Genomic DNA, 58,031 nt, shown 5'->3' on the forward strand with positions numbered 1-58,031 from the left:
CCTGTGTCATTATATGATGCACACAGCAGATCTCAGCAGCCTTTATTTACATTAATTATGAGGCCAATGCAGGACCAGTCACAAATCAGGCAGGGGAAAAGAATATCAGGTTTTGTAGAAGTAACCAGTATTCAGAAAATTAACCTAAGGGACTTAAAATGGTAGCATACTTATGTTTAAAAACTACCATTAAGGAAAATATGAAGGGGCTGGGAATGTGGATTAGAGAGAGTGCTTGCATAGCATGCAAGAAGTCCTGGGTATGATTCCTCGGTATCACATACAGAGAAAAAGCCAGAATTATTGCTGTGGCTTAAGAAGTAGAGTGCTACAGACAGTGCCCAGACCTTGAGTTCAACCCAAAAACTGGCAAAGAGATACCTAAGTAGGTAGGTAGGTAGATTAGATAGATAGATAGATAGATAGATAGATAGATAGATAGATAGATAGATAGATAGATAGATAGATAGATAGATAGATAGATAGATAGATAGATAGATAGATAGATAGATAGATAGATAGATAGATAGATAGATAGACAGGTAGATAGACAGGTAGATAGACAGACAGATAGATAGACAGATAGATAGACAGATAGATAGACAGATAGATAGACAGATAGATAGACAGATAGATAGACAGATAGATAGACAGATAGATAGACAGATAGACAGACAGATAGACAGACAGATAGATAGACAGATAGATAGACAGATAGACAGATAGATAGACAGATAGATAGACAGATAGACAGACAGATAGACAGACAGATAGACAGATAGACAGACAGATAGACAGACAGATAGACAGACAGATAGACAGACAGATAGACAGACAGATAGACAGACAGATAGACAGATAGATAGACAGATAGATAGACAGATAGATAGATAGATAGATAGATAGATAGATAGATAGATAGATAGATAGATAGATAGATAGATAGATAGATAGATAGATAGATAGATAGATAGAAAGTTGATAGATAAATCTGGTCTTGGATGTCAGGAGGAAAGAAGGGAACACTTCCCATTCATGAGGCCTTCTGCAGTGTGCTATGCCACCAGCATCACCTTCACACAATTACAGAGCAGGAAGACTGTCTCATTCCCACTTCTAAGGTAGCCAAAGGCCCCAGAGCCACGAGGGCAGAGCTAGGTTCTAATTCAGGGGCTTGGAGACAGAAGAGAAACAGCCATGCCTCTTGTTGGTCTGGGGATTTGCATTAATTAAGTGGAGAATGAAGGAAGGAGGATGGACTGGCAGAGGTAGAAGAAGGGCTTCAAATCTGACAGATGGAGAGTCAAAAACCCACTCCCTAAGACGAGAGAGCAGGGTTTTTCTACTCTGTTCCTCCCCTCTCCCCCACTAAACTGGCTCTCTATTGGTAACCTAAAGATAGCCTGAGGCTCCCTTCACTGCAGGAGGAAGGTTAATTAGTCATTGTTTGAAGAGGCTGAGAAAAGCCTGACCCTGGTGTAACTAACAAATATTTCAGGTTTCCCTTCATTGCTGGTTGTTCCTGGAATGAATGAAGTGGTTTTGCAGCTCACTTCCCTGTTTAGTGTGTACATTCTGCCTCCTAATCCTGCAGGCCTAGGTCTCTGCACCTAGCCTGGCTTTTGCAACTGTTTTCTGTCCTTCAAATACAGTGTTACACTGGAGTTCATCCTGCTAACAGGGCTAGAGCTTGGATCCTGAGAACTTCATTTGAACCTCGGATGGGTCATTGATATTTCTTTCCTCCTTTGATAACTCAGGAACTCTAAGAACATTTAGAGTGCAAGTAAATTCTCATCACCAAGGGAAACACAAGAACCTCTTTGAACATCTGACCTTTCAGAAGTGGAAGTCAGAGTGTAATAGACTTCCCTGCCCTGATTGGCTTCACCCTGTGATCCTGAGACCTCATGCTCCAGAGCTAGGGTGATGGGCGTGAGCTACTGGTGCTCTGGTAGGTTCAGAACTGTAATGACATTGACAATACAAGTCAAATGCTTATTGCAAAGTGTTTGGGGAACATATTAAGCCTTTCAACAATGGACCATTCAGAACCCTGTAGGACACAAGGTTACAATGCTGGAGTCTGAGAGGCTGGGTATATGGATCTGCTACACTTGAACCTGGAGCTCTACCTCCAATTCTGGTGTACATCAGTGTTCATTTTCCAGAGAATGTTCTCCTAATTAGTAAATAGGAAAAGTACTTTGATAAACCCTCACTTTTTTTTCCAGGTGTGTCTCGAACTCAAGCCTGGGCACTGTCCCTGGTCCCTTCAGCTCAAGGCTAACACTCTACCACTTTAGCCACAGCACCACATGGGGTCTTTTGGTGGTTCACTGGAGATAAGAGTCTAACAGGCTTTTCCTTGCCTAGGTTGTCTTTGAACTTTGGTCTTCAGCTCTCAGTCTACTGAGAAACTAGGGTTCCAGGTGTGAGCCACTGTCATCTCGCCTATTGTTTTTGACACTTCTGGCGCTTTATCATAGGGCCTGGGTACTGTCCCTGAGCTTCTTTTTCTCAAGTCTAGCCACTTTAGCCACTCCACAGCTTCTGGCTTTTTCTGAGTATGTGGCACTAAGGATTCAAACCCAGTCATTCATGCATGTTGAGCAAGCTCTTTACCACTAAGCCACATTTCTAAGCCACCTTTCCAATTTTATCCCTCACCTGCCTATCCTCAAAAAAAGGTTTCTGACTATAAACTGACTATAAAAAGAAATCCCAATGGGAAGATGTCCAAAGATAAGACAAAGCTCATACTTGGGGCAGACTCTAAACATGTGAAGACTGTGACAAATGCTTTCATTTAATTATGTACTGTGTTTCAACACTTAATAAAATAATAATGAAAAATGAGTCAATATCCTAAATTATTGTGTTTAATATTATAATATATGTGCAAAATGTAAAAAACATTGTGTATAATAATACTAAATACAATAATCATTAAATAAATCAAAGAAAAATAAAATGCAAAATCAATAATAAAAATCATAATATGAAATTAACATACATATGTAAATATATATCATATATTACATATGTATAGAAATATTTTTTCTCTTGCAGGACCTTCATTCAGGACATGGGAATTCTAGCCTGAATTTCTTTTCCTCAAGGACAGTGAGCTCTGCCTTCACCCATGCTGCAAAAGAGTTACCTGGATGGTGAGCTCAAATCCTAGCAATGGCAGAAATACTGGCCCCAGTTCCAAGACAGTGACTTAATTTTTATTAATGGAAGCAGTTATGTTTTTTCAGTTCCATACTGAACATTTAAAAAAAGCAGTGTAGAATTTTGTACAGCTATTCAGACATCCTTCCTTGATTGCTTCTCTGAGAAATACATTGTTTCCCTTTTTTAAATACGTTTTTATTGTAAAAATGTTGTACAAATTGGTTACAGTTACAGGAGCAAGGTAATGAGTACATTTTCTATTGAGCATTGTTGACTCCTCCTTTGTTTTCCCCCTACTATCCTTTCCCTCCCATCTCCACAACTACCTCCCCCTGCCAAGGTCAGTGACTTAGTTTTCCATTTTTGGTTTGCACAGGCTTTGAACTCATGTAGTGGCAACTCTTCCCTCACATTGCTAAAGATTTACCAAGACCCTGATTCTAAATCCCAGGCTAGGAAAGAAAACCGGCAGAAATTCCAAACCAGGGAGCTTTATTTTTTACAATTTAGATAAATGATTAATTAATTAATTAATTTTTGGCCAAACATGGGGCTTGAAGTCAGGTCGTGTAAACTCTGCCTCAGCTTGGATCTCCCTAGGCTGGGGTCCAGTCTCCAGACCCATAGCCGATCCTGATATCCTAGGCCCAGAGGGATTTTAGGAAGAAAAAAAAAGCTGGAAAGCACAAAAAGTGGTGAGGTGCAGAGTGCTGGGGTTTTACTTGTTTTTTTCTTTGCATGTTGACCATCCTAGGTCTGAATGATATGGATGCAAAGTCGACTTGACCTGTCATTGCTGATGGCTGGTGGGATATCAGTGAAGCCATAGGCCAACCTGTCAACATGGCCCTGGATTCAAATCCCAGTCCTGACACCAATGGCAGGAGATCACCAGAGACTCATTCCTATTCATAGGAATACTGATTGAAAGTGTAGTTCATGCACCGGTCTAGTCTAAAATTGGATGCAATAATCGATTTGGTAGGAAAGTTATAGGTGTCATTTAATCATAGATAGACAGCCCTGGCACTCTTTACCAATGTATATTTATTTGTATACCACCATCTGCCTATCCATGTATCACTGTTTTGGCCAAACCTAGGGGTCGATCTGGGAACCATCTGACAGCCTCATTGGCTAGAGGCTGCCATGCTCAAACTCACTCATTCTTGAATTGAGCCTGCTAGGCACTGAGTTCAGATCCTAGCACTGCCAGGCTTGATGGAGAACACATCTAAAATCTAGACACTTTGTGATGGGATGTAAACTATGTAATAAATTGTATATGTATCATCAGAGTCAATAAAATAAATGGTAAATAAATGAATAAAACAAGAAATAAAATGAATAACCACAGCAAACACAATATGGACTGAACAGCTGTACGGAATTACAAATCCTAACTTTAAAACGTATGTAAGATGAACTTTTCCAGGTCTGAGGCTTGAAATCAGCCCCCCCTACAAGGAGGGAATTGCGGGGAACCCTGAGATACTCGTTTGTGAACCTATGAGGAGTCATGGAAAGCAATCAATCTCATCCCTGAATGAGTAGTTCATGCATGATGCGAGTAGGAAATGATAGGCAAGACTCATGGAATATTGATTATTTGTAGAGAAGAGTTGATGAAGCATGATAATTATCATCACAGTCATGAAATGGAGGCATCCAGAAAGATCCAAGAAACAGTAATCACACAGAATGGATTCCATTACAAGTCACCATCTCTCCTACTCTACACAAATATGTACTTATTTGCATACTACCTTCAGCTTATGAGTGGGTGACTATTATCCTCCCCAGTTTCCCCCTGCCGGGGGCCTCAATCTCAGGTCTTTGAATGGCCTAGGTCCTTCATGGCTCACAGGCTGGTGTGCTCATGTGGACCCATTCACCAATTGGGCCTGCTAGGTCCCAAGTTCAGATCCCAGGCCTGCCAAAAGATTCAGCTTGATGTCAAAAGCCAATCATTGCACCTGTTTTTCTTTCCTGTGCAAGTCATGGGTCTCAGCTAGGATGGAGAATAAATGGGCCACCCTGTGGCTATGGGAATAAGTTGTTATCCATGTCAGTCAAGGTATACTTGTCATTATATACTCAAGAAAATACACAATATATCCATGAATAGCATACAAAATAAAGAGAATAACTACACTCAATGCATGATGAAGTCCACACACGGATGTGAATATACATACCTTGTTTCAATGATGCATTGATGACAATTGTGGCCTCCCTGGGGCTCGAACTCAGTTCAAGGGAATGACCCAGCTCCTTAGTGGCTCACAGTCTGGTATGATCACATGATCCCATTGGGCAGTTGGGCCTCCTAGGCTCTGAGTTCGAATCCCAGCACTGCCAAAAGTTCACCCTGATGTGAGAGGCCAGTTGTTGCATCTGTTTTCCTAGGCTGTGCAAGTTCTGTGTCTCACCTAGGAAGGAGAATGTATAATGTATAGACAAGTCTATACTCATGGGAATAGGTTGTCATCCAGTTCACCAGAGTTATATCTGTCATTCTATACTCAAGAAAATACACAATACATCAATGAATAAGACACAAAATAAAGAGAATGACTACACCGAACACAAGATGCTGCTCACCAATGTTTAGAAATATAGATCCTTGTTTAATTATGAATTTATGGCTATATTGGCCCCCACCTGGGCTGGATCTCAGGTCCTGGGAATGGCTTAGCTCCTTAGTGGCTCACAGGTTGGTGTTCTCAACATGTCCCTTTCACTGATTGGGCCTGCTGGACCTTGAGTTCAAATCCCAGCACTGCCAAAATATTCAACCTGATGTAAGATTCCAATTGATCCACCTTTTTTCCTGTCCTGCGAAAGTCCTGGGTCTCAGTGCAGATGGAGAATGCTATAGAGGCAACTCTATAGCCATGGAAATAGGTTGTCATCCATGTCAGCACAGTTATATCTGTCACCATACTCAATAAGATACACAATACATCCATGAATAAGACACAAATTAAAAGTATAACTACAATGAACTCAAGATGCATACCACTCCTGTAGGTAAAGAGAGATCTTACGTTTAAAAAAGGTGGGCTTATTATTTTGTCCAGTGCTGGGCCTTCAAATCAGGCCCTGGACCATGCCTGACATTCTAGTCTTCAAGGATGGCGAGCTTCAATTTTCCCACAGTGCAACAGAGCTACCCAGACCTGAGTTCAAATCCCAGCACTGACAAAAGATACATTCTGATGTCAGAAGCCAGTTGTTGCACACGTTTTCCTCTCCTGTGAAAGAAGAGGATGGAAAATGCATAGGCAACCCTATAACCATGGGAACAGGTCGTCGTCCATGTCAGCACAGTTATACCTGTCACCATACTTAGTAAAATAAACAATGCCTCCATGAATTAGAGACAAAATAAGGAGAAGTGCACCAAACACAAGATGCTGTCCACACATGTATGTCAATTTAGATCGTATGTTTAAATTATGAACTTATGAAATTATGAACTTATATTGGACCACCCTGGGGGTCAATGTCAGATCCTGGGAATGACCTAGCTCCTTGGTTGCTCACAGGTTGGTGTGTTCACCTTGATTTATTGGCCAATTGTTCCTTCTAGGCCCTGAGTTGAGATCCCAGTAACATTAACAAGTGGATCGTCGAGTAAGAAGCTGAATGTGAAACTTGTTTTCCTTTACTCTGAGAATTCTAGGTGTCAAGCATGATGGAGTACATTTCTACAAACCTAGTGCTCTGTGATAGGATGTCATCAATGTAATAAACGAAATGGGTTTCATATAGTAAAATCAATGGTAAATAAATGAATAAAACAAAAAATACAAGGAACAACCACACCAAACATGTATGGACTGAACATCTATAGGTAAGTATAAATCCTATCTTTACAATGCATGTAAATAGTATGTTTTCCAGGGATGGGGCTTGAATTCAGGACTAGTGAACAGGCTTGACATTCTTATCTTCAAGTACGGTGATCTACCGCCTTTATCCACATTGCTGCAGATTTACCCTGATCCTTAGTTCAAATCCAACACCTGGCAGAATAAATAGCTGGAATTGCAAGCCAGGGAGCTAATTTTTTTAAAACTTTTTCTCAGCACGGGGCTTGAACTCAGGTCGTGGTAACTCTGCCTCAGCTTCGATCACCCTAGGCTGGGGTGCAGCCACTGGACTCACAGCTGTTCCTGGGATCCTCGACCCCCAGGCCTTGCAGGGAAAACAATGTACAGAAAAACTGTGGCCTTTTTAGGTTTTCTTCCTTTGCACATGACCCTCCTGAGTTTGAATTACACTGTTGCAAAGAGTACTTCACTTTGCATTGCTGAAGGCTGGCAGACTATTGGGGAAGCCATAGGCCCACGTGGCAATATAGGCCCTGAACAACCAATGGCAGGAGATACTAAGAAACAGGTTTCCAACCATAGGAATAAAAATGAAGTGTTGTCAGTGTCACCGAATGAGTTGTTCGTGAATAATGCTCCTATAAAATTAGACAGCATGATTTCATGAGGCTGATTGATTTTATTTAATATATATGAAGCATTAAAAGATTATTACTTACAGGAACACAATAATTTCAGGACACTGATTTCTTTTAAGAAAGAAAACAATTACATTACTTACATGGACACATAATAAATACCCAAGAATTGGTAGGAATGTAGTCTATATAACTAAATAATGTATAGACATCTCTGGCACTCTGTAAAGACATATATTTATTAGCTTACTGCCATCTGCACGCCAATCTGTTCTTATTTTGTTAACTCCTGGGCTCAATCTCAGGTCCTGGGAATAGTCTGTCAGCTCAATTTGCCCCAGGAGGGCATGCTGACACTCACCCATTCATGAATTTGGCCTTGTAGGCCATGAGTTCAGATGCCTGCATTCCCAAACATTGAATCGTTGAGTAAGAAGCTGATGGTAACACATGTTTTCCTTTTCTGTGAATGTCCTGGGTGTCAGGTATGAAGTGGAATATATATGCAGACCTATATCCTTATGTAATCAATGTTCTATGTGCCATAATAGTCAATAAAATAAATGGTCATTACATGAACAAAACAAAAATATAAAATAACTACACTGAATGCAATATAATCAACATATGTATGTAAATATAAATCATATATGTAAATTGTACATGAATAGGATGTTTTCTAGTGCTGAGGATCGATATCAGGCCTAAGGAACAGACTTGAATTTCTTGACAAGAAGGAGGCAAGCTTCCACTTCCCACACAGTGCAACATAGGTACCAGACCATGAGTTCAAATCCCAGTCCTGGCAGAAAAATAATGGAACCTTTATAGTATGATTGGCCCAATTCTTAGGTATTTCATTATGCCTCCATTTTATGAATTTGATTGTTTAAATGCTTAATAAAGTATTAACTAAAATTGATTAGTGTCCTATAATATAATTGTGTATAATTTTATCATAGAATCATTCAAGAACTGCCCATTCAATCATGACATACATAATATTCCATTGGGTATCATATAGATAGAAACAAGTTTCTTAGGATCTCCTGCCATTTGGAGGTGGCAGGATCACGATTCGAACTGTGGGCCCCAGCTCCCACCATTTCACTGCGAGAATAGGGTACTCACCAGTCTGTCCAAGAACATCAGCAAGACCAATGATTAGGCAGGTACCAGTGGATCTCAGCAGTCCTCCTTGATACTTACAAAGCTATGAAAGGAGGATCATGGTCAAAGTCACCCAAGCCAAGAAAGTTCTTGAGACTCCTTTCCAACTTCAGTGCCAACATATCAAGTGTGGAGGGCCAGCCTTGAGCAAAAGCAGCTCACAGACTGTGTCCAGATCTTGAGTTTAAGGTCCAGGATTGGCAACAAACAGACATACACAACAATCTGTGCAGCCATCCAGCTAAAGCAGGTTACTCTTTTGTCCCCAACTGCATTGGACAGAGTTCCTTGGGAAAAAAGGCTAGGCGAGCCGCTGTCATCTTGCTCTGCCCATACTGCTTGCATCACAGGATTACAGCCACACCCCCATTCTTTCATGTTCCTTTCTGACCAATGAGATACAAGAATGGTGACCACGCCCGCATTCCATGATGCGGGGGAGCACCAGGATTCCCTCTGTTTGTTTACAACACTACCAGAAGTTGAGGAAGGTAGAGGTGGTTGAGTGATCAGCAAGAGACTTGAGGAGAGTTTGGAGTATAGTAGGAAATTGATGCTCCCACCAGCGCCCCACCTCCCTCCCCACTTCTTGCGGTGCTGGGTTTCAAACCTCAGGCAATGGAGCACTCCAGCAGTCATAAGGCCCCAACCAGGTCCCTGCCCCTGGTCTTCTGCTCTGGGCCCATGTATCCACAATGCCACCTCCATCACTGCTCTTCCCACCTGTCACAGCTGCCAACAGCTTCTCTGAGCAGCACAGGTGAGTGGCTGCCCCAACACTACCCCTGCCGCTGGAAAGACACTCCGCTGGGGTCCCCCTGACCCCTGCTTGTTTCCTCTCCCTGGCTCTGAGGAGCCACCTTTCTGTCTTGGGCATTTCTGAGAAAGAGACTGAATAGAGACTCAGGCTGTGCTGGATCGGGGTCCTCCTATCTGTGACAGGTATGCTCCACCAAGCATGGTCCTCTGTAGTTGGGATGGTAGACATGTAGCGCCATGCTCAGTTATTGGTTTAGATAGATTATCCCAAACTTTTAGTCCATGCCAGCAGATTCTTGACCACAGATGAAGTTCTGGATAGTGCCGAAACCATCAGACTTCAGTCTCCTCAGAGGACAGTTGTGAGGAAACAAGGGATTCATACAGAGGGTTCTGTGGAGCATGGCTAGGCACAGAGGGAGCATCCTTCAGATAAGGTTCTCAGCAATTCTGTGAGCATATGACAGGAAGATACCCGGAAAAGGCTTAGGTGGGGTCTGTTATTAATTGTGCAACAGGTGTGGGATTATGAAACAAAACATGGCTCTCATCATTACTCTATCCCCATGAGGAAGGGGATCCTTCACTCTGTTGAGTTTTTCAGCTGAGGAAACAGATGCACAGAGAAGCTGGGTGACCTACTTATGACCTCAAGGTCACAGGAAGCTCAGCCTGACTTCTCTACCATGCTCCTTGGGACAATGGGTGCTATTCAGTCCACTTGATGTGGTGGGAATCACTTCTTGTCAGTTGTGGGTCTTGAACTCTAGGCCTGGGCGCCGTTCCCAAGCTCTTCAGATCAAGGCTAGTGCTCTACCACTTGAGGGCACTTCCGGTTTTCTGGTGGTTGTTTGAAGATAAGAGTCCCACAGACGTTTCTGCCCGGACTGGCTATGAACCATGATCATCATATCTCAGCCTCCTGTGTAGCTAAGATTAGAGTTCTGAGCCACTGGCACCCAACTTAAGCATAATTCTGATTTTCTTTCTTCGTCTCTCACATAGTAACTGGTTGAATGTTTTCTGGATGAGGTGGCCCAGTGTCCCTATGTGCCTGGAACCCAAGGTAGCCCTCTCATTCAGGAAGTGGGCTGTGGGTCAGGAGCTGTCTAGCTCAGACTGTTGAAACAGCTCCATGACGTAAGCCCCTCTGTGCCCTGGCTAGACCATGATGGTTATTCATTTTCCATCCAACCTTCCTGGACTTACTGTATTGTATTGTTTTTTACATCATTTTCTAGCACCTGGCCAAAATTATGATATAGTTATGGAATGAAAATGTAATGCCATCTTAAGAAAGTCATTTAGGGCTTTGTGAATGTGGCTTCATGGTACATTGATTGCCTAACATGCATGAAACCCTGGGTTAAATTCCCCATTACCACATAAACAAAAAAAACTGGAAGTGGTGCTGTGCCTCAAGTGGTAGAAGGCTAGCCTTGAGCAAAAAAAGAAAGACAGAAAGACAGAAAGAAAGGAAAATAGAGAAAGAAAGAAAGAATGAATGAATGAAAGAAAGAAAGAAAGAAAGAAAGAAAGAAAGAAAGAAAGAAAGGAAGGAAGGAAGGAAGGAAGGAAGGAAGGAAGGAAGGAAGGAAAAAAAAAGCCCTGGGTTTCCCTTATTTGCAATAACTAGTGTATGTCTGAGTCAAGCAGAAATGATCAGATAAGTTGCTGTTAGGGAAATGAACCCTAAGATATGTATTTAAATGTTTTTTCTTTCATGTGATATTTTTCTAACACATTTATAAATTATTTCTTGGTTGTTTTGTATTTCCCTCACCCAGGGTATAACCCTTGCTTTCACTGTACTTGATAATGATATAATTTGTGGAGGGGAAGGGAAAAAACACGTCATTTAAATAGGGATACAGGTGGACCCATTGCAACAATGAGATATGCAAGTCGTTATGTCAAAAACGAACTTTACAACTTTGGTGGGGGGGATGGGAAGGAGGATTGGGTCTGGGGGCAGGTGGAGGATGGGAGGGGGTCAGAAGGGGAACCAAAGTAGGAGGATACAATGCTTGATAAGAAATGTACTCATCTTGCCCCTGTAATTGTAACCCTTCTGTACAGTATTTTCACAATATAAAAGAAAAAACTAGTAAATGCAAAATAAAGAATCCCTACTTTGAATATATAATTGCTCCTTCCAAACTGAAACCTGACAGTAGTCCCTAATTCATTAGGTCATTAGGTCACAGCAATTAATGCCAGTAATGTGCTTAGATTTCAGGTGAAGATTAATTCTGGAAATTCAAAGATTCCAGGATTTTGTGTGGTCACTGCTAATCACAAAGAGAAGGGTAATCTAAGTGACATTTGGAAACCTTTTTGGTCAGTGACTGCAAAAAAAGGCAGAGGCTAATTAACAGTTGTGACACAAGAGAAAAAATAACTCCAGATGGAAGGAATAAATGATAGTAACTAAGGTATACCAGAAATTGTTCTAGAAAACAATTTTGGTTATTGAAGAACTAGTTTTCAACTAGGCTTATTCCTCATTGCCTTTAGCATTCTAAATCTCTTAGGCTAGTTATTAATCTCTGTGTGATAAATGTATCTCTCTCTATGCTGTTCTTTCATACTCGATATCCTTTGCTTTCTAAAAATCTGTCTTTCTATATTTCTCTATGAACATTTCCTGATACTAAATACACCAATACAGATGGTAGAGGATGTTAATGGAGGGATCCCATAGCTAATGAGTCATTAATGTAACAGAATGGAAAAGGAGGACATATTATTGCTACCTCAAATTTTCTGAAAAGCTGCAATGGCATCATTTGGTTCAAATTTCCATTGTTTGTCTACATAGTGTCATTCAGTGCACATAAATGCAAATATGAGCCAGGTGCTGGTGGTTCACGCCTGTAATACTAGCTACTCAGAATGTTGAGACCAGAGGATTGTGGTTGAAAGACAGCCTGGTCAGGAAAGCCCATGAGACCCTTATCTTCAATTAAACACAGGTAACCCGGAAGTGGTTCTGTAGCAAAAGTAGTAGAGCACTCAACTTGACCTGAAGAGCTGAGGGACAGCGCCCAGGATCAGAGTTCAAGCCCCATGACCAACAAATAAAGTGAAAGATGACTTTGTTTCCCCCAAAGGAATGACAAAATTAATAATCTTCCCAAGCAGAAAAATAAATTCCAAAATGATTCAATGCACCTACTTTTGCTGAATTACTTACTTTATGGCTTCTTTGCTGGACATATTCTCTACTTTTAAAAATAGTCAAATATTAGCTTTACAAAAAATTTCATCAAATATTAGTTATTTCAAAAGAGAAGTCTATTCAGTTGATGTCACTTAGCTTTCTTACTATCTTAGTTCAAAGCTAACCCAGGCAGGATAGTCTCTCAAATTCATTTTTAATTAAACACCAAAAAAGCACAAGTAGAGTTTTGGCTCAAGCAGTTGAGTACTAGCTTTGGGGGCAGGTGGGCAGGAAAGAAAATTGTTCAGGGACAGGGTCCAGCTTCTGGATTCAAGCCCCAGAACCAGCACAAACGAACCAAACAAGCAAACAAAAAAACCCAGATATTTCTTTGGGATCCTCCTTAAAGGAGTACTCATTTGAAAAGAGGCTCCTTTTGGTGATCATACTCACTGGATCCTGCTTTTCTGGAATCCTTATTGCTCTGGAGAACTCAGGACAGACTAAAGAAATTGATAACTGACTCCTGCAAATAGTGATTCCTCTCAGGGGTGAAATATCCATCCATAAGGCACTTTAAACCTCCATGTCTTTGTTTCTTTGCAGTAGAACACTTTTTAAACAACGTTATTTCCTTTTGTTCTATGATGGCTTTCAAATGGCACATTATTTTTGTAATACTCTCAACTAGAACTTTACAGAAAAGTTTTATATGAGTAAAGAACATATTTGAAAAAGTCAAGAACAGAGTTTCCTTCAAGCCTTGGGATTCTTTTCTTGTACAGTAAAAAGGAAAGCACAAGTTAACTTGAACTTTGTCATTCCTCTATGTTCCATTCCTCTCCTGGGATCAGTTTCCACATCCAGTTACCATTACTTCCAGTAACAATTGATGGTGCTGCTTGAGGTATAATAAATGTTTACTGGCTTCACTGAAATAACACAAGGACACCTTTGGACATGAGGTAACACGTGTTTCAGAGAAAACTTAGTAAAGAGAAAATATGAAAATTATATTGCTTATAAATATATTATCCATGAGTATATTGAGTTCAAACTTTTTAAGGTCTCTGTAAATTAAAGTGAATTGTAAATGGGAAGAAGGTTCTCAGATCATTCCTTTTGTGAGTGTATGTACAGCACATTATTTCCCGTGTATATGAATTAACAGTAAGGGAAACTATAGCAATAATAGGAGAAAGAGAAGTTTTGTGTTAAAGTATATGGGTTCAATACACTATAGAAGACTCTACAAATAAGACAACATTGAAACAATAAAGCCAAGTCCAGTATGTAGATTTATGGGAGTGATGTAGAGAAAGCATTACTCCTAGGTGGAACACGAAGTATGAAGCCACTCCCTTTCTAAATCACACTTGCTAATCACACAACTCTGTAGAAAGTATAATGGAAGTATAATTCTGGTTCCAATGCAAGTCAGATATAAAAGCATGGACTTAAATGGAAAAAAAATCCATCTTGAGAGAACAGGGCTTATACTAGCAATGAACTGCTGGCTAAGATGATATTTCTTTTTCTTTCCTTATATATTTATTGTTGTTGGTGGTGGTCTTGGCACTTGAACTCTGGGCCTGGGCACTGTTCCTCTGCTATTCACCTCAAGGCTAATGCTCTACCACTTGATCCACAGTGCAACTTCCAGTTTTCTTGTAGTTAATTGCAGAAAAGTGTCTCCAGTACTTTCTTACCCGGGCTGGCTTTGAACCCCAATCCTCAGATCTCACCACCACTCAGCTTACGATCACATTTCTAACAGTGTACACTCAGGATATGTAATGGATATATTAATCTATCTTTATTTGAATTCTTGAGTTAAAAATCTCGGCTACAGCATAGACTTTACACTCACAAAAATGTTTATAGCTTAAAAGTTGATACTTCTGGAGAAATAAAACCTAAGAATGTAATGGAGTCTGGGAAGTTCAGTTTGCAACCAGCTAGGCTAGAACAGTCTTTGCAACAGTACCTATAATTGAGGAGCCAAAAGCTGTATTGGAAGAATGGCTCAGGTGATGGAATACCAGTCATGAGCAAGATTTATGAATAAGAGCTTGAGGCTTTTGTGTACATATATACAAACATACACATAAACACAGAGGCACTTATATGTGCACACACAAATGCACAAATGAAATGACTCTCATAATATGTAGAAAAATTACAAAACAATAGAAAATATGTCCTGAGTAAGACTAGAATTATGTGATAATTTTTAATATTAGAAAGTCCTCAAGTTACTTTTTTCAAAAGTATTTGAGAATATTACATAGGTAGGGACCAGAGATAGTAAGAGAGTCAAGTAATCATTATTAAAGGTATCGGATCCATTGAGGAATGAATCAGAGACCCCGCAGGTGCATCTGAAAATGTTCATATCCTGTGTCAAATGTTAGAAAATGTTTGAAAATTGTACAGGAACAGTCTGAGCAGTGTAGTGGGTAATATCACTGGAGAAATTCAGAATTGGTAATCTGTATTTAGATTAAATACAACAAGAAACTATGGCAGGGCAATGTGATATAAGCCTAGAATTCTAGCACTCAGACTAAAACAGAAGATTAGAGAGTGGAATTACATAGTGATACCTTCCCTGGACCAGGTAGTATAATTTTGTCTTAATAAAACAAAGCAAACAAGAAAGGAATACACAGTTGGAATGCTGGGCTAATTTTGTCATTTTTTGCGAAGTCAAGTTTCCTATTGAAATGCAACTCATATATAATCCTCACTTGTGTTTTAAATTCTCTCTCCATTACAGAACATTCCTAGATGCAAAATGACTCATGATTACCTTCCAAAATTTGAGAAAGTAAGTAATCATCATTCTGTTGGATTCCAAAGAAATGATGAAGGATTACAAAGGCTTAAGCCTGGAGAAATAGCAAAGTTTATCTAATGTAGGACTTTGTAAATGTTGCTAAATTAGAATTGAGATTTAAAATAAATATTTTGGTTTTGTTTGTAATTTCATATTCTATTAGATATTTCAAAATTCTTTTCTTTTTTTGTCAGTTGTGTGGCCTGAACTCTGGGGCTGCACACTTTCCCTCAGCTCTTCAGCTCAAAGCTAGTACTCTACCACTTGAGCCACAGCACCACTTCCGAGTTTTTTCGCTTATGTGGTGTGGAGGAATCGAACCCAGGGCCTCATGCCTGTAAGGCAAGCAGTCTACCACTGAGCCACCTTCCCAGCCCCAAAATTATTTTTAAATAGAGGGTTTAATTGACAAATTCACAAATGATTCTTGCGGTCTACTTGCCTAGAATATTCTTTCAAGAGAGATATAATTAGAAATTAGTTAATAGATAATTCCAACAATTCATGTATAAAATGATAATGTGAATAATGTAGACAGAGTTGCCAAGAAATGCATGATATTAATTTATAAATTTATCAAAAGCAATTTTTTGAAGCTTTGGTATAACATAGTATGAGGAGAATAATTGTGTGACATCTTTTTCTTCTACCTATGTAACACAGGAAGCAATTCCCTTAATTATGTGCCTCTGTATACAATGAGAAAAATGCAAGATTGGGGGTTTGTTTTCATTTTTTTGTTTTATTGGTTTGTCCTAGTGCTTGAACTCTGGTCCTGGACACTGTCTCTGAGCCTGTTCATGCTCAAGGCTTGTGCCCTACCATTTCAATCTCAGTGCCACTTGTGTCTGGCTTTTGCTGAGAAGTTTATTGGAGATAAGCATCTAAGGAACCTTCCTGCCTGGGTTTGCTTTGAACTGTAACATTGCGCTCTTAGCATCCTGAATATCTATGGTAATTAAAAAAGTATAAATATAAATAATATTTGCAAATGGTCTGATCTCAAGAATACTAGGGGTGGGAAAATGATGCAACACAGTTTATTGTGGTGTTCTTTCCAGAACATGGAGGGCATCACATTAGCAGAGGTGTAGTATTTTTCACAATAAAGATAAGCTATTAGTGTTGTAAATTAAGGGAACCTTTGAGGTGCACCCTACACCTTGGAAACTGTTGGGGTATGATGACTTTATGGCATAAGTCTTCGGATTGATGGTCACATAAATAATAGCTTACCCTGATAAACAATTGCTTACTCTTGAAAAATTAATTATTACAGATGCTTCATAGTTTTATCCTTTACCAGAATGTGGCTATTTTTCTGTTTATTTCTCAATCTGTAGCAACCCATTGGAATATGAATCTATTGCAGAATTACATAACATGCAAACAGGTATTCTTTTGAATCTCTCAGGTAGGAATGTTCAGAATTTGAAAATGAGTAGATATTAGTCATAGGAATTTTGAAGAACACATATATTCTGTCCTCTTAACAACTTATTTACTTTTAAAAGTTATGGGTTTCCATTGAATGAAACTGTTTACTGTTTTTGTATGAGAAAGTTTAAATTTATTCTTTTTTCAAAATATTGGCAAGTATATTGTGAAAATATTGTCTAGTTGGATAACATTCAAGTTGATGGCCCTCTGATTAAAAAGGTGTAATTAATTCAAATTTAATGCCAAATAGTATTGATTTTTAAAAGTTACTAAAAAATAATAATATTTACTATACCAATACAGTGAAATTTTATTTCATGTAGCTTATTTATTTAATTTAATTTTCTTGTAAAAGTTATGTACAGTGGAGTTACAGTAATTGTAAGGTAGTGAATACATAATGTTTCAAACTTGTTATCCCCTTTCTCATTTTTCTCAGTTTTCCGTCACCACAATACCCCTCACAAGTTGTAATGTACATTTTCATCATATTGTCTTGAGAGCATTGTTATTGCATTGGTTTGCCCTTTGTCCTATTTCTCACCATTTTGTTGTTCCTATTCCTTTCCGTAATTAAGGTAAATGTATACCAGTACACAGGGTATCCAAATCAAAAACAGCAGGGAATAAACCATAGGGAAAAATGTCAAAAGAAAATAGAAATCACATAGTACATTAAAAACAACAACCGCAAATAAAAATCTCTGTTTCCATATCTTGGATTTTATTTTGCTTAGCATCAGCATATATGGTCATATATATAACATAACAAAGGCCCTGGAAAATAATAGTTGCATGGACATGATATCATGAAAACAACATTTAACTGTTTAATATGGTAAAGATGGAATTAGGATTGGTGAATTCGCGATTCTGTTAAAGGAATTTCAAAAGAGTTTTAAAGTTATGACAGGTAAATTTTAATTGTTCAAACTTTTTAACAACTTAGCCTATTAAAAAAAATAAAATTGCCTGGGAGAATAGGCTTTCATGCAAAGAAATCCATGGAGACTTAGCTGAGAGGGAGTGATGTGGGTGAAGATGGCTCTTTTTCACACTAAACAGACAAACCTCACAAACCTTGCTGTAAATCCTGTAGGTTACCTTAAGAATTTTCCTTACCCAAAAAATATACTCTTACTGTGTGAAACAAGGTTGTAGTGGAATTTAAATTCAAAGTTCTTTAAAAAAAGACATCAAAGCCGGGTGCTGGTGGCTCACGCCTGTAATCCTAGCTACACAGGAGGCTGAGATCTGAGGATCGCGGTTCAAAGCCAGCCCGGGCAGGAGAGACCATGAGACTCCTATCTCCAATAAACCACCAGAAAACCGGAAGTGGCGCTGTAGCTCAAGTGGTAGAGCGCTCGCCTTGAGCTGAAGAGCTGAGGGACAGCGCCCAGGCCCAGAGTTCAAGCCCCACGACCGACAAAAAAAAAAAAAAAAAAAAAAAAAAGACATCAAAATTGTGATTTGACCTTTACTTACTAAACAGTAATTCTCTGAAAAAGATAATTGTGTGCAAACTGTTTAGGGGAAAGTGCCCTCTACAATGAAAGAAGATATTGGGTTTACACTTTTCTGTTTATAATACTTTCCACAATGTCTTTGCATATAAAGCACTGAAACACAGAAAATAATCTGATTGGATACTTCAAACAAATGATTTCGCATTTCTAAGTGGCTCAAAAATATAATATCATTATTAACGTGAGACTGTGAAGACTTCTCTTATTACATAAGCCAAAAAGTTTTGGGATCAGAAAAGAAGAGCAAATGGAAAAAGTAAGAAAACAGTATTCTTCGAAGCCCTAGCTAAGCATATTAGCTTCAGCAATGGAGGGAGGCCAAAACTTTTTAAAATAGATTGTCTTAATATTTTACCTACATAAAGTGGTTTTACAGAGCCTATTTGTCTCACTTCAATGCACACTAGATCGAATGAAGACATAAAAATAAGTTCCACATCCAAATAAAATAGTTTTAAAAGAGAAACCATGAAGACGTAGCAGTGGGAGAGGTCTTATAGTCCTTCCACTTCACTAGACTTTAACCCAAGAAGCTGTGATTAATTGGAAATCAGGTAAGAGCTAAGAGGAGGACATAGAAATAGGTCATCGAAGTATTGTCCTTTGTAACAGACACTGTCATCCAAGGTATCGGTGATTTAACTCTATTCTTCTCCATACATCTTGTTAAGCAAATGCAAGACCAAGAGAAAAATAATCTATTGAAGTAATTTTGAAAAGAATAACTTCACTGTTCCTGATATGGTATCTAACGAGAATCTTAAGTGAGAAGATAAAAGTGGAGTATTCTTCGCTTTCCTCTAAGCATCTTGTTAGCAAATTATATCTTTGAGGTTAGAAGTAATTGAACCAAAAAGTGGTGGAGTACTTATTTTTGTGGGCACTTTAGACATAAGAATACTTTCAAGGTAAAAGAAAAAACAGTATAGCTAAATATTTGTGATCACAGCTTCTTGGACTGGTTTTTTGGAGAAAAGGTTTTACCTGAGAGTTTGTCCTCATTATCATAGATGTTGGGTTTTCGTGGCAACCAAATTCAAGAGGGAAGTTTAATGGACTCGCTTGGACAAATAAAAAGCATAATAGAAAAAATGGCAAATAATCTTTAGTGAATTACTTTGACCGATTATTTTGCCAGAACAAAGAAGGAAAGATATAATTCAAAATCACTTGACTGAAAAGTATGAAAAAGAGTAGTAAAGAGAGATGAGAGAAAACATAGAGGACTGTTTTCTCTCCAACAGAGTAATGGGTTTTGATCTTGTTTCTTCCATTCTATATTCACCAGCTATCAAATGTATCTCAGGACTGGAATATCCAGTTCAGACAAAGATCTCCCATTAGAAAATATTTGCTGCAGATGTAGGTGATTTATAACCTTAGACAATCTATTTAAATCTGTTCAAAATTCTCCCCTACCCCAAACTGCCCTCTTTGAACAGTTGGTTTGCTTTTCACATACTGCCCTTGATTAACTATTTAATATTTTGAGAGATCATATTCATACTCTGTAGAGTTTGCTGTTTGGTTGTGATTTTTATGTGTTTGATTTTTGTTGTGCTTTTAAATAAATTTCAAAAGGTTGTGCAATTGTGTTACAATTAAATATGTCCATGTAATTGTCCAATGCTCCTGGATCAGAGTCACTCCTTCTATCATTCTCAACCAACTCCTTCTCCAAGATTTATTTCAGATTTACCACTTCCTTTATCACATGTGTACATTGAGTATTCTAGTTGTGCTTGCCACTTTTTCATTTTTTATTCATTCTGTTTTTACTAATATTCTTCTCTGGTTTCAACTTCTTGATAGTCATTCTGTTAAACTGTCTGTTCATACTTTGACAGGTTTATATACATTCTATGGCATTTCAATCCTGCATATACTTGAACTGATATCAGCTTATATTTCCATAATTAATTCATCTGCAATAACAATTTGCAAGACTGGAGACGTGAAGCACCTAGACATGATTTTATTCTCATCCATTTGGAAGATTAATCTTTATTCAACAAGAAAGTTTAAAAATGGCTTAGAATGTTTTCCTAACTACCAGTTTTTATAAATGGCTTTGTACAATGGTTTGTGATTATTTTACTTTACATGGGATAATATTCTCTACTACGTATAACTTTTGGGAAAAGAAGAAAACTAAAATTTATTACTGTGGAGGAATATGATAGAAATAGAAGACAGATTTTATGTTTGTCACATCTCTCATGAGTACCCATATTCAAGACTTAAAGTCATATTTCTTAAGGAAAACATCAAACAACATGATAATGCAACTATTCGTGATCTTTTAAAATGTACTTTATTATTTGATGAAATTTACTTTATTAGCTAATGTTTAGGCTTGAAATATGGGAGGCTGATCTAGGTAACACATTTCTGGAAGGCATCTACTGAACAACACAAATGGTCGGGGCTACTATTTCTATAATTTAAGGAATGGTTGAACCTGTTTGGTATTAGTGCAGGATAATAAATCAACTCTATTGTAACTTGCTCCTTCCACTTGAAAAACTTTTGTTACTAAGTATATAATTGTCAAATGTCATTTTGGCGAATGTGCCTTTAAAAAGTTTATTTGAGGGGCTGGGAAGGTGACTTAGTGGTAAAGCACTTGCTGGCATGCATGTTTTTCTGAATTATATTTGACTTCTAAGTCAAGTTTTCCTATCCTTGGTAGAAAAATTATGGATCTATCCTTCCAGGAACTATTTTTTGGCCTACTTATACTGGACTGAAATCTTTCATTAATCATTAGGAGAGGGGTATTAAAAATATTCTTGTGACATTTGTGATCTTGTTCACTAATATGGGCTGGTCATCTGTAAATTGAAAGTGTGAATTACAGTAGTTTCTCTCAGATTTTGTGATCTCATCTTTCATTTTAAGTTGCCTTGCATTTCACAATTGCTTACTGCTAAATCCTGTGTAATTGGGGCCCTGAATTATTATAGGAAATGAGGAGTTGAGATGAGTCTTCAATTACTTTCTGTTGGCATGTGGCATGGGCCTAGGTGTGAATACTTGCCCTTCTTATCTGATGATACAGATAACTAGGACCTAGGATCCTAGGACGCGTGGATCCTGTAGAAGAATAATACCTTTTGGACATCATATCAGCAAAATTTGGGTATGATCAGAAATATGGGGAAAACCATTCTGAGTCCAGCGAGTTAAAACAATATACAGAGCAGCAGAGTAAAATCCCTTACAGATTAAAGGAAAACAACATTTTCTTTTACCATGTGAATTCAGGAGACTAAGAACACTTAGAAGGTATCACAAGTTTATATCGAAGACATTGCATTGATACTTCTTATATTCTAATAAATATTCTAAACCTAATTATTTATATTCCTATCTATTTATTGTAATAAATATCAAATTATTTGTCAAATTATCGATTAATTCTAGCAAGTTTCATTGTGTGAAACATAAAATTAGCACATATAAATATAAAATATATAACTGTATGTAATCTAAGGAAATGTTTTTCATTGTTCTGTTGTGGTTAGGGTATCAAAGGCAACTCTGTTTTACAGTATTATTCCATTATCTCTACCTCAGAGTTTGGTAGAGTTAGACCTAAAGCTTTACCATTTGTAGATTTACAGCCTAGAGGCAAGAGGAAACACTGTGATTAAAACATTACCAATTTAAGGCCTAATATCAAGGAAAAATATGGACTTCTCCTGGAGCTATGGAAATATTTGGCGGTAGAAATTCAGTAGTGTAAGTTCCTGCCTGATTGGATGGTAGACAGGACAGGACATTAGGTAATCATGCATAAGAACAATTTTTTTTCACCTTCTTGGCTTTAGCTACTTTTGAAATGGTAGGTATAATAAACAATTATATTTTGATAAAATACTTTCTACTCAGAACTGTTTATTTCTCTATGATCCCTTGTAACTATGATTAGTTTTTTTTTTTCCAGTAAGATAATCTTTGCTGTCAGGGTAAGATATTCTGGTTGGTCTGTTACTACATGGAAGAAGGGTCAAAGGTCAGTAGACATTTGTGCCAGTAAGACCTCATTTGGGAAATTTTAAGCTGCAAAAGTTTAGAAGTAGCTCTTCAGCAAGGCTTACTTTGAATCCATTAGCTCCACAAAGCTAACTCAGTTGATAAATAAGTACTTGAAAAGCCATATCTTTGAACCTAGCTATAAAGGCTACAAAATATGATGAAATTTAAAATGAAAAAGACTTAAAATAGTCATTGGCAAATAATTGCAAGTGTGAGCAATCTACCGAACAATATGTTTTTTCCACTATACACAGAATTTCAGAGAAATAAGATCAATAGCATTGTTAGTAACAATAAGGTTTCCTTGTTACAAATAGGCAACCAAGGATATATGCCTGTATAAAGATTACATCATTAACTACTTAAATTTACAGGATACTACATGCTTCAGCAGCACGTATACATAAATTACAACAATATAGAGATTAACATGCCACTTGGACAGGGATGATATGAAAATATGCGAAGTATTCCATATTTTTCATCCTTCAGATGCAAGAAATGAAAAACAGTTATTAAAAAGTTGATTACAAAAATACAAGTGTAACAACACATGCGATTCATATAATTAAAAGTTAGTCTTTTCACAATGATTTATTTTCTCTTTTTCCATTTTTACTATTCTAAATTATTCTAACTGGAAAGTAGAGAACTGATAGAAAGCAGAGGAAAGATTTTCCTGTGTATTAAAAGGTACAGACTGAAAATGAGGACCAATGGTGTCTTCATGTGCAGCTTATTCTAGGAATGAGAAAATAGGAAATAATACCTTCTATGTAAATGATTTGGGAAATGGCAGAGCAGAAAGTGAAATGATGCAACCAAAAATATAAAAGCAAAATAAGTTAGGATAATTATGGAGCAATCATATTATCTATGAGAACCATGAAAGAGAGAGAGGAAGAGAGACATGTGCAATGAACTAACTAGCCACAAAATCCATGCCTCTGATCAATTTATAGAGCAAAAAATTTTATTTTTAAAAGAGATGGAAATAGAATTTATAGTGTGTCTCTTTATGATGTGCAATGTAATGTATTGATATGCATTGTGTTGATCACTTTTCTGTTACTGTGAGGAAAATACCTGCAAAGAACATTTCTAAGGAGGAAACTATTATATTGACTCATGGTTTAAGAGAACACAGTTTAAGATAAAGTGTCTGCATTGTTTTTAATTATATTTTTATTATCTTAAATAATTGTACAAGTGAATTTCCATTCAACAAATCAGTTTTTAAGTACAATGGATCTTTACATAACTTCACCACACCCTTCCAAATCTCACCCCACTTTAATTTTTTCTACTGTCATACTATCTGTATTGAATATTATGCCTTCACTCTTTTCCTCCATAACTCTTTTTAATCCTTCCCTTTGAATTCCCCTCATATCTTAAATGATAGTTTCCTGGTATTCATTTTGTTGGATTAAAAATTCAATTTTATAAGAAAATACACCTTTTAAATTCTCTGCAAATAGAATGCTTTGGTTGATATTGTTGTGAAAACTTGTATAAAGTTCTATCTTCCAAATATGAGACAGAACATGGGTCCTTTGTGTGTGTGTCTCTGACTTAGTTTACTTAACATATTTTTAGATCTATCCATTTCTTTGCAAATAATGTAACAGTCTTCATAATGGATGGGTGCAATACAATTGTGTATATGTGCCACACTTTCTCTAACCATCCCTCTGCCAAAGGGCATCTGGGCTGTTTCCTTAAGTTTTCTACAGTGAATAGTGCAGCAGTGAACATGGTTGTGAAAGTGATTTTACTGTAACCTTTTGGAAGAATTCATCACTATCTTTCTGGGAACAATCTTCTAGCCAGTTTTCCAGAATAAGCACATCCCTCTCTTCATCTCCATTAGAACGTATTGCAAATCCTCCAAAACACACTACCCCCTACAGGTCACAATAAGCTAAAACCACATGGTGCCCATATTTTTTCAATAGTGTTTTTCATAATTGTACATATTATTTAGTGAGAACTTTCTTTTTTTGGTTATTTATTTTTTATTTATTTTTTTAAATTTAATTTAATTTTATTTGTGAACATACTGTACAGAGGAGTTACAATTACATGGGCAGGATAATGCGTTTAGTGAGAACTTTCTATGTACTTTTCTAATGTGGGAATGAGGGACATGACAATAGTGTAAAGGTAAGAAATATGCAATTTAATTAGCTATTATCATATTTAAAATCATTTTCAGCTCTAACTCATAGCCTCACTTACTATTATTTTAATCTTTATTTGATTACTTCATCTATCCTCTAACTTATAACAGGTGAGTTAAATATGAAGGCAGAAACCGTGGTTTGATTTTGACACTCATGTGTGAGGATGCACAATAAGGGCAAATAGATGAATTGGATTTAATAGTTATTATCCATTTTGTTAAAGTAGAGATGATTTTGCCAAACTGATTCTCACAATTCATATTATATTCAACAACAAGAAACGTGTGACAATTCCCTTTGTTTTGCTCCTTATTAACTTTTGTTTCCATTTAATTTTATTTTTATTTATTTATTTTTCGTCTGTCATGGGGCTTGAACTTGGGCCTGGGTGCTCTCCCTCAGCTCTTCAGCTCAAGGCGAGCACTCCACCACTTGGGCCACAGTGCCACTTCCTGTTTTTGAGTGGTTTATTGGAGATAAGAATCTCTCGGACTGGGCTGGGAAGGTGGCTCAGTGGTAGAGCGCTTGCGTTGCATGCTCAAGGCCCTGGGTTTGATTCCTCAGCACCACATAAGCAAACAGAATAAAGCTGGAAGTGGCCCTGTGGCTCAAGTGGTAGAGCGCTAGCCTTGAGCTGAAGAGCTGAGGGACAGCGCCCAGGCCCAGAGTTCAGGCCCCACGACCAGACCCAAAAAAAAAAAAAAAAAAAAAAAGAATCTCTCGGACTTTCCTTTCCTGTCTGCTTAAACTTGCAATCCTCAGATCTCAGCCTCCTGAGTAGCTAGGGTTACAGGCATGAGCCACCGGCGCCCGGCTACCATTTTATTTTATAATGAAGGATTATTTCACAAATCTATTGTAGATACAAAAATATACTAAAATATTTCTATCCGTATGCATTGATATATACATACACACATATACTACACAGGTTATAAAGATAATATATAACTTCTGGAACTGCACAATTTACTAAATTATTAAAATCATTGATGGCTGGAATCCTGGTTACTCAGGAGGCTGAGATCTGACGATTGTGGTTTGAAGCCATCTTGGGCAGGAAAGTCCATGAGCCTCTTATCTCCAAACAACCGACAGAAAATCAGAATTGGAACTGTGGCTGAAAGTGGTAGCGTGGTAGCCTTGAGAGAAAAAGCTCAGGGACATCACCTAGGCTCTTAGTTCAAGAAGTGCAATCTATCCCAAAAAATCTATTTAATTTACCCCTGTGTAAGTAGAGTATTTCCGTCACCCAAGTGCACATCCATACCCATTTGCAAAGTAACTGTTTTGTCTGAAGTACCACAAAACATTATCACTTAAGTAGAAAGTATTGCAATGTGGGTTCATTCTATCTCTCTCATGGATTTTTCTCCACTCAAATACTCAAATCTTACATTTATTCCAATTATTTAAAATCATAGTTTTTTCTTTAATACCCATAATATTAGAGTTTGAATTGAGTGTCTTGTGCCCCCAAAATGGTTGTTCTTACCACTTTGTCATGTCCTCAGACTTAAATTATCCTGATTATTTTTCAGATAGAATCTGGCTTCCTACTTGTATCTGATTTTGGGCTCAGTACACTTTATGTTATTCTTCCTGGAATTTAAAATAACAGGTGCATGGCATTGTGTACAGATCTTTCTGTCCAGTCTGGGTTTTAAGCACTATCCTTACAACAGTTCGCTCCCATGTAGTCAGGATATTCATAAGCTTGTCATAGTTTTTTTTATTTGCATTTTCTGCAGGTTCTTGAGTACTGAATTAATTTGTGTTTTCTTGGGTTGTTTTGTTTGATTTGAATATACGGATTATTGTTCTTCACTTTTCCTTTTGTTTCTTTCACTCATGTTCTTACCTAAAGTGCTGAGAAACCAATTCTTCTTTCTCAAGATAGTCAAGATGAATATTATTTATTCCAAAGAAATTTCAGTAATATTTAAACACCTCATACCTATGAATAGTATACAAATGCTAAGTTCTGAGAAGGATCTTTTTATTTGCACAGCAGTCTTTGGCATACACAGACAGATCATGAATTTTATGAAGTTAGTAAAACTACAGATGCTCGCCAGGTGGAGAAAAACCTATTATTAATTGTTTGACAGTGTCTTCCCTTCTCGTGAAAGAAATATGCTGCTTGATGCAGGATTACACAAAACCATATTCCTAGGAGGAACCTAAAAATCATCTAATACAACAGACTTGAGAGAGATGAATTGACTTCCTGAATAATTTACTTTTGGGTCAAATAAAAGCTGACTTCCAAAGAGAGAGTAGACTTTAGAGAAACATGAGTTGTATGTAAATAGGTGCTTAGCTGATTTTGTTAATTTGTGAACTAATACAGGGAAATAAAGTATAGCAAGGTTAAAATTAAAGAACTTCACATTGAAATACACATTTGTGTGTGTGTGTGTGAGGGTGTGTGTGTGTGTGTGTGCACGCTCGTGCGAGTACGCGCACACACATGTGCATGTGCTCATGCATACATTCATTATTCTTGCGGCTTGATACTGAGTAGGCATTATTCTTAACCTTCTGTGCCCAAAGGTAGTGTTCTACCACTTGAGCCACTGTTCTACTTTTGGTTTTTTAGAGATAATCACTTGTATTTTCATGATTTGACTAGCTTTGAACAGTGGCCTTCAGATCTCAGCTTCTTGAGTAGCTACCTAAGCTGATTCAGCCTCTGAGTAGCTAGTTAAAATTCTGTCTGTCCTCTATGCTTCACTGCTCTTTTATTCTTTTCCTGAGGTAATCACAAGCGTAAGTCATGTATATGTCTAGTTACTTTAAAAAATACTCTTACTGCTTGGCACCAGGGGCTTCCACCTCTACTTTTAACTACTAAGGAGGCTTGAGAATAGAACCAGGCCAAAAGATTAGTGGACCTCCTTCTCAATCTATAGCTGGGTGCATTGGATCATTTCCACCACACTGCACTATCTACAGGCTAAGATTGGAAGAACTGCGGAATCCAGGCCAGCCAAGGTAGGAAGCTAGACAAGTTGGTCTGCAACTCTGATGCCATTGATGATGGGAAGGCTAAAATGACAGATCAGGTGCATGTTCTTGTGGAAAGGGAACCCCTATCCTAAAATTAACCACTGATATGACGCCTGCCTAGCAAGAGCAATAACTCAAGTTGAAATCCCCACAATTTCCCACAACCAAAATAAGTATATACATTAACATACAAAAACTTAGTAGAATCTGTTCTTTGCTCTAATATCAGCTTTATCTGATTATCATATGATGTGACAGAATAGGTTCTTTATTAAACTTAAGATATATTTTAAAAGACCTAGAAAATTCTTTCTCACTTATTAAGTGCAAATGTATGGCAAATTGTCTCATTTCTTACATATTTGACTATCACTATAAATTCAGCTTATGATTATTATGAATAGTAACATATTCTGATTTATTACTTTGTAACAGTTTTTACACTTTTTGCTTCTCTACTGAAGTTTAATTATTAAAGTAGCATCATCAAAATATATTCCTTGGGTACTTAGTGCAGTTTTTTACAAAATTTTTAACCAATGGTTTATATGAATCCTTAATTCGTATATTGTTTGGTTTATTTTTAGTTTCAATTTAATTTTATTGTAAAGGTAATGTACAGAGGGGTTACAGTTACATAAATAAGCACATTTCTTATGGAAGGAACATTGTTATCTCTTCCATCGATTTTTTGTATGCTCAAAATAAGAACTACTGATTCTTTTGCTGTTGCTATTAATCAATTGGTACTTTTTCTTTCTTTGTTCATGCATTTTTATAAGAAAATTTATATGCAGAGGGTTTACAGTTACTTAAGTCATCTAAAGAGTACACTTCATTTTATTTTCTAAATTTCAAATTTTGAACTTAAATATTTTCTTTTGTTTCTTTAGGGTAATTCTTTTTTCAGAGTTGTAGGATTAGCTAATATAATTTCTTTGTTTTTTCACATGTAAATTATTCAGACACATATATTTTGCTTTTAAAATATTTATGATGTGAATATTTAAAATTATTTTTTGAATTTTTATACGGTTGGTAAATTTAAATAAATTTATTTCTTATAGTTATAAACATATTTGTCCAGGTAACAAATACTGTATTTTCAAGAAGCACATACTTTATTAAGAAAAGTTACATTACCTGGTGACTTTTTGGAAATATTTGTACTTAAATTAAAAAAAAAAAGTTTGAGCTGGGCATGGAGATTTGTGGCTGCTATTTTCTAGCTACGGTGGGAAGTGTAAATAGGGTTTGTAATTCGGGAGAGACAGAGCAAGTATAATACCTTATTATAAAAATATTCAGAGTGAAATGATTAGAGATATAGCCACCCCTAGCGAGATATAGAGCACCTGGTTATAATATTCTAAATCTTGAGTTAAAACACGACTAACATCAATTTTTTGTCAAAATAAAAGGATACATGTTTCAAAATGTTTATTATTTAAAACTTATTTGAGGAAGTGGCGCTGTAGCTCAAGTGGTAGAGCGCTCGCCTTGAGCTGAAGAGCTGAGGGACAGCGCCCAGGCCCAGAGTTCAAGCCCCACGACCGACAAAAAAAAAAAAAAAAAAAAAAAATCTAAAACTTATTTGAAAAGGTTCTCATGTCTTCTATTGCTTAATTTTCAGTTTACTTAATCTATAAGAATCCAAGTGTATTGTGATTATTTTATTTCTACTAAACTTTTAGATAGTACGAGAAATATTCTTATTTCATATATTAACCTACATTTTCTATTTGTGATAATTTCCTCTGTTTAATATGATAATATCAATATTCCAAATGTGTGTATGTGGTGTGTGTGTGTGTGTGTGTGTGTGTGTGTGTGTGTGTGTGTGTGTGTGTGTGTTCATGTGGTTTTTGTGTGTGTGCTTTGGGTGTACTTTGTAATGCTTAGGAGATCACACCATTGCTTCACATATGCTAGGCCAATGTTTTACCACTGAGCTATATGAGCTATACTGTCTAGTTATAATCCAAATAGTGTTTTAATTTTGACTTTTAAATTTTCATTCCTAGTATGTTTTTTTTTCAAAATTATATATGACAAAATGTGATCCATCTTCTATCCATGTTAGCAATTTTTATTGTTTAGAATATTTCCACTGCTTTTCCAGTTCCAAACTCTGGTGTTTTTAATTGATAAAGGTTTTACTGCTTCTTTTCTCTCTTCATTCTTTTTCCCTTTAGATTTGACCTATTCTTTCTCTTCCCCAGATGTCAGGCCACATTGAGGCTCCTGCAACCCACAGCCTTGCTCCTAGTATAGTCACCAATAGGCCAGTGTCCCCAGGATCCAACACAGATTTCTGACTTGGGTAAATAAAGAGGCTGTGCTTGAGTAGCCCACAGTCAGCAGTCAGCAGTCCTGGCACATGGGCATCTACTAGGGCCACCCTAGTAGCTATGGAGACTCCGATCTGAAGAAAGTGTCAGACACACCCATGCAGGCTGACTTTGGAGAAGCTCCTCTTCCAGGTGTAGCATGGTGACGTTTGAAGCAGAACATGGCAGTGCACACACTAGTAGATCACAGCACACACTAAAACAACTTGGTAAGCAATGGTCCTGTGCTCAGAGAGCTGACAGAGGCAGGAAATCAGAAAGAGGGAGAGAGAGAGAGAGAGAGAGATGGAGAGAGAGAGAGAGAGAACTCAAGGCTACCTCTGATTTGTACCGGTTTCGATATCCTTGCCGAGAAATGCATATTTTCACCAAGAAATAAAAAGGAAAACTCCTAAGTCTAACTCTGATGGAGTAGCTGAGATCAATCTAGACTTCTTACCATAAACAATCACAAAAGTGGAAGTTATGTGAAAAAATATATGTATATAAATGTATATATAATATAAATATGTAGGCATATATATGTATATTCAAATATACAATGTGAATATGTATTGTATGTACAATGTATAACATACGGTGATTAAAAAAAAGAAATACATAGTATTTGAAGGAATAATGACCAAAACCTTCCCAAATTTGATTGAAAGCATGAACCCTTCTATGCAGGAATCTAGCAGCTTAAAGAAGACAATTAACATAATTACACAGGTCCACACTAAGACACATTCTAATTAAACAGTCAAAGACAGGAAACCTCCCAAAGCACAGAGACACAACTCATCACACAAAGGATCTTCAATCATATTATGACAAATTTCTAATTAGACACTAGATTAACAATTAGACATCAAGAGCAACAAATTTAAGGTGTTAAAAGGACATATCTAATACCAACCTTTCTAACAAATATATATACTTCCCCCAAATGTGAGGAATGAGCTAAGTAACTAACGATGGCTCAGGCATATAACCTTACCTACTCCGGAAAGTGAATTGTGAGGATTGTGGCTCAAAGACAGCCTGGGCTGGGTGCTGGTGGCTCACACCTGTAATCCTAGCTACTCAGGAGGCTGAGATCTGAGGATCGCGGTTCAAAGCCAGCCGGGGCAGGAGAGACCGTGAGACTCCTATCTCCAATAAGCCACCAGAAAACCGGAAATGGCACTGTAGCTCAAGTGGTAGAGCGCTTGCCTTGAGCTGAAGAGCTGAGGGACAGCGCCCAGGCCCAGATTTCAAGCCCCACGACCAACAAAAAAATTTTAAAAAAAGACAGCCTGGACCTTGTCCCCTCAGGAGCAAGTTGTAGGAGTGCTGTCCTTGAGAAGGACGGAGATCTTCTTGCCATGTCATTGCTGGAACAAATATAGGATAAGGTGGCCATCAAGAATGGAGGCTATTGGCCAGTGTCTCCACAGAAGCAATTTATGAGATTCAGGAGTCCTCTACAAGATCAGAGGACTTTGACCACTGTCCTAGTAGTTTCAGGAATGGCATAACAATGAACAGAGCAACCTCAAGCCCACATGGAGTCCTTAGCAACAGTCTTTGAAGCTTATGGGCTAGATTATCAATGCTGGCAAGCTATGATTGCTCCATGTTCTCTGACTTCACTGGCCCAGACTCTAATTGGTCCATTTCTTCTATGATGTCACTATGATGGGTTGTGATAGCTCCGTTTTGAGAGGTCATGCAGGGTATATAGGAAGCCACTGTGCTCCAACCTATGTCAGTTAACACATCTAGGAGCTCTTGATTGGTGAAACGCTGGACTGATTCAAACAAAATTCATTATTTTTCTGATTTTGGGGGGATGAGTTGTCGTTTGGTTTTGCTATTTCTTTTTTTTTCTGGGTTTCCATTATTTTATTTAGTTGATTTTAGGTAGACTTGCTACCCACCATCATAGCAGAAGAATGGAAGAATACAAAGAATCATCCTCCATATTCTTGAATGAAGAGATCATCAATCAATACCAGATGAAAGAGCTCATTGACCATGATACCAATAGACAAGTGAAGCTGGCCATCCACACCTCACACACATGGAAGTGGCAGATAAAATACTCCTGAAGGGATGAAAGGTGACCACTTGTTGTTTGTTCCCGTCTAGCAAAGCAACACGTGGTGGTAATCCAAACATCTGGTTGATTGTGTGCCTTTATAAGACCTGCAAATCCTTAGCTAGGGGCTCTCCTCCTAGGCTCCACTGTGTCGAAGTGTAGGACAAGGCCCAAGCTGCAGCCCATTTAAATAAAAAAAGCTGTAGAGTCTGACTCTCGGTGGTTTTTTTTGCTGGGAGTGTCCTGCAACCATGGCATAACATATTAGTGGGACTCATCTCGGATACCCCCCAAAGACCCCCGAGACCTCAGACTCCAAAGGTAAAACAGGGCTGTCTTTGTTAATTTGTCTTGTCCTCTCATTTGTCTGTTTTACTTTCATTTTCCCTTGTGAGGATATCCCCTCAAATTTGTAAAGGGTTGTCAAAGTGGACCCACTTGCACGACAACCCTGGAGGAACTGGGAGACATCCCAGATCCTCTTCTGGGGAGGGGGTAACCCTGCTGTGTGGAGCAGGGGTCCTTGGAAGCCCACTGTGTGGGGCGGGGTCCTTGGAACCCCGCTGTGGGGCGGGGGGGTCCTTGGAACCTTGGCATGTGAATTGTGGGGTGAGGATTGGTTTGGTGTTGGGCCGGAACTGACCAAGAGAGCCTCCTAACAGAGGCCCAACTCGCCCACCATGGGACTGCTCCTTCTGCTGTGGGGCATGGGTATGGAACCCCGCCATGACAGGAGTCAGCAGACCAATTTGGGAGATCTCCACTTTGTAAGCTTTTTTTTTTGTAACTGTCAGGCCTGCATGTGTTTTGTTTGTGCTGTTTATTGTTTTCTGGACTTTATGACTGACAGGACTGGAAACCATGGGCAACACTCCATCTAGCCTCCTAGACTTACAAAAAGAAACTAAGAAAGAGGAAAAGAAAGTGTACCCCTGTTTTTTCAGGGAGATAACTTGGAAGAAGAAATGTTTCCTCACCCATGCTCCCCTTCCCAGGTTCCTTTTGCAGAACCTGAGAATTATCAAGAGGAGGAGGGAGCTATAGAACACTTGGCACCTGCCCTTAAAGTTTTTGAGGGGCCAGTCACTCAACGCTGCAGTGGAATCACCCCCCATCTAATGCAGCTGATTTTTCCTTACATGCCATAGGTACTGTGGATGTGAATGGTCAACAGCAACCCAACAGTGTCCATTTTCTACCAGTGATCTATAAAATTGGTGCATCCAAAATGCCCCCTTTACTGAGAAACCCCAGGATTTAATTCGTTTGCTTGAAACTATTCTCTTTACTCATCAACCCACTTGGGATGATTGCAGTCAGCTTTTACAGGTTCTTTTTACCACTGAAGAGAGAGAACGTATCTGAGAGGCGGCCCAGAAACATATCCGTGGCCCCACAGGAGAGCCCATCAAGGATCCTGCCCTGATCGCTGCCTATTTTCCTGAGATCCAACCAACATGGGACTACAATATAGTTGAAGGTAGGGAGTGACTCCTCATCTACCGCCAAGCTCTGTTGGCAGGTCTCAAAGCAGCGGCTTGCCAGCCGACTAATATGGCCAAGGTTTATGATGTAAGACAGGGAGTAAGTGAAAGTCCAGCAGCATATCTTGAGCGTCTCATGGAAGCTTTTAGTCAATATACCCCATATGAACTTGAGACCAGGAGTCGACACAGATGATTATGTTTGCCTATATAGATCAAGCTGCACCAGACATAAAGTTGCAGGCTCTAGACAGCCTTGGTGAAAAGTCTATTAGGGATCTAGTAGCCACAGCAGAAAAGGTTTACAATAAGAGAAACAGAGGAGCAAAGTCAGGAAAGGAAGGGCAGAGAACGTAAAATGGAGCATGAAAAGAGAAACTGGGCCAAGGAAAATATGACAGATTTGTTGGACTCGCCACTATTGCATGCTGAGCATACCAGGTTCACAGATGGCAGCAGTTTCATTCGAGATGGAAAAAGGTACGCGGGCCCAAAAGTCACCACGGACACTGTAATAGTGTGGGTAGAAGCACTGCACCAGGGAACATCTGCACAAAGAGCAGAGCTAGTGGCACTAACAAAAGCCCTACAAATGGGAAAAGGGAAGAGACTAAACATTTACACAGACAGTCGGTATGCTTTTGCCACCATGCATGTCCATGGAGCCATTTACCAAGAGAGGGGACTGCTGACAGCTGAGGGAAAGACTATTAAAAACAAACAAGAAATTTTAAGCCTCATCTGGGCCTTAGGGGAAACAGCAAATATTGCCATTATGCACTGCCCTGACTATCAAAAGGGAACTGATTCAATAACCAAAGGAAATAACTTGGCTGATCAGGCAGCTAAGGAGGCAGCCCTCCAGCCCAGAGCAGAAGTAGTGACACTAGTAGACCCAGGGCCACAAGCTTTGCCTCCTGAGCCTCAGTATTCCCGAGAAGAATTGGAGTGGATAAAGAAAATTCCCAAGGCCTATAAACCCCCTGGCAGAGAAGGAAACAAAGACTGGTGGAAAACTGGTGAGGGGAAACTTACCTTGCCAAAAAGATTGGGCAAGGGGATTCTTAAGAGAATCCATCGGGTCTCTCCCATGGGAACCTGAAGAATGCAGGACTTGCTCCGACACTCAGAAGTAAAAATTAGTCAAGGGAACCAACTCATTGAGGACATTGTTAAAAATTGTAAAGCCTGTCAGCTCACCAATGCCCCCAATCAGCCGGTTACAAAAGGAGCTTGCCTCCATGGAGATAGGCCAGGTGTGTATTGGGAAGTAGACTTCACAGAAATTAAAACTGGAAAATTTGGATATAAAAATTTGCTAGTTTTTGTAGACACCTTTTTCAGTATGGGTTGAAGCCTACCCAACAAAGCATGAGACCACAAACGTCGTGGCTAAGAAGATCCTGGAAGAAACTTTACCCAGGTATGGCTTCCCATCCCCCAATGGATCAGACAATGGACCGGCCTTTGTCTCAAAAGTAAGTCAGCAAATAGCCGTGGCATTGGGGACGGATTGGAAATTGCACTGTTCTTATAGACCCCAGAGTTCAGGGAATGAATCGGACTCTAAAAGAGACCTTAACTAAATTGGCCTTGGAGACTGGTGCAGACTGGGTATCTCTCCTTCCTTTTGCCTTGTTTAGAATAAGAAATTCACCCTATCGGCTTGTCTTTAATTGCTTGCTAATTTGGATGATACAAATTTCTGTGTAAGCTTGACTATTTACAGCTGGTGCATAAGAGTATGTGGCCCCAGCTTAGAGCATTATATGATTCTGCTTCTATTCCTACCCCACATTTGTTTAAACCAGGGGACTAGGTGTTTGTTCGAAGGCACAACTTGCGATCTCAGGAACCACGATTGAAGGGACCTTACATGGTGCTACTGGCTACACCCACTGCCCTTAAGGCGGATGGCATTGCTGTTTCGATCCACTGCTCCCATGCCAGACCAGCTGACCCCTTTTCCCTGGATGACCATGGGGAAACATGGGAAGTCTCCAAGCATCCTACCCAATCCCTCCGCATATGCCTCAAGAAAAGAAAAATGGGCTGATTGTTATTGGTATACTCATTCAAGATTAAGTGCTGTTGAAGTTTAGTTTTGGGCCAGAGCCACAAGATTGTGGCTCAGGACCATAAATCAAGGGGGAGGGGGGAAATGAAAGGTTAAAGTTTGAGACAGTGACCACTTGTTGCATGTTTCTGTCTAGCAAAGCAACACACGGTGGTAATCCAAACACCTGATTGATTGTGTGCCTTTATAAGACCTGCAAATCCTTAGCTTGGGGGTCTCCTCCTAGGCTCAGCTGTGTCAGAGTGTAGGACTAGGCCCAAGCTGTAGCCCGTTTAAATAAAACAGCTGTAGAGTCTGACTCTCGGTAGTCTTCTTAAGGGGCGTGGGGGGGGGATCCTGCGACCATGGCCTAACAGCGAGAGTCCTCCAGTCATCAGTTAAAGAATGAGGTGGACATTTTTAAGAAGGTATGACACAAACACACCATCAGGTTGTACCAGGTGATGGAGAAGGAAGAGTATGTATATCTCATCAATGGAACTGGCCAGTAGGGGATACCTTCTGGGGTGGATCTCAAAATCCTGCCGCCTATATGAGGATGAAACCAAGAGGCTCTTCACACAAATTGTAAGTGCTGTTCACTACCCACACCAGAACAGAATCACACACTGAGACCTTAATTCCAACAATACTCTGTTGGATACCAAAGGCAATATCAAAGTCAGTGGTTTTATCTGAGCATCTGGTTCACCCTGGGGCAGTTGCTATCAAATGTATGTGCTGCTGTGCTATTCCACCCCCCTAAATTTTCCTGGAGGAAAGAAATGATGGCCGGGTGCCAGTGGCTCACTCCTATGATCCTAGCTATTCAAGAGGCTGAGGTCTGAGGATCAGGGTTCAAAGCCAGCCCAGGCTGGCTCTATCATCTGACCAGACTCATACTGATATCAAAGACTAACTTGAGGTGGAGATGGCAGTGGATAGAGATGGCTAGCAAATAGTTACAAATCTTCTCAGAATAAGCTGCTGAATGTGGGCCCAGGAACAGAGCAGTTCCAGACAAAGGGGAGAAGAACCCTAAGAGATATCAAAGATAATTTCACTTGAAAGCCAGAAGGCCCTGTTATTGAGATGGGAGAGATTTGTAGGTGGTGTACTAAAAAAAAGAGTTGTAAGTGGGATCCACGAATTGAGATCAAAACACTGTTTGCCTAGCAAAACCCTCAGTCCAGCCAAGAATACAAGTGCATCAACTGCCTTAGATTTCCTCAGGAGGGATTCCAGCCACGGGGCACCTTGTACTGCAGTGTAAACTGAATGTTGTGGTTATCAAAGCATGTAATTTTTGTGCATACAAAAACTACTTTAATTACACTTAAACTACAGCCTAGTCATTAAAATTTTTGTTTGATTTATTTATTCTATGTTATTTAAGATGCAGTCTCATTATGTAGCCAAATCTGATCTTAACTTCATAATTCTACTGCTTAGTCTCCCAAGTGTTGTGATTACAGGTGTGTCCCTCTTTGTTGTCCATCATATTTTATCTGCATGCTTACTTAACTTTCAATACTTTATTTTATCCCTTGGCAGTACTGCGGTTTTGATTCAGAGGCTGGTGCTGGGCAACCTAGTGCTCTACCCCTTGACCCCTGCCCCTGGCCTTACTCTTCATTTTACTTTAGATTAGCTCTTATTGTATTATTTTTTGTATTGTATTGTATGTGCTTTGGTCAGAATCAGACTATGATTGTAATGTATTTTCCTGCTGAGAAGCTTTTTTGTCCTTTTTTATTTTTTGTAAATATAATTTTCCTTCTTAATAAAAAGAAGGTACACAGAGGTGTTACATTTATATAAGTCATTTTAAAATTCAAAACCTTATTTTAGAAGAGTAAAAATGCATATAATCACTAAATTTTATCTCTAGAAAAAATGGCTACTAGATTAAATGTTTTTGGAGGCTAGGTTAGTGGCATTTAGTATTGTTCTCACTTCAGTTCTAGAAAATGCTACATAGATCCAGGCCTGCGTGGCCTAAATCAAAACAAGTAAAAAGTAAAAAAAAAAAAAAAAAAGATTCTTTCGGGCACATCTGTGGAAGATTTGAAATACATTTTATTGACCATTTGTACATTTCTGTGCTGATGAAAAGTGATATAGCAATTATGGTACAATATGACACATTCTTCTAACATAACATAGCATTACCACATTACCCAGCAATTCCATTGCTCATTGCATAACCAAAGGAACTGAAAAGAAAAAAACTAATAGCTCATATGCCAATAATAGCAGCAAAGTTCATAATAGTCAGAAGCTGGAATTTCCTGGAGAGTCTATCAGATAAACAGGTTTACAAAATATGAGGTATGCATTAATGGATTATGACATCCACAAAAATGCTGCAATTAATATATGTCTGTCACGGATGGACACAAAAATTAATCTACTATTTATGGGAAACATTGACTAAACCATTTTATAAGAGAAAATGGAAGATTAAAATTTCTGGGGCAGGTCATTGGGGTGATTATTACTTAATGATTGTGTGGATTTCATCAGTATCAAAAAGATAGTTCTCATATAGAGGTAATGGTGTGGATATAATTAATGTCACTGAATTTTATACGTGCCTAGTAAGCATGAAGCCTTGCGTTCATCCCCAGCACATCCAAAAAATGCTAAATCTTCTTTCTGTTACCTACCTTGAGTGTTAGGTGCTTTTCTAATGTTTTGATTGTATTCCTCAGAAGATCTCTGGTGGATCTCTGATGTTTAGTCATGCTTTACAGATAATCCATTATTTTAATATTAAATTTGAATTTTTAAGGAAACCTCATTATTAAAATGAGGGCAATGCCTGGAGATCTAAGTCAAGAGGCTAAAACAGGAAGACTCTTACACAGTCTAGGCTGCATAGAGAGGTCATGTCTAAATTTCCATGGTAGCTGCTGAAACTGGAGGGACAATTATTTGTAAGTAATAGCAAGTGATAGATAAGTGAGAGATAAGTTTCTGATCACATTATATTTTGGTCATGTCAGCTTGTATTTAATATTTACATGAATTTTTAAATTTTTCCCTTTTCCCTTACTCTCAGCATGTCATTTTGAAACTTTATACTATGTTCTCTTTTGCTACTTTTAAAAAGAAACATAGTTTTCCTTTGTATCATATTAAACATAGTTTTTGATTTTTTTCTATATTATACAACTACTATTATTTACTTTTGAAAATGTTAGGGAAATGAACCCGAAGACATGTATTCAAATGTTTTTTTTTTTTTTTCATGCGTTTGTTTCTAACACATTTATAAGATGATTTCGTTGTTGCTTTGTATGTCCCTCCCTCACAGTATAACTCCTGCTTTCACTGTATTTGATATCGGTATAATTTGTGGAGGGGAAGGGGAAAAACAAATCGTTTAAATAGGGATACAGGTGGAACTATTGAAACAATGAGATGTACAAGTCGTTATGTCGAAAAAGGAATTTTACAACTTTGGTGCAGGGGAAGGGGGGTAGCGGGGAGGATTGGGTGGGGGAGTGGGGGAGGATTGGAAGGAATGGGAAGGGGAAGCAAAAGAGGAGACTACAATGCTTGATAAGAAATATACTCATTATCTTGCCCATGTAATTGTAACCACTCTGTACAGTTTGTTCACAATAAAAAATAAAAATTTTTAAAAATGAAAATTTTTATGTTTTTTTCTGCATGTAAGGACTGGCCACTGTCTCAGAGATTTTTCTCAGTTCTGCCAATTGAGCCACAGATAAACTTCCAGCTTCATTCTTTTGAAAAGTTTCATGCGAAGCCCAGCACAACTAAGGAGGCTGAAATCTGATCTTGGTCTGAAGCCAGTTTGAGCAGCAAAGTCTGAAATTCTTATCTCCAATTAATCACCAAAAAGCTGTGGGTAGTAGAACTCTATCTAGCCTCGTGTAAAACAGGGCAAATTCAAGCCCTAGTATTGTAATTACATTAACAAGTCTCATGGACTTTCTTGCTTGGGTTGGATTTGAACTACAACCCTTAGATTTCAGCCTCCTGGATAGTTAGGATTTAAAGGCATGAGCAATCAACCGCAGACATTTAAATTTTTTTTTTCCGTCATTCGTGGGTCTTAAATTCTGGGTTAGGTGCTGTCTCTGTGCTCTTCAGCTCAAGGCAAACAGTCTACCACATGAGCCATAGAACCACTTACAGTTTTCTGGTGCTTTATTAGAGATAAGAGTCTCACAGAATTTCCTGCCTGGGCTGGCTTAGAACTGTGATCCTCAGATCTCAGCCTCCTGAGTAGCTAGGATTACAGGCATGAGCCACTGGTGCTCATCTTATTTTAATATTTTTAACCAGCTCTTTCTTGCCTTCAAACTCAGTACTTTTTTATTTTGTCCAGTAGACCTGATCTTTGGGCCACATTGCTGTTGCTTAGTTATTTTGAAAGGGGGTAGGGGTTGAACACACTGTCTTTGTGTTCTTCAAGTTAAGGCAAATGCTCTACAGTCAGTTTATCTGGTGGTTAATTGGAGTACAAGAGTCTCATGAGCTTTCCTGACCAGGCTGGATTTGAACCATGGTCTTTATATCTCAGCCTCCTGAGATTACAGTGTAGAGCCAGCAGTGCCCTTCTGTTTCTTATCTTTTTGACTCAAGGACGATGTTTTACAAATTCAACCACAGCTTCACTTCTAGCTTTTTTTTGTTTATATGACATAAGTTTCTAATGTACTTTTCTGGGTAGTCTGGCTTCAAACCGTGATCCTCAGGTTTCAGCTTCCTGAGGTGCTCCGATTACACATATGAACCACAAACCCACTGGTCATTTAAAAATATTAATATGTTTTTTCCACTTTATCTTGTTAAAATTTTCCTTGTTATTTTTTTTTTTTTGGGTCCAGTCGTGGGCCTGAACTCTGGGCCTGGGCGCTGTCCCTCAGCTCTTCAGCTCAAGGCTAGCACTCTACCATTTGAGCCACAGTGCCACTTCCGGCTTTTTTCTTTTTGCTTATGTGGTGCTGAGGAATCGAACCCAGAGCCTCATGCATGCAAGGCAAGCGCTCTACCACTGAGCCACCTTCCCAGCCCTCCTTGGTTATTTTTAACTTTTGTATATGTTCTAGTCCTGGGACTATATATCAGGGCCTGGATACAATGCCAGAGCGTTTTTTCTTCAATACTAGTGGCTTTGCACATAAGCCAAAATATAGCTTGTGGCAATACTTGTTTTGTCTTTGTGCTTGAACTAAAGCCTTGGGTGCTGTACTAGAATGTGACTGCCCAGTTTGCATCTTGGGCCACAGCTCAACTCCAGGTTTTTTTTAACTCTTGGTAGTTAATAGGAGATGATTCTTATGCAAAGCCCAGCATGAATCAGTTGGCTGGAATCTGAGGATCACGGTTCAAAGCCAACCATGGCAGGAAATCCCATGAGACTCTTAGCTCCAATTAATCACTGAAAAACTGGGAGTGGTAAAGCTCTATCCTTGAACAAAACAGCATAAATTCAAGCCAAACATAACACACAGATGCACACACAGAGAAAGCCTCATGGACTTTCTTGCATGGGGTAGCTTTGAACAATGATTCTCAGATTTCAGCCTGTCTTCATCCTCTCTCCTTTGAAAATTTTATGGGTCCTGTGGCTTGACCTCTGACTCTGGGGCCTATATCATAGTTTTACACTCAAGATTGGTGCTTTACCACCTCAGCCATAGCTCAAGTCTTTGTGCTGTGTAGCTGGGGATAAGAATCTCAAGCATGTTCTTTCCTAGACTAACTTGACTCTGCAATTGTCAGTTGTCCAGCCTCTTGTGTAAAAAGGATTACACATATAACCATCAACATTTGGGTCATTTTAAAACATTAATATGTGCTTGCCTCCACCTGTTTTTCTTTTTTTTTCTTTTTTATTTGTTCTGGGAGTGGAAATTGAAGCTTAGATGTTGTCTAAGGGCATATATGGGACCAACCATAACATTTGGCTTTTGTGGGGAGGTTAATTGGAGAGAAAAGAATCATGTATAGCTAAGCCAGATTCAGGAGGCTAAAAATTGAGGAGAGTCCATGACACTCTTTTCTCCAATGAACCACTAAAATCTGAGAGTTGTAGATTATTGAGCAAAATAGTGCAAGTTCAAGCACCAGGATTGGCACACACACACACACACACACACACACACACACATGTCTTATGAACACCTATACTTGAGCTGAGCTTTAAACAGTATCCTCAAATTTTAGCCTAAGGAGCTAGAATTACAAATATGAGTTCCCAATGAAACTTCTGTTACTTGGTCTTTCTTGTCTTCCTCTACACTTTTTTCATTTACTTCATTGTTTTTGTTTGTGTTGGTCCTGGAGCTCGAACTCATGCAAGTATTGGCCTGACTCAGGAGGCTGAAATTTGGCCATCATGGTTTGAAAGGAGCCTGGGCAGGAAAATCAATGAAATTCTTATCTCCAATCAATCAACACAAACCTATCCCCAGAGTGGCCACCACAAACAAAACAGTCTCCTGGAATTTCTTGATTGGGTTTGCCTTTACATAAGATCTTATATTTCAGCCTCCTGCATTTCTAGAATTACAGACATGAACCAACAGTCCTGGGTTCTCTACTTCCAACCATTTAATTTTCTTATTGTGATGCTGAGGCTGGATCTCTGAGTCAGGGCATTGTTTCAATTGGTTTTTCATTCAAGGCTGTTGCTTTACAACTACAACCTCAGTTTTATTTCTGGCGTTTTTTGCTGGTTAGTTGCAGACTTATGCACTTCCCTGTACAGGCTGGCTATGAACAACAACCTTCAGATTTCAGCCTTGTGACACTAGGATTACACAAATTGACCAAAATTTCATGTATTGCTCATTTTGAAACATTAACTGGATTTCCTCACAACATTTTTATTCTTTTTCATAATCCTGAGGCTTGAACTCAGGGCTTGAGCACTGTCCCTGAACTTCTGTTACTCAAGGTGAGAACTCTACTACTTGGGCCACAGTGCCACTTTCAGTCTTTTCTATTTATGAGGTACTGAGGAAACAAACCTAGGGATTCAAACATGGTAGGCAAGCACTCTGTTACTAAGCCACATTCCCCGCCATTCTTAGACCTTTTTATTTGTATTTTTATTTCCTTGTGTATGCTGGTCCTGGGTCGAAAAATCAAGTGCAGTCCCAGAAGTTTTTATTCAAGATTAGAACACTAAGACATGAACCACTGCATAACTTGTGGCTATTACTTTTTGCTTTGTTGTAAGTAGCTACTTAGATTTGAGTCCATGAATTCTCCTACCAGGGCTGGCTTTCAAATGTGATCCTCAGATTTGAATCTCCCAAGTGGCTACGATCAGAGGTGTGTGCCACTTATGCTTAGCTCATTTTCATCTCTGAAATTGTCTGTTTCTTATCCTACCTTCTCTACACTTATTTATTTTATACTTTGTGTGTGTGTTGGTGTATATCAAGGTCTGGATGCTGTCCCAGAAAAGATTTTCTCATTTCTGCCATTGGAGCCACAGTTCAATCACCAGGTTTTATTTTTCTTCTTTTTGGTGGTTAATTGGAGATAAGAATCTCATGTAAAGACCAGAAAGACATAGGAGGCTGAAATCTGAGGAATGTAGTTGAAGCCACCCTTGGCAGGAAAATCCATGAGACTATTTTCATCAACTAACTACCAAGACGCTGGGAGTGGTAGTGCTCCTACATGAATTCAAGCACAAGGTTGACACACACAGATAAAAAGCCCCATAGACTTTCCTGTTTGGACTGGCTTTTAACTGGTATCTTCAGACTTCAGCCTCCTGAATAGCTAAAATAATAAGCAAGAACCACCAGTCCCAGGCTTAAATTTCAAATGGTAATTTCTTCTCTTCTTTCAGTTTTGTTTTTGGTTGACTTAGGGCTGAATTGGGAATTGTTTCCCAGGTTTTTCACGGAATTTCAGTACTTTACTACTACTATCACACCTTCATTAAGCTTTTGCTGGGTACTTAGAGATAAAAATTTCAGTCACTGCCCTACCCAGGCTGGCTTTGAGCTATGATCCTCATATTTCAACATTCTTAGTAGCTAGGAATACACACATAAACCAAAGGCTCATTTTGAAATTATAATTTTTGCTTTCTCCCATATTTTATAATTTGTGGTCTTTTTTCTTTCTTTTGGTAAGTGCCTTTTTGTAAGTGAATAACTAGGAATAAACATGAACCAAAACCCATACTCATTTTGAAACTTTATGTTTCTCTTTACCCATCATTTTCAGTTTCTGCTTTTTTTTTTTTTTTTTTTTTTTTTAATGTGTGTCTAGATTTTCAACTTAGGGCTTAGGTGCTGTTCCAAGCTTTCTGTTTAAGACTACCACTCAACCGCATGAACCAAAGCACAGCTTGTAACTTATTTTTGGTGCAAATTAGATATATGAGTCTCATGGACTCTCCTGCCTGGGCTGGTCATGAACCTGTGATCCTTAGATTTCATCCTCCTGACTACCTCGTATAACATGTGTGAACAAGAAATATTTGATTCACAACTACTGTCACTGACTCTTCCTTTTGTACTTCTGTTCTCCTTTTATTTCTTCTGTGTTTGTCCTGTGACTTGAACTCAGGGTCTGGGTGCTGTCCCGGAAACATTTTCCCAGTTTCGCCAGGAGAACCACAGCTCAATTCCAGGTTTTTTTCTGTTTTGATGATTAATTAGAAATGATTATCATGTAGAGCCAGACCTAATTCATGAGGATTCAATTTGAGGATCAAATTTTCTACCAGCATGGGCAGGAAAGTCCATGATATTTCCAATTATAACCACTAAAAAGCTGAGAATAGTAGAACCTTAAGCAAAACAGTACAAGTTCAAGCAACAGGTCTCACACACAGACATACACACACACAAACACACACACATACATCTTATGAACTTTCCTACATGGTCTGGCCTTTATTATCCTCAGATTTTAGCTTCTTTTGTAACTAGAATTAGAGTTATGAGCCATCAATGATTGGCTGATTGGCTCACTGAAGCCTCGGTTATTGGTTCTTCTCTTCTTCTACCCTTCTTTACATTTAATAATTTCATTGTTTTGGGTGTGCTGCTCCTGGAGGAGGAACTCATGCAATTCCTGGACTGTTTCAGGAGGCTGTGGTCTGACCTTCATGGTTCAAAGCCATGTTGAGCAAGAAAGTCTAAGATCCTTACCCCCAATTAACTTCCAAAAACCTGGGAGTAGTACAGTACTAGCCCCAGGATGGCCCACAAACAACTGTCTTCTGGACTTTCCTGCTTGGATTGGCCTTTATACTGGATTCCCATATTTCTGCCTCCTGAGGTTTTAGAATTACAGGCATGAGCCACCAGCACCAGGTTCTCTTCTTATAAATATTTTTTATGATCCTGAGACTGGATCTCTGTGCCAGGGTACTGTTTCATAGCTTTCTCACTCAAGACTGGTGCTTTACAACTCCAATCACAGCTTCACTTCTGTTTTCTTGTTTGTTTGTTTTGCTGGTGATTTGATGATGAGACACCATAACCCTCAGATTTCATCTATCTTTGTATCTAGGATTACACACATGAAACAAAAATTCATGCTCATTTGAAAATTTAGTTCGATTTTCCAACACATATTTTAATTTCTATCTTTTCTATTTCCACATGTATACTGGGCTTGGGGTTATAAATCAGAGCCTATGTATTGTCCCAGTAATTTTTTTCTCGTCTATCTTTTTTATTTATTTATTTTTCTTTTTATTGTGAAAATGCCGTATAGAGGGCTTACAATTACATGAGCAAGGTAATGAGTACATTTCTTATCAAGCATTGTTGCCTCCTCCTTTGTTTCCCCTTCCCATCCCTAGCCATCTCCCCACCACACCTCCATCACCCTGAAAACCACCCCCCTGCACCAAAGTTGTAAATTTGTTTTTCAACATAACATCTTGTATATCTCATTGTTGCAATGGCTCCACCTGTATCACTATATTTTTTGCCCATAATGGGGCCTGAACTCTGGTCCTGGGCACTGTCCTTCAGCTCTTCCGCTTGAGGCTAGAGCCCTACCATTTGTGCTACAGTGCCATTTCCGGCTTTTTCTGCTTATGTGTTGCTGAGGAATTGAACCCAGGGCATGATGCATGCAAGGCAAGCACTCAACCAGAGTCAGTTCCCCAGTTCAGTCCCACTATATTTTTAATGCTAGACCTCTAATATGTGAGTCATAGCACAATTTATGGCTTTGTTTTTAAACTGTATTTGCCTAATTAGAGTTGAGTCCACAGACTCCCCTGCATTGGCTGGCCTTGAACACTGATCCTCACATGTGAGACCCTTGAGTAACTACAAGAACAAGTGTAACCTATTTCAGTTTTGCTCATTTTAAGCTCTGAAATTGGCTCTCCTTTTTCTTCTTCCACCTTTCTTTTCATTTATTTATTTTATTCTTGTGTACACTGTTCCTGGAGATTGATCTAAAGGTGTCGGTAATGTCCCAGAAATCATTGTCTCATTTCTGCCATTGGTGCCACACGTCACGCTCCAGCTGGGTTTTTTTGTTCTTTTGGGGGTTTCATTGGAGATAACAGACGAATGGAAATAACAAAATGATTCAGGGAGCTGAACTCTGATGATCTAAGTTTGAAGCCAGCCTGCAGAGTAAATTCCATGATACTCTTTATCTCCAATTAGCTGGCAGTGATTCCAATAATGAGATTGATAAAACTCCAGCCTAGAGTAAAGTAGAACAAATTCAACCCACATGACTAGCACACACAGAAAAATGGCCAATGGAATTTCCTGCTGGGGCTTACCTTTAAATGTTATTTTCTGACTTTATCCTCCTATGTAATTAATACAACATGTGAAGGCCACCAATGATTGATTAATTTAAAACTCTGTCACTCACTATTTCTTCTCTTCTTCTACACTTCTTTATTTCTTTTGTGCTGTTCTTGAAGCTCGAACTCGGGGCCTTCGTGCTTGTCTTTTTATATGTTTTATATAACTTGTTTCAGTTTTGTTGTTCTAATGTTACGTTTGTTTATGTTGCTTTACATAACTTACTTTGATATCTCACAAAAGTAACTTTTACCTTGGTACTGGTGGCTCATGCCTGTAATCCTCCTCAGGAGGCTGACATCGAGGATCACAGTTTGAAGCCAACACAGGCAGAAAAATCTGGGAAATTCTTATTTCCACTACACTACCAAATATACAAGAAGTGGAGCTATGACTCAAGTAGTCAATTGTTGGCCTTGAGCAAGAGAACTCAGAGCTCTGAGTGCAAGTTCAAACCCTGGACTGGCACAAAAATAAAATTTTCATTACCTTATATTATATTAGGATTACTGATGTCAGAATCAAGTCCTAGTTTTAAGGACCAACTTTTGTAGCAGGTGCTACTTTTGATTTTTTCCCTAGGAAATTTTATGCTTGTTTTTCCTTGCCTTATATTTGCATTCTACTAATGACATTCTTATTTTTTGTTTGGAGGGACATTTCCAAAATTCAATGACATATAAAAAAGCATGTCTTGAATTTTTCTTTATTTTAAATAGGAAAGGGAAACGCTGATTCTGAATCCAGCAGAGAGTGAATGATGGTTTGATTGCAGAGCTGTTAAATCTATTCCTGGATGTCGGAGGCTGTGATTTGCAGTGCTTTGGTGGATGAGTTTTCATGCAGCTTCACAATAATCTTCTATGATGTCACAGTCAACTTTGCCATTACAACAGATAGGTGTCAGCCACTTATCTCACCCTTACGTGGACTTTAGATACACAAAGTAGGAAAAAAATAATTAGAAGAATGTACTATTAACCACAAGATCACAGCTTGATGAGCTTTCCTGACTGAATTCAGAGATTACATGAGCAGGGCAGTTTCATCTACACAAGGCTACTAAGCACTAAGGACCAGGCAATGTTGTAGGCAACTGGAGAAACAGATGTGAATACAGCTCTAAGAGGCATGCTCCATGAACCTTTCATGCTGAAGGAGAAAAACAGAAATTACAATGATAATGTCAATATTTCAGAAGGCTGGTAATGTGGGGAAACAGCTTCACATTGAGGTTGGGTGGAAGGTGCATATGATCTAACAGCAAGGGACATCATCCATGCAATTATTGCTTTTCCATGCTGGCTCCAGTCTCAATCCCAGATCTCATCCTTCTGAGTAGCAAATTATAGGTATGAGGCACCTGCAGTGAGCTATTTTATATAAATATCTATAACCAATTTTTGCTAAGTTTCTTGGAAGTTTCTTGAGAGGAAAGTTCAAAATTAAATATATTATGTGTTTTAAACTTTCTTTTCATTATCTTCTAATTATTTGAATATGAGCTGTCTTCCTCACTTTTGTGAAAAATCAAGGCATTTTTTTTCATAGTTCAAATCCTGGTGAGGGAAGGAAAACCACAGCTTCTTTGCCAAACTAGAAAAAAAATTGTGAATTCAACTTACCAGTTTTTCCAAATATATGTCATGTCCTTGATGGATTTTTCATCTTCAACAATGTTAGATGAGTGAAATTATAAATGGGAGAAAATCAACCACATAGTTGCAAGTTTATCACAATGACAGATATAAGCTCTCCACTTTCTACTGAATAAATCATTTGCCACAAGCATTAAAAATCTTGAATAAAAACTTGGAGATTCGTCCTCTTTATATAAAGTTGGATTTTTGTTTTGTTTTGTTTTGTTTTTGGTTCGACGTGGGGCTTGATCTCAGGGCCTGGGACAGACCCTCAGCTATTAGATCAAGGAAAGCACTCTACCACTTGAGCCACAGCACGACTTCTATTTTTCTGGTGGTTATTTAGAGATGAGCCTCACAGAGTTTGCTGCTCAGGCTGACTTTGAACTGCAATCCACAGATCTGAGCCTCCTGAATAGCTAGAAATACAGACATGAGCCACCAGAACCTGGCCAAAGTTGTAATTTATCAGTTTTGTTGGCTTGAATGAATATCAAGGAAAAATAGAAACTAAAATTGTTAGTTTATGTTAAAATTTGCAATAGTTTTACCATGAATAATAGTGAAATATTTAGAATTACATATTTTGAGAGTATATAACTGATTAAATCTTTTTGTTGTAAAGTAATAAATTATTTCTCTTTTTTTTTTAGACACTGAAGTCTGAGTTCAGAACTTATACTGGTTGGCAGGCACTCTCCTGCATGAGCCACATCCTTCTGATCATTTTTAATCAATCATCTATTAAATAATTTGAAGCTCACAAGTCATCTTTTGCTAAGATTTAGTAAAATAAGCCTAAACTCCTGCCTTTTGAGTAACAGAAGAAATCCTAATATCTAGATGTATAGACTCAAAAAATGAAATACCCTAAGAACAATCTTATCAATAAATGGCTAGATGATTAGATTAGAATGACTAGATCATTCCCAAAACAGATGTAGGTTTCTAAGGAATACATGAAAATATTCACATCTTTAATAATCAAGGAAATGCAATTCAAATCTATATTGAAGTTTCATGTCTGCCTAAGCAGAATCCTTATTAAAAAAGAAAACAAAAATACTCATAAGGAAGTAGGGAAAGATACCCTACACAATGTTGGCAATTAAATGAATCAGTGCAGCAACAGAAACTAGTGTGGAAGTTCCACCCAAGAAATCCTACATATACACCTGAAGAAGTGTAAGTCAGCCTTATAGTAGAGCTATCTGCACACACATATTTTATAGTAGGATTCAAATGATCACATTCCAGAATCGGCCTCCACAGGCAGAAAAGTGTGTAAAACTGTTATCTCCAAATAAGAATTAAAAAGATCTGGGAGTAGAGCTGTAGACCAAGTGGCAGAGTACCAACTTTAATGGAAAAAATCCAATCAAGAGAATAAGGCCCCAGGTTCAAGCCTCAGGACTGGCAAACATACACACACACACACACACACACACACACACACACACACACACACACACACACACACACACACTCACACACACACACACACACACACACACACACACACACAATGCTGCCTATATTTTTAGTAAGTTTCTTAATACCCTAAAATTCATGTACCTATGACAAAGCTTAATATAATGGGAAAGTGATATTTATAATGATAAACTCTTACTGAAGAACCCAGGTTTTTTTTCTTGATTTGTTTCGTTTTTGTGCTCATTGGACTTGAACTCACAGCCTAAGTGCTGTGCCTGAGCGTTTTTGTTCAAGGTTGGTGCTCTACCACTTAGTTACTGTGCCACTTTCCAGGTTTGTGGTAGTTCGTTGGAGATAAAGAGTCTCAAGGACTCTGTCCTCCACTCACTGATTTCAAACTGCAATTCTCAGATTTCACATTCCTGAATCGGTAGAATTAGAGGCCTGATCCACCAATGCCAGGCTAGAACCTGAGTATTTTCACCACTGCTCATTGAAAGAGTTCAAATCTTTTTACTCCAGAATACTTACCAAGCACAATTCTCTCTGAATGGCAATCAAGCAAATATAGAGGCGCCCATTGTTCACACCTGTAAATCCTAGCTACTGAAAAGTCTGAGATCCGAGAATAGTGTTCAACGACAGTCCAGACAGTAAAATCTGGGAGAAATTTAGTCCCAATTAACCAAAAAAGTGCCATATGTTAAGCTATGGCTGTAGTAGTAGAGCTCTACCTTAATCAGTTATCTCAGAGACACCTCAGACCCTGAGTTCAAAGCCCTAGACCAGTGCACATGCGCACACGCGTGCACAATTTTATAACATAGTTCTCAAATCCAGCAAGGTGCCATATTAATCCCTTAATGTCATGCTTTACTATGAGAATTGGAAAAGTCTAACCTCTGGCATGGGCTACAGTCCATGCTGGTAAACATCATCTGGAGAGAGTAATTACCTCAGAGCCAGTTGGAACGACCCAGATTAGAAGTATGAGTGAGGTGGTGCAGGAACAGGGCCCTACTCCCCTATTCACCTAGACCAAAAGCAGGAGTATGGTGACACAGACACGCAACCCCCACTCACCAAGACCTGAAGCAGGAGTGAGGAAACATAGGTACATGGCCCCCACTCACCCAGAAATGAAGCGTGAGTGAGGTGAAAAGGGGATTAGCTTCCACTTATCCAGCCAGGAAGCCGTAGTGAGGTGGTGCAGGCACATGGCTCCTACCCACCCCTACCAGAATCAGCAGTGAGGTGACACAGGCACCATAGCCCCTACTCCCCTACTCACACACACCAAAAGCAGGAGTGAGGTGACACAGGCACATGACCACCCACCCACCTACACTGGAAGTAGGAGTGAGGTGATACGGGCACGTGGCCCCCACGCAGCCAGACCAGAAGCGAGAGTGAGATTGTACAGGCACACGGCACCTACCGACCCAGACCAGAATCAGGAGTGAAGTGACACAGGCACGCAGCCCCAACTTATCCAGCCAGGAAACAGAAGTGAGGTGATGGTCTTATGCCGCCACACCATAAGAGCCTAGCATTCTATGGTGGCCCCCTTCTCTTTCGGCCTTTGTGAAGGGTGGCTGGGTTTCATGATGCACTCCAGATGTCAAGGGTCTGGAGCTAAGGATACTGCCACCCTCCCCCAACTGGAACTGCACCTGCTGCAGCTATGGTAGCAAACTTAATTAGTTCTAATTCACAGAACATATACTATGATCTATGAGTTTCTTCAGGTACTGCCAGCCACTTGCTAGTCAATTAATATTATAGTTGCCAATGTCTAAGTGCTCACTGACTTGTAAATATGCTGGAATGGAAATCCTACTATCACTGCTGTCTTTTCATTTCTAGGAATGATGATTTGAAATGGCCCTTGTGAAGAGAAGAGGGGACATGGACCCAACTATTCAATAGCACATTTGGGAGACACTATATTGGCCCAAGAATGAGTCGACACAGCTGGTATCCAGGTGTTTTGGGTTAGTCTTTTGGGTCATGCTTTCTGTTTGGCCTTGGAGAGTCTTAGGCTTCTCATTGTAGACACAGAAGATGGGAAAGTAACTGCCAAAGGCTTATACATACAGGAGCCATTAACTTTCTGCCCTTCTGAGATGGCATCTTACTACCTATCCAAAATGGCCTTTAACTTACCAGGCTTCTGCTTAAGCCTGCCAAGTGATGGAATTACAGGCTTACCATACCACAACCAACTATGTGTCATGGGCCATTTGAAATAGAAAATTCATGACATGTGTGCTGTATCTACTAACACACTTGTGCAAAGATCAAATAAATTACAACCCAGTTGTTAAGAATATAGACTTAGATTCAACTGAATTTCAAATTCAATTTTGGTTATTTACCTGCTTTTGGTTAAAGAGGAAGAGACTATATCACTGTGCTTTATTCACTTGTATTAAAATGTGGATGGATCCATGGACAGATGGCTCATGCCTATAATCTTACTCAGGTGGTTGATATGGAAAGATTATGTTTCAAACCCAACTCGGGCAGAAAAGTCCCTATGAGATACTTAGGTCCAGTGAATCACTCAGAAACCGGAATTGGGGGGCTAAGAAATTGGCTCAGTGGTAAAGTGCTTGCTTTGCAAGCATGAGGGTATTGGTTCGATTCCTCAGCACCACATGAGCAGAAAAAGCTGGAAGTGGTGCTAAGGTTCAAGTTGTAGAGTGCTAGCCATAAGCTGAAGAGCTGAGAAACAGCGCCCAGACCCAGATATCAGGCCCCATGAACAACAACAACAACAACAACAACAAAACCAACACAGAAGTGGGGCTGTAGCTCAAGTGGTAGAGTGCTAGAAATTGGATCAGGGACTGCACCCAGACCCTGAGTTCAAGTACCACAAAGTACAAAAAAAATGTGATTGGATAGTGGTATTTTCCATCTCCTAGGTTTATGATTATTCAATAATCAGAATTTATTGAGCATTTCCTATGGAAAAGAGGTATTTTTCCTCACCAGCAAGTGATTTATGATGCTGCAGAGCATGCAATGGATACCCTCTACTTCAGTGGAGAATTGAATGTAAATTTTGTGGGTCCAATTAGAATAGCAGCTCAGGAGCAAAACTGATAAGGATTCAAGCTCTCTCTTAAACCATACTGTAGCCATTATGATTTTTTAAAGCAATAATTTATTTAGACATTGGTGGATCATGCCTTTAATTCTCACAGCTTAGGAGGCTGAGATCTGAGGAGCATGATTTCAGACCAGCCCAAGCAGGAAAGTCCATGAGACTGGTCTCCAATTAATCAGTGATAAACCCAGAAAAAGAGGCATGGCTTAATAGAGTATTATTCCTAAGGAAAACACTCTATTTAAGCTGCCCTAACCCTTCAATTCCTATGTTGGGACATTCCCACCTTCAATGCTGCTAGACCATGCCTTCCCTTGGTATTTTTGTCTACAGCCTATAGGCTGTTTAGCTCTTGACTTGGTAATGGCATGATACCTGTATGGAATATACTGCCCAGAAAAAACAACTATGATATAAGCAATGCTTGACAACGTGTTGAATCCAAAGTTGCAGTGGTAAGGATGTTTTCTGTTTAAGTTTTTACTTCAGTTAATTGCTTTGAAAAGATTATCTCCTTATTTAATTTACTCGAGGAAATCAAAAGTTAATATTTGGGACTTTTGCTGAAATTTGAAACTAGGCAAGTAAGAGCACCCATTGTCCCCAAAGTCATCATTTGAAATTATTAAAACTTTATTCATATGTTTTAGTCGTCAGAAATTTGAGCCAAGTATGGGAACTCACACTTGTAATGCTACCTGATGGGACTTGACTAATGCAGAGAGGACTATGATTTGATGCTAGCCCAGGCAAAACATTCACAATATTGGATCTCAATCAATATCTGAAACCAATGCATTGTGCTTTTTATTTCATCTACACAGGAAGGGTAAAAAGAAGGATTGTGATCCATGATGGCCTGGTCATAAACATAAAACCCTAACACAAAAAATGTCTCAAGCAGAGTTGGATGCAGGTGATTCATGCCTGTAGTCTTAGCTACTCAGGAGGCTATCTGTAGATCACAGTTCAAAGCCATCCCAGGCAGGAAAGTCCATGAGACTCATCTCCAATAAACCATTAGAAAACCAGTAGTGGTGCTGTGGCTCAAGCAGTAAAGCATTCGCCTTGAGCTGAAGAGCTCAGGGACAGCGCCCAGGCACAGAGTTTAAAACACATGACCAACAAAAACAAAAATGACTAATGCAAAAAAAGCAGGTGTATGGCTCAACTGGTAGAGCACCTACCTAAAGTGCATGAGGCCCTGAGTTTAAGTTCTAGGATAAAAACGAGGGAAGGTGGATATATGGAAGGAAGAAAAGAAGGAAGGGAGGAATTATTCTGTATATTGTACTTGCCTAGTTATTTCATTAAGGTGGCTTCTCATTCCTTTTTCTTTTTTTTCTGTCTGTTGTGGAGCTTGAACTCAGGTCCTGGATCCTGCCCCTGAGCTTTTGTGCTCAAAGCTAGTGCTCTACCACTTTGAGTTACATGGTAAATTATGGGTTTCAGTGGTTAAATGAAAATAAGAATCTCATAGATTTTCCTGACCAAGCTGGTGTTGAACCTTGATCCTTAGAACTCAGCCTTCTGACTAGCTAGATTTACAGGTATGAACCACTGGCTCTGAGCACTCACTTGTTTTCTTTCTTTCTATTTTTTAATCAGTCATGGTACTTGAACTCTTGGTGCTGTCCCTGAGCTCTTCAGCTGAACTGAAGCACTCCACCAGAGTCCACTTATGGTTTTCTGATTGCTAACTGGAGATAAGAATCTCATTAGAGAGGTTCAGAATCAGACAGCAGAGGAGAAGCTATAGGCTAAACAAGCTCCAGCATAGAAAGCAGTTTTAGTGTTCCTAAACACTGTTTAGTGAAAAGTCCTAGGCTACAGAATCACCCCAAATGTGACATCACAGTACAGAGAGTTTGGCCAGAGAGGGAAAATCCACACAAGGAGGCAGAACTGAGCACTTGCTAGTAACCAAGGCTGCAACGGATGCGGCAGTAGTGACACTGGCCATAGCGGCCATAGCTATAACAGAGAGAGTTCTGGAAAGCAGCACCAGACACAGGGGGTGAGCAGATTCTACTCATTACCAGCAAGAACTGCCAAGGAGCAGATATCTTCAACCTGCAGATCGCACACCAGAGACGACTCAGGAACCAACACTCTAGAATGAGTAGAACCCTGACATCCTCACTCATTCTCAGGGAGAAGAGGAGGGAAAGCCATCCCTCCCAAACGACCAGAGATCTCCATTTTCCATACTGACAAAGGCCCCGCTGAGCAACTAGCTCCAACTCAGGCCTTGGAAGAAAAGAAAAGAGTCATTTAGCAGGTCACCAGAACCTTACCTAACCTGCCAGGCTCAGCTACACCCAGGGGAAATGACACAGCCCAGATAGAGGAAGATCCGTCTCCCACCTCAGGAGAGACTTTCTTTACTGTGTAAACACAACCAGAGGCTGCCCCTCCCTACAGCAGCTTAGAAAATCAACTAAAATTCAGTAAACACAAACCCTGAGAATGGATCCAGGCTGGGCCCTGTGAGTGTCTCTGGAGCTAGCCCATCAGGGAAAAGCTAGTTTGCTGAAAGGCTTCAACCCTACCCAGAACCTAGCCTCATCACAGCATCTCCAAACTAAAGGAAATAGCCATCTCCCTCTTTTGTGATACAAAGTAGATCTCCCTCATATTGAACTAGCCTGGGAAGAGGATCACAAAATCCTGGGTAAAGCAGAGCATTATTCTGCCTGCTCAAACAAACTGACTTAAGAATCCAATCAAGCCACAGGAAAACCGAACACCACAAGCAGACCAGAGACTCCACCAAGAGACTGGTTATGGACACAGTGGAGATAAATGACCTTCCAATCCCCCCTCCAAAAATAGAACTGTGTTTGTACCTTTTTTAATTTTATTTTCTAATTGCTTTCTATTAATATTTTTTTCCTCTCATAATTTTTATTTTAGGTGTATATGTGTGTGTGTGCTTTTCTTTTATCTCTTCTAATATTTTGGTATTTTTTATTTTCTTTTTTGTCTTTCTTTCTTTTTTGTGTTACTTAATTGCTATTCTGCTCGTCCCCATATATATACCCGTCATCAATTATTAGACCTTATACCCCATGGTATACACACTTAATCCAGAAATTTATTACTCAATTCATAAGCTCTTAGGCTTAAATTCTTTAGTAGCAATATTATATCTTTATACCTATATAATTTCCTGTTTGTGTGTTTTTTTTTTTTTTTTTTTGCTTGTCATGGGGCCTGGGCACTGTCCTTCAGCTCTTTGGCTCAAGGCTAGTGCTCTACCACTTTTAGCCACAGCTCCACTTACAGGTTCTTCTGCTTATGTGGTGCTGATGAATCGAACCCAGGGTCTCAGCATGCAAGGCAAACACTCTACCACTGAGCCACTTTCCTAGCCCTAATTTTTTTAATAACTAATTTTAAGCACTTTTATTTTTTAGTTTTTCATGTCTCCTATCCCTTCCCTCCTCTCATTGTATCCTTCTCTCAATATCATTTCTTTAAACTTACATAATTTTTGTGTTTCATTGTTTAAATTCAAATTTTTATTTCCATTTTTCTTCTTTTTTTTCTTTATTAATTTAATTTAATTTTATTTTATTTGTGAACATACTGTAGAGAGGGGTTACAATTACATGGGCAGGATAATGCATACATTTCTTACCAAGCATTGCCGCCTCCTCCTTTGTTAACCCTTCACATCCCTTCCCAGCCTCCCCCCACACCCCACCCAATCATCCCCCCCCACACTGATGTTGTAAAGCTCGTTTTCAACAAGACAACTTGTACTTCTCATTGTTGCAACAAGTCCACCTGTATCCTTAAACGACTTGTTTTTCCCCATCTCCTCCACAAGTTATACCGACATAAAATATAGTGAAAGCAGGGGTTATACTGTGGGGGAGGGACATACAAAGAAATAATCTTACAAATGCGTTAGAAACACAAGCATGAAGGAAAAAAACATTAAAATACATATCTAAGGGTTCATTTTCCTAACATCATATTATCTGAACTTTTCTGCTTGACTCAAGCATATACTAGATATTGCAAATAAGGGAAACCCTGGGACCTATGTTTCTTTGAGCCTGGCTTACTTCACTTAATATAATTTTTTCCAAGTTTTTCCATTTCCTAACAAATGGGGCGATGTCATTATTTCTGATGGAGGCATAGAATTCCATTGTGTATATATACCACATTTTCTTGATCCATTCATCTACTGAGGGGCATCTAGGTTGGTTCCATATCTTAGCTAGGGTAAATAATGCTGCAATAAACATAGTTGTTCTGGTAGCTTTAGTGTGGTCTTGTTTGTAAACATTTGGGTAAATGCCCAAAAGCGGGATTGCTGGGTCATAGGGGAGCTCTATGTGAAGTCTTTTGAGGAACCTCCATACTGCTTTCCAAAGTGGTTGAACAAGTTTACATTCCCTCCAACAGTGAAGTAAGGTTCCTTTCTGTCCACATCCCCTCCAGCATCTATTGTTGTTAGAGTTCTTGATTTTTGCCATTCTAACTGGAGTGAGGTGGTATCTCAATGTTGTTTTGATAGGAATGTTGAGCATTTCTTCATGTGTCTATTGGCCATTGTTCTTTCTTCTTCAGAGAAGTTTCTCTTTAAGTCTTAAGCCCACTTATATATCGGGCAGTTGTTTCTTTGAGGATTTGTTGTTGGGGGATTTAATTTTTTGGGTTCCAGGTATGTTTTAGATATGAGAAACTTGTCCGTTGTATGGCTAGTGAAGATCTTCTCCCAATCCACAGGCTTTCTATTGATCTTGCTAGCTATTTCCTTTGCCATGCAGAAGCTCTGCAACTTTATACAATCCCATTTGTCCAACCTTTCTTTGATTTGTTGTGTTTTCCGGTCACTATTCAGAAAATTTCGGCCTGAGCCAAGGAGACCTAGGGTTTCTTTTATTCCATCCAGTAATGTTTTCAGAGTGTCTGCTTTGACTTCGAGGTCTTTGATCCATTTGTAGTTGATTCTGGTGCAGGGTGATATATAAGGATCTAGCTTTAGTTTTCTACAAGTAGTTAACCAATTTTGCCAGCACCATTTATTGAAGAGGCTATCTTTCTTCCATTCTATTGTTTTAGCTCCCTTATCGAAGATTAGTTGGCTATAGGTCTGTAGGTTCATTTCAGGGTTTTCAATTCTATTCCTTTGGTCCTTAGGTCTGTTCTTATGCCAGTACCAAGCTGTTTTGATTACCATGGCTTTAAGAGTAGAGTTTAAAATTTGGTATTGATATTCCTCCAGCAGTGTTCTTTCCGTTGAGGAGTGTTTTTGCTATTCGGGGTCTTTTATTGTT

General features: G+C 38.9%; 1 long non-coding RNA gene and 1 pseudogene across 1 annotated transcript; both read left to right on the forward strand.

The window, feature by feature from the left end:
• The first annotated feature begins 9,314 nt into the window (after positions 1-9,314).
• Positions 9,315-20,601, forward strand: LOC138820409 (uncharacterized). The gene is made up of 3 exons (XR_011369867.1): positions 9,315-9,587; positions 15,529-15,579; positions 20,402-20,601. It is a non-coding gene; the product is annotated as an uncharacterized lncRNA (long non-coding RNA).
• Positions 20,602-22,977: 2,376 nt separating this feature from the next.
• Positions 22,978-23,077, forward strand: LOC138820416 (U6 spliceosomal RNA; annotated as a pseudogene).
• Positions 23,078-58,031: the final 34,954 nt, after the last annotated feature.

Source organism: Dipodomys merriami, unplaced genomic scaffold, assembly GCF_024711535.1.
Source record: "Dipodomys merriami isolate MVZ:Mamm:240054 unplaced genomic scaffold, mDipMer1.0.p SCAF_88, whole genome shotgun sequence".
NCBI lineage: Eukaryota > Metazoa > Chordata > Mammalia > Rodentia > Heteromyidae > Dipodomys > Dipodomys merriami.